At 46.3% G+C, this 72,089-nt stretch overlaps 1 protein-coding gene across 1 annotated transcript; it reads right to left on the bottom strand.

Moving 5' to 3' along the window:
• Window positions 1–23,637: 23,637 nt before the first annotated feature.
• On the bottom strand, window positions 23,638–56,431 carry LOC135028780 (C-reactive protein-like). Its single transcript, XM_063953805.1, has 3 exons — window positions 56,382–56,431; window positions 50,418–50,501; window positions 23,638–24,854 (listed from the first exon to the last, which is right to left on the bottom strand). Exons 2-3 carry the CDS (start codon window positions 50,479–50,481, stop codon window positions 24,199–24,201), a joined length of 720 nt encoding a protein of 239 aa, XP_063809875.1. The 5' UTR covers window positions 50,482–50,501; window positions 56,382–56,431; the 3' UTR covers window positions 23,638–24,198.
• Between the last annotated feature and the right edge of the window lie 15,658 nt (window positions 56,432–72,089).

Here is a 72,089-nt window from a genome sequence, read left to right as displayed (position 1 = left end):
TCTGTGCTGTGTCCATCCAGGGGTGCTGTGTCTCTGCTGTGTCCATCCAGGGGTGCTGTGTCTGTGCTGTGTCCATCCAGGGGTGCTATGGTTATGCTGTGTCCATCCAGGGGTGCTGTGTCTGTGCTGTGTCCATCCAGGGGTGCTGTGTCTGTGCTGTGTCCATCCAGGGGTGCTGTGTCCACCCAGGGGTGCTGTGTCTCTGCTGTGTCCATCCAGGGGTGCTGTGTCTGTGCTGTGTCCATCCAGGGGTTCTGTGTCTGTGCTGTGTCCTTCCAGGGGTGCAGTGTCTGTGATGTGTCCATCCAGGGGTGCTGTGTCCATCCAGGGGTGCTGTCTGTGCTGTGTCCATCCAGGGGTGCTGTGTTTGTGCTTTGTCCATCCAGGGGTGCTGTGTCTATCCAGGGGTGCTGTGTCTGTGCTGTGTCCTTCCAGGGGTGCTGTGTCTGTGCTGTGTCCATCCAGGGGTGCTGTGTCTGTGCTGTGTCCATCCAGGGGTGCTGTGTCTGTGCTGTGTCCATCCAGGGGTGCTGTGTCTGTGCTGTGTCCATTCAGGGATGCTGTGTCTCTGCTGTGTCCATCCAGGGGTGCTGTGTCTGTGCTGTGTCCATTCAGGGGTGCTGTGTCTGTGCTGTGTCCATCCAGGGGTGCTGTGTCTCTGCTGTGTTCATCCAGGGGTGCTGTGTCTCTGCTGTGTCCATCCAGGGGTGCTGTGTCCATCCAGGGGTGCTGTGGCTATGCTGTGTCCATCCAGGGGTGCTGTGTCTGTGCTGTGTCCATCCAGGGGTGCTGTGTCTGTGCTGTGTCCATCCAGGGGTGCTGTGTCTGTGCTGTGTCCTTCCAGAGGTGCTGTGTCTGTGCTGTGTCCATCCAGGGGTGCTGTGTCTGTGCTGTGTCCATCCAGGGGTGCTGTGTCCATTCAGGGGTGCTGTGTCTGTGCTGTGTCCATCCAGGGGTGCTGTGTCTGTGCTGTGTCCATGCAGGGGTGCTGTGTCTGTGCTGTGTCCATGCAGGGGTGCTGTGTCTCTGCTGTGTCCATCCAGGGGTGCTGTGTCTGTGCTGTGTCCATCCAGGGGTGCTGTGTCTGTGCTGTGTCCATCCCGGGGTGCTGTGTCTGTGCTGTGTCCATACAGGGGTCCTGTGTCTGTGCTGTATCCATTCAGGGGTGCTGTGTCTGTGCTGTGTCCATCCAGGGGTGCTGTGTCTGTGCTGTGTCCATCCAGGGGTGCTGTGTCTGTGCTGTGTCCTTCCAGGGGTGCTGTGTCTGTGCTGTGTCCATCCAGGGGTGCTGTGTCTGTGCTGTGTCCTTCCAGGGGTGCTGTGTCTGTGCTGTGTCCATCCAGGGGTGCTGTGTCTGTGCTGTGTCCATCCAGGGGTGCTGTGTCTGTGCTGTGTCCATCCAGGGGTGCTGTGTCTGTGCTGTGTCCATTCAGGGGTGCTGTGTCTCTGCTGTGTCCATCCAGGGGTGCTGTGTCTGTGCTGTGTCCATTCAGGGGTGCTGTGTCTGTGCTGTGTCCATCCAGGGGTGCTGTGTCTGTGCTGTGTCCATCCAGGGGTGCTGTGTCTCTGCTGTGTCCATCCAGGGGTGCTGTGTCTGTGCTGTGTCCTTCCAGGGGTGCTATGGTTATGCTGTGTCCATCCAGGGGTGCTGTGTCTGTGCTGTGTCCATCCAGGGGTGCTGTGTCTGTGCTGTGTCCATCCAGGGGTGCTGTGTCCATCCAGGGGTGCTGTGTCTCTGCTGTGTCCATCCAGGGGTGCTGTGTCTGTGCTGTGTCCATCCAGGGGTTCTGTGTCTGTGCTGTGTCCTTCCAGGGGTGCAGTGTCTGTGATGTGTCCATCCAGGGGTGCTGTGTCCATCCAGGGGTGCTGTCTGTGCTGTGTCCATCCAGGGGTGCTGTGTTTGTGCTTTGTCCATCCAGGGGTGCTGTGTCTATCCAGGGGTGCTGTGTCTGTGCTGTGTCCTTCCAGGGGTGCTGTGTCTGTGCTGTGTCCATCCAGGGGTGCTGTGTCTGTGCTGTGTCCATCCAGGGGTGCTGTGTCTGTGCTGTGTCCATCCAGGGGTGCTGTGTCTGTGCTGTGTCCATTCAGGGATGCTGTGTCTCTGCTGTGTCCATCCAGGGGTGCTGTGTCTGTGCTGTGTCCATTCAGGGGTGCTGTGTCTGTGCTGTGTCCATCCAGGGGTGCTGTGTCTCTGCTGTGTCCATCCAGGGGTGCTGTGTCTCTGCTGTGTCCATCCAGGGGTGCTGTGTCCATCCAGGGGTGCTGTGGCTATGCTGTGTCCATCCAGGGGTGCTGTGTCTGTGCTGTGTCCATCCAGGGGTGCTGTGTCTGTGCTGTGTCCATCCAGGGGTGCTGTGTCTGTGCTGTGTCCATCCAGAGGTGCTGTGTCTGTGCTGTGTCCATCCAGGGGTGCTGTGTCTGTGCTGTGTCCATCCAGGGGTGCTGTGTCCATTCAGGGGTGCTGTGTCTGTGCTGTGTCCATCCAGGGGTGCTGTGTCTGTGCTGTGTCCATGCAGGGGTGCTGTGTCTGTGCTGTGTCCATGCAGGGGTGCTGTGTCTCTGCTGTGTCCATCCAGGGGTGCTGTGTCTGTGCTGTGTCCATCCAGGGGTGCTGTGTCTGTGCTGTGTCCATCCCGGGGTGCTGTGTCTGTGCTGTGTCCATACAGGGGTCCTGTGTCTGTGCTGTATCCATTCAGGGGTGCTGTGTCTGTGCTGTGTCCATCCAGGGGTGCTGTGTCTGTGCTGTGTCCATCCAGGGGTGCTGTGTCTCTGCTGTGTCCATCCAGGGGTGCTGTGTCTGTGCTGTGTCCTTCCAGGGGTGCAGTGTCTGTGATATGTCCATCCAGGGGTGCTGTGTCTGTGCTGTGTCCATCCAGGGGTGCTGTCTGTGCTGTGTCCATCCAGGGGTGCTGTGTTTGTGCTTTGTCCACCCAGGGGTGCTGTGTCTATCCAGGGGTGCTGTGTCTGTGCTGTGTCCATCCAGGGGTGCTGTGTCTGTGCTGTGTCCATCCAGGGGTGCTGTGTCTGTGCTGTGTCCATCCAGGGGTGCTGTGTCTGTGCTGTGTCCATCCAGGGGTGCTGTGTCTGTGCTGTTTCCATCCAGAGGTGCTGTGTTTGTGCTGTGTCCATCCAGGGGTGCTGTGTCCATTCAGGGGTGCTGTGTCTGTGCTGTGTCCATCCATGCTGTGTCTGTGCTGTGTCCATGCAGGGGTGCTGTGTCTGTGCTGTGTCCATCCAGGGGTGCTGTGTTTCTGCTGTGTCCATCCAGGGGTGCTGTGTCTGTGCTGTGTCCATCCAGGGGTGCTGTGTCTCTGCTGTGTCCATCCAGGGGGGCTGTGTCTGTGCTGTGTCCATACAGGGGTCCTGTGTCTGTGCTGTGTCCATTCAGGGGTGCTGTGTCTGTGCTGTGTCCATCCAGGGGTGCTGTGTCTCTGCTGTGTCCATCCAGGGGTGCTGTGTATGTGCTGTGTCCATCCAGGGGTGCTGTGTCTGTGCTGTGTCCTTACAGGGGTGCAGTGTCTGTGATGTGTCCATCCAGGGGTGCTGTGTCTGTGCTGTGTCCATCCAGGGGTGCTGTCTGTGCTGTGTCCATCCAGGGGTGCTGTGTTTGTGCTTTGTCCATCCAGGGGTGCTGTGTCTATCCAGGGGTGCTGTGTCTGTGCTGTGTCCTTCCAGGGGTGCTGTGTCTGTGCTGTGTCCATCCAGGGGTGCTATGTCTGTGCTGTGTCCATCCAGGGGTGCTGTGTCTGTGCTGTGTCCATCCAGGGGTGCTGTGTCTGTGCTGTGTCCATTCAGGGGTGCTGTGTCTCTGCTGTGTCCATCCAGGGGTGCTGTGTCTGTGCTGTGTCCATTTAGGGGTGCTGTGTCTGTGCTGTGTCCATCCAGGGGTGCTGTGTCTGTGCTGTGTCCATCCAGGGGTGCTGTGTCTCTGCTGTGTCCATCCAGGGGTGCTGTGTCTCTGCTGTGTCCATCCAGGGGTGCTGTGTCTGTGCTGTGTCCATCCAGGGGTGCTATGGTTATGCTGTGTCCATCCAGGGGTGCTGTGTCTGTGCTGTGTCCATCCAGGGGTGCTGTGTCTGTGCTGTGTCCATCCAGGGGTGCTGTGTCCATCCAGGGGTGCTGTGTCTCTGCTGTGTCCATCCAAGGGTGCTGTGTCTGTGCTGTGTCCATCCAGGGGTTCTGTGTCTGTGCTGTGTCCTTCCAGGGGTGCAGTGTCTGTGATGTGTCCATCCAGGGGTGCTGTGTCCATCCAGGGGTGCTGTCTGTGCTGTGTCCATCCAGGGGTGCTGTGTTTGTGCTTTGTCCATCCAGGGGTGCTGTGTCTATCCAGGGGTGCTGTGTCTGTGCTGTGTCCTTCCAGGGGTGCTGTGTCTGTGCTGTGTCCATCCAGGGGTGCTGTGTCTGTGCTGTGTCCATCCAGGGGTGCTGTGTCTGTGCTGTGTCCATCCAGGGGTGCTGTGTCTGTGCTGTGTCCATTCAGGGGTGCTGTGTCTCTGTGTCCATCCAGGGGTGCTGTGTCTGTGCTGTGTCCATTCAGGGGTGCTGTGTCTGTGCTGTGTCCATCCAGGGGTGCTGTGTCTCTGCTGTGTCCATCCAGGGGTGCTGTGTCTCTGCTGTGTCCATCCAGGGGTGCTGTGTCTGTGCTGTGTCCATCCAGGGGTGCTGTGGCTATGCTGTGTCCATCCAGGGGTGCTGTGTCTGTGCTGTGTCCATCCAGGGGTGCTGTGTCTGTGCTGTGTCCATCCAGGGGTGCTGTGTCTGTGCTGTTTCCATCCAGAGGTGCTGTGTCTGTGCTGTGTCCATCCAGGGGTGCTGTGTCTGTGCTGTGTCCATCCAGGGGTGCTGTGTCCATTCAGGGGTGCTGTGTCTGTGCTGTGTCCATCCAGGGGTGCTGTGTCTGTGCTGTGTCCATGCAGGGGTGCTGTGTCTGTGCTGTGTCCATGCAGGGGTGCTGTGTCTCTGCTGTGTCCATCCAGGGGTGCTGTGTCCATCCAGGGGTGCTGTGTCTGTGCTGTGTCCATCCCGGGGTGCTGTGTCTGTGCTGTGTCCATACAGGGGTCCTGTGTCTGTGCTGTATCCATTCAGGGGTGCTGTGTCTGTGCTGTGTCCATCCAGGGGTGCTGTGTCTGTGCTGTGTCCATCCAGGGGTGCTCTGTCTCTGCTGTGTCCATCCAGGGGTGCTGTGTCTGTGCTGTGTCGATCCAGGGGTGCTGTGTCTGTGCTGTGTCCATCCCGGGGTGCTGTGTCTGTGCTGTGTCCATACAGGGGTCCTGTGTCTGTGCTGTGTCCATTCAGGGGTGCTGTGTCTGTGCTTTGTCCATCCAGGGGTGCTGTGTCTGTGCTGTGTCCATCCAGGGGTGCTGTGTCTGTGTTGTGTCCATTCAGGGGTGCTGTGTCTGTGCTGTGTCCATCCAGGGGTGCTGTGTCTGTGCTGTGTCCATCCAGGGGTGCTGTGTCTGTGCTGTGTCCATCCAGGGGTGCTGTGTCTGTGCTGTGTCTATCCCGGGGTGCTGTGTCTGTGCTGTGTCCATCCAGGGGTGCTGTGTCTGTGCTGTGTCCATCCAGGGGTGCTGTGTCTCTGCTGTGTCCATCCAGGGGTGCTGTGTCTGTGCTGTGTCCATCCAGGGGTGCTGTGGTTATGCTGTGTCCATCCAGGGGTGCTGTGTCTGTGCTGTGTCCATCCAGGGGTGCTGTGTCTGTGCTGTGTCCATCCAGGGGTGCTGTGTCCATCCAGGGGTGCTGTGTCTCTGCTGTGTCCATCCAGGGGTGCTGTGTCTGTGCTGTGTCCATCCAGGGGTTCTGTGTCTGTGCTGTGTCCTTCCAGGGGTGCAGTGTCTGTGATGTGTCCATCCATAGGTGCTGTGTCCATCCAGGGGTGCTGTCTGTGCTGTGTCCATCCAGGGGTGCTGTGTTTGTGCTTTGTCCATCCAGGGGTGCTGTGTCTATCCAGGGGTGCTGTGTCTGTGCTGTGTCCTTCCAGGGGTGCTGTGTCTGTGCTGTGTCCATCCAGGGGTGCTGTGTCTGTGCTGTGTCTATCCAGGGGTGCTGTGTCTGTGCTGTGTCCATTCAGGGGTGCTGTGTCTCTGCTGTGTCCATCCAGGGGTGCTGTGTCTGTGCTGTGTCCATTCAGGGGTGCTGTGTCTGTGCTGTGTCCATCCAGGGGTGCTGTCTGTGCTGTGTCCATCCAGGGGTGCTGTGTCTCTGCTGTGTCCATCCAGGGGTGCTGTGTCTGTGCTGTGTCCATCCAGGGGTGCTGTGGCTATGCTGTGTCCATCCAGGGGTGCTGTGTCTGTGCTGTGTCCATCCAGGGGTGCTGTGTCTGTGCTGTGTCCATCCAGGGGTGCTGTGTCTGTGCTGTTTCCATCCAGAGGTGCTGTGTCTGTGCTGTGTCCATCCAGGGGTGCTGTGTCTGTGCTGTGTCCATCCAGGGGTGCTGTGTCCATTCAGGGGTGCTGTGTCTGTGCTGTGTCCATCCAGGGGTGCTGTGTCTGTGCTGTGTCCATGCAGGGGTGCTGTGTCTGTGCTGTGTCCATCCAGGGGTGCTGTGTCTGTGCTGTGTCCATCCAGGGGTGCTGTGTCTCTGCTGTGTCCATCCAGGGGTGCTGTGTCTGTGCTGTGTCCATCCAGGGGTGCTGTGGCTATGCTGTGTCCATCCAGGTTTGCTGTGTCTGTGCTGTGTCCATCCAGGGGTGCTGTGTCTGTGCTGTGTCCATCCAGGGGTGCTGTGTCTGTGCTGTTTCCATCCAGAGGTGCTGTGTCTGTGCTGTGTCCATCCAGGGGTGCTGTGTCTGTGCTGTGTCCATCCAGGGGTGCTGTGTCCATTCAGGGGTGCTGTGTCTGTGCTGTGTCCATCCAGGGGTGCTGTGTCTGTGCTGTGTCCATGCAGGGGTGCTGTGTCTGTGCTGTGTCCATGCAGGGGTGCTGTGTCTCTGCTGTGTCCATCCAGGGGTGCTGTGTCTGTGCTGTGTCCATCCAGGGGTGCTGTGTCTGTGCTGTGTCCATCCCGGGGTGCTGTGTCTGTGCTGTGTCCATACAGGGGTCCTGTGTCTGTGCTGTATCCATTCAGGGGTGCTGTGTCTGTGCTGTGTCCATCCAGGGGTGCTGTGTCTGTGCTGTGTCCATCCAGGGGTGCTGTGTCTCTGCTGTGTCCATCCAGGGGTGCTGTGTCTGTGCTGTGTCCATCCAGGGGTGCTGTGTCTGTGCTGTGTCCATCCCGGGGTGCTGTGTCTGTGCTGTGTCCATACAGGGGTCCTGTGTCTGTGCTGTGTCCATTCAGGGGTGCTGTGTCTGTGCTGTGTCCATCCAGGGGTGCTGTGTCTGTGCTGTGTCCATCCAGGGGTGCTGTGTCTGTGTTGTGTCCATTCAGGGGTGCTGTGTCTGTGCTGTGTCCATCCAGGGGTGCTGTGTCTGTGCTGTGTCCATCCAGGGGTGCTGTGTCTGTGCTGTGTCCATCCAGGGGTGCTGTGTCTGTGCTGTGTCCATACAGGGGTGCTGTGTCTGTGCTGTGTCCATTCAGGGGTGCTGTGTCTGTGCTGTTTCCATCCAGGGGTGCTGTGTCTGTGTTGTGTCCATTCAGGGGTGCTGTGTCTCTGCTGTGTCCATCCAGGGGTGCTGTGTCTGTGCTGTGTCCATCCAGGGGTGCTGTGTCTGTGATGTGTCCATCCAGGGGTGCTGTGTCTGTGCTGTGTCCATCCAGGGGTGCTGTGTCTGTGCTGTGTCCATCCAGGGGTGCTGTGTCTGTGTTGTGTCCATCCAGGGGTGCTGTGTCTGTGCTGTGTCCATACAGGGGTGCTGTGTCTGTGCTGTGTCCATTCAGGGGTGCTGTGTCCATCCAGGGGTGCTGTGTCTGTGTTGTGTCCATTCAGGGGTGCTGTGTCTCTGCTGTGTCCATGCAGGGGTGCTGTGTCTGTGCTGTGTCCATCCAGGGGTGCTGTGTCTGTGCTGTGTCCATCCAGGGGTGCTGTGTCCATCCAGGGGTGCTGTGTCTGTGCTGTGTCCATGCAGGGGTGCTGTATCTGTGCTGTGTCCATCCAGGGGTGCTGTGTCTGTGCTGTGTCCATCCAGGGGTGCTGTGTCTCTGCTGTGTCCATCCAGGGGTGCTGTGTCTGTGCTGTGTCCATCCAGGGGTGCTGTGGCTATGCTGTGTCCATCCAGGGGTGCTTTGTCTGTGCTGTGTCCATCCAGGGGTGCTGTGTCTGTGCTGTTTCCATCCAGAGGTGCTGTGTCTGTGCTGTGTCCATCCAGGGGTGCTGTGTCTGTGCTGTGTCCATCCAGGGGTGCTGTGTCTATTCAGGGGTGCTGTGTCTGTGCTGTGTCCATCCAGGGGTGCTGTGTCTGTGCTGTGTCCATGCAGGGGTGCTGTGTCTGTGCTGTGTCCATGCAGGGGTGCTGTGTCTCTGCTGTGTCCATCCAGGGGTGCTGTGTCTGTGCTGTGTCCATCCAGGGGTGCTGTGTCTGTGCTGTGTCCATCCCGGGGTGCTGTGTCTGTGCTGTGTCCATACAGGGGTCCTGTGTCTGTGCTGTATCCATTCAGGGGTGCTGTGTCTGTGCTGTGTCCATCCAGGGGTGCTGTGTCTGTGCTGTGTCCATCCAGGGGTGCTGTGTCTCTGCTGTGTCCATCCAGGGGTGCTGTGTCTGTGCTGTGTCCATCCAGGGGTGCTGTGTCTGTGCTGTGTCCATCCCGGGGTGCTGTGTCTGTGCTGTGTCCATACAGGGGTCCTGTGTCTGTGCTGTGTCCATTCAGGGGTGCTGTGTCTGTGCTGTGTCCATCCAGGGGTGCTGTGTCTGTGCTGTGTCCATCCAGGGGTGCTATGTCTGTGTTGTGTCCATTCAGGGGTGCTGTGTCTGTGCTGTGTCCATCCAGGGGTGCTGTGTCTGTGCTGTGTCCATCCAGGGGTGCTGTGTCTGTGCTGTGTCCATCCAGGGGTGCTGTGTCTGTGCTGTGTCCATACAGGGGTGCTGTGTCTGTGCTGTGTCCATTCAGGGGTGCTGTGTCTGTGCTGTGTCCATCCAGGGGTGCTGTGTCTGTGTTGTGTCCATTCAGGGGTGCTGTGTCTCTGCTGTGTCCATCCAGGGGTGCTGTGTCTGTGCTGTGTCCATCCAGGGGTGCTGTGTCTGTGCTGTGTCCATCCAGGGGTGCTGTGTCTGTGCTGTGTCCATCCAGGGGTGCTGTGTCTGTGCTGTGTCCATCCAGGGGTGCTGTGTCTGTGTTGTGTCCATCCAGGGGTGCTGTGTCTGTGCTGTGTCCATACAGGGGTGCTGTGTCTGTGCTGTGTCCATTCAGGGGTGCTGTGTCCATCCAGGGGTGCTGTGTCTGTGTTGTGTCCATTCAGGGGTGCTGTGTCTGTGCTGTGTCCATCCAGGGGTGCTGTGTCTGTGCTGTGTCCATCCAGGGGTGCTGTGTCTGTGCTGTGTCCATCCAGGGGTGCTGTGTCTGTGCTGTGTCCATACAGGGGTGCTGTGTCTGTGCTGTGTCCATTCAGGGGTGCTGTGTCTGTGCTGTGTCCATCCAGGGGTGCTGTGTCTGTGTTGTGTCCATTCAGGGGTGCTGTGTCTCTGCTGTGTCCATCCAGGGGTGCTGTGTCTGTGCTGTGTCCATCCAGGGGTGCTGTGTCTGTGCTGTGTCCATCCAGGGGTGCTGTGTCTGTGCTGTGTCCATTCAGGGGTGCTGTGTCTGTGCTGTGTCCATCCAGGGGTGCTGTGTCTGTGTTGTGTCCATTCAGGGGTGCTGTGTCTCTGCTGTGTCCATCCAGGGGTGCTGTGTCTGTGCTGTGTCCATCCAGGGGTGCTGTGTCTGTGCTGTGTCCATCCAGGGGTGCTGTGTCTGTGCTGTGTCCATCCAGGGGTGCTGTGTCTGTGCTGTGTCCATCCAGGGGTGCTGTGTCTGTGCTGTGTCCATCCAGGGGTGCTGTGTCTGTGCTGTGTCCATGCAGGGGTGCTGTGTCTGTGCTGTGTCCATCCAGGGGTGCTGTGTCTGTGCTGTGTCCATCCAGGGGTGCTGTGTCTCCGCTGTGTCCATCCAGGGGTGCTGTGTCTGTGCTGTGTCCATCCAGGGGTGCTGTGGCTATGCTGTGTCCATCCAGGGGTGCTGTGTCTGTGCTGTGTCCATCCAGGGGTGCTGTGTCTGTGCTGTGTCCATCCAGGGGTGCTGTGTCTGTGCTGTTTCCATCCAGAGGTGCTGTGTCTGTGCTGTGTCCATCCAGGGGTGCTGTGTCTGTGCTGTGTCCATCCAGGGGTGCTGTGTCCATTCAGGGGTGCTGTGTCTGTGCTGTGTCCATCCAGGGGTGCTGTGTCTGTGCTGTGTCCATGCAGGGGTGCTGTGTCTGTGCTGTGTCCATGCAGGGGTGATGTGTCTCTGCTGTGTCCATCCAGGGGTGCTGTGTCTGTGCTGTGTCCATCCCGGGGTGCTGTGTCTGTGCTGTGTCCATACAGGGGTCCTGTGTCTGTGCTGTATCCATTCAGGGGTGCTGTGTCTGTGCTGTGTCCATCCAGGGGTGCTGTGTCTGTGCTGTGTCCATCCAGGGGTGCTGTGTCTCTGCTGTGTCCATCCAGGGGTGCTGTGTCTGTGCTGTGTCCATCCAGGGGTGCTGTGTCTGTGCTGTGTCCATCCCGGGGTGCTGTGTCTGTGCTGTGTCCATACAGGGGTCCTGTGTCTGTGCTGTGTCCATTCAGGGGTGCTGTGTCTGTGCTGTGTCCATCCAGGGGTGCTGTGTCTGTGCTGTGTCCATCCAGGGGTGCTGTGTCTGTGTTGTGTCCATTCAGGGGTGCTGTGTCTGTGCTGTGTCCATCCAGGGGTGCTGTGTCTGTGCTGTGTCCATCCAGGGGTGCTGTGTCTGTGCTGTGTCCATCCAGGGGTGCTGTGTCTGTGCTGTGTCCATACAGGGGTGCTGTGTCTGTGCTGTGTCCATTCAGGGGTGCTGTGTCTGTGCTGTGTCCATCCAGGGGTGCTGTGTCTGTGTTGTGTCCATTCAGGGGTGCTGTGTCTCTGCTGTGTCCATCCAGGGGTGCTGTGTCTGTGCTGTGTCCATCCAGGGGTGCTGTGTCTGTGCTGTGTCCATCCAGGGGTGCTGTGTCTGTGCTGTGTCCATCCAGGGGTGCTGTGTCTGTGCTGTGTCCATCCAGGGGTGCTGTGTCTGTGTTGTGTCCATCCAGGGGTGCTGTGTCTGTGCTGTGTCCATACAGGGGTGCTGTGTCTGTGCTGTGTCCATTCAGGGGTGCTGTGTCCATCCAGGGGTGCTGTGTCTGTGTTGTGTCCATTCAGGGGTGCTGTGTCTCTGCTGTGTCCATCCAGGGGTGCTGTGTCTGTGCTGTGTCCATCCAGGGGTGCTGTGTCTGTGCTGTGTCCATCCAGGGGTGCTGTGTCTGTGCTGTGTCCATCCAGGGATGCTCTGCCCATCTAGTGGGCTCTGTCCCAGTGTAAAAAAAGAAACGTTAAAAATATGATTACATGTTTTATTTTTATTTTTTGTTCTGTACCCCTGTGTAATATACTATTATTTTTCATATACAAGTACCATGACACTGCCAGTCAGACACAGTATAATATTCATATACATATTGTGATGCTACAGGCTGTATCCCAATTTCCTACAAGTATTGTGATGCTGCAGTTCATACTGCAGCTTAACTACTGTGATGCTGTAGACCAGACCGCAGTGTAATATTCATACACATATTGTGACGCTGTAGGCCAGACCACAGTGTAATATTCTTACAGCACAAGTATTGTGACTCTGCAGGCCTTACAACAATTTCCTACATGTATTGTGATGCTGCAGATCGTACCACAATTTGCTATTCATACACGTATTGTGACGCTGTAGGCCAGACCACAGTGTAATATTCATACACGTATTGTGACGCTGTAGGCCAGACCACAGTGTAATATTCATACAAGTATTGTGATGCTGTAGGTCATACCACAATGTAATATAAATACATATATTGTGACTCTGCAGTTCATACCCCAATTTCATACACGTATTGTGACGCTGTAGGCCGTGCTGCAATGTAATATTCATGCAAGTATTGTGGTGCTGCAAGTAGTACCGCAGCTTAATTTTCATACACATATTATTGTGACACTGTTGGCCATACCCCTATTTCATACAAGTATTGTGACGCTGTAGGCCAGACTGCAGTGTAATATTCATACAAGTTTTGTGACTCTGCAGGTCATACCGCAGCTTAATATTCATACACATATTGGGGGTAATTCAAAGTTGATCGCAGCAGCAAATTTTTTAGCAGTTGGGCAAAACTATGTGCACTGCAGGGGAGGCAGATATAACATTTACAGAGAGAGTTAGATTTGGGTGGGTTATATTGTTTCTGTGCAGGGTAAATACTGGCTGCTTTATTGTTACACTGCAATTTAGATTTCAGTTTGAACACACCCCACCCAAATCTAACTCTCTCTGCACATGTTACATCTGCCCTCCTGCAGTGCACATGGTTTTGCCCAACTGCTAACAAATTTGCTGCTGCGATCAACTCTGAATTAGGCCCATTGTGATGTTGTAGTTTGTCCCCCAATTTCATACAATTACTGTGACGCTGTAGATCATACCGCAGTGCAACATTTATACAAGTATTGTGACACCGCAGGTCGTTTCCCAATTTCATACAAGTATTGTGACACTGTAAGTGGTACCGCAGTGTAATACTCATACACGTATTGTGACACTGTAAGTGGTACAGCAGTGTAATACTCATACACGTATTTTGACACTGTAGGTGGTACCGCAGTGTAATACTCATACACGTATTGGGACACTGTAGGTGGTACAGCAGTGTAATACTCATACACGTATTGTGACACTGTAGGTGGTACAGCAGTGTAATACTCATACACGTATTGTGACACTGTAGGTGGTACAGCAGTGTAATACTCATACACGTATTGTGACACTGTAGGTGGTACCGCAGTGTAATACTCATACACGTATTGTGATACTGTAGGTGGTACAGCAGTGTAATACTTATACACGTATTGTGACACTGTAGGTGGTACAGCAGTGTAATACTCATACACGTATTGTGACACTGTAGGTGGTACCGCAGTGTAATACTCATACACGTATTGTGAGACTGTAGGTGGTACCGCAGTGTAATACTCATACACGTATTGTGAGACTTTAGGTGGTACCGCAGTGTAATACTTATACACGTATTGTGATACTGTAGGTGGTACAGCAGTGTAATACTCATACACGTATTGTGATACTGTAGGTGGTACAGCAGTGTAATACTCGTACACGTATTGTGAAACTGTAGGTGGTACCGCAGTGTAATACTCATACACGTATTGTGAGACTTTAGGTGGTACCGCAGTGTAATACTTATACACGTATTGTGATACTGTAGGTGGTACAGCAGTGTAATACTCATACACGTATTGTGATACTGTAGGTGGTACAGCAGTGTAATACTCGTACACGTATTGGGACACTGTAGGTGGTACAGCAGTGTAATACTCATACACGTATTGTGAAACTGTAGGTGGTACCGCAGTGTAATACTCATACACATATTGTGACTCTGCAGGCCTTACAACAATTTCCTACATGTATTGTGATGCTGCAGATCGTACCACAACTTACTATTCATACACGTATTGTGACGCTGTAGGCCAGACAACAGTGTAATATTCATACAAGTATTGTGATGCTGTAGGTCATACCACAATGTAATATAAATACATATATTGTGACTCTGTAATACTCATACACGTATTGTGATACTGTAGGTGGTACAGCAGTGTAATACTCATACACGTATTGTGATACTGTAGGTGGTACAGCAGTGTAATACTTATACACGTATTGTGACACTGTAGGTGGTACCGCAGTGTAATATTTTCACACGAATTGTGACACTGTAGGTGGAACCCCAAGTTCATCCACATGAAAGTGATCTGTCTACCGCGACTGCATATGAACGGTCAACACTGGTTGATGATTATTTTAGTGATAGCATACAAATAGGCATGTCAGACAGTCCGATTCACTGCTGGCAGGAAAAAAAGGCAATTTGGATAAACTGGCTTTGCTTTACTTAAGTTGCTCACCCTCCATATGCCCTCAAGTTGCCCACCCTCTGTATATTTAGAGTAGTTCAGTGTAGCCAGGAACCTGGTCAGCGATCGGCGTAGGAAGATGTTGTTCATGAAAATAAAATTATAAATTCCATGAGGAAGACCTTTACTGGCAATTACATCCCAAAAATAATTTTGTATTAGTTTAATATATACAACATAAGGGTGGGTGGGAGCACTCAGGGGCAATTCCATCTTGCACCTCTTTTCCTTGCATTTGCACTGTTTGAAGCATTGCTGACTACCTGTGTAGATGACATTTTCATGGTTTATTAAACTGCCCCTGTCTGCCACTGCAGTGCCATTCTGTTTCCTAGATGTGCCATGTTGGAAGTTTAAGTGCCACATGTTGGTGCCACCCATTCAGGGCCGGCTCTACCATTAGGCAGCTTTAGGCAGCTGCTTAGGGCGCCAGGATCTGGGGGGGCAGCCCTGGGTCTGCTCATCACAAAACTAAGGATAACTCTGAGAGATGGGTCCATGATAAATTTAATGCAGACAGCGGCTGTTGAACTACTAAGATGCTACTTTGACTGGAGGTTCTGGAGAGTGGGTACTGGTGTGTGGTTTGTGGATTGGGGGGTTTCAGCAGGCTGCTGAAGTCGAGAAACCTTGCACTGGCCCTGCGCCCACTTCTGTCACTTAGCTTAGTCATGATCCAGCGACCTCGCTGCAACCTTTTGTCCTAAAAACAATATTGTGAGATGTTCAGAATAGACTGCAAATTAGTGGAAATGAATGTTATTGAGGTTAATAATACCGTGGGAACAAAAACATCCCCACATTATGTGATTTTAGCTGTTTTTATGATTTTTGTAAAAAAATACAGATGCAAAACACGAAGGAGATCCAAAACCAAAACCCATGACGGGGGCAGGCGCACATCTCTAATTATAATGAATAAATACAAGAGACACTATAAGTAGACATGGTTGTTTGTTTTAACACACTCTTATTTTCTGCCATGATTTCTATATCCAGTATGTGTCTGTGATTGTGTGTAAGCTGTGTATGTCACTGTACTGCAGCCAGCATATGGGGTATTTTATGTACAGAGAAATGATGTTTTAAAATTGTGTTTGTGCACCTACCAGATATACACCCCTCGCTCCTCTTGCTCCTATCCAGTATTATGTTGGTTGTGCATGGTGGCATTTCCGTGATAGATAGGATTTATATATAATTATATACGGGATCTCCTATAATACTACCAGGGACGTGCAGTCAGGGGAGGCAGTGCCTCCCCTGTCATTAAGGATTAAGTTAATACAAAGAAGATGCATATGACACATATTCTGTGTCATATGTATCTTCTTAATATTATTCTATGCATGGCTCCATTCTTTATGTGATTGGGAGGCACCGATCGTGGTGCCTCCCGTTGTCTCTGGGAAAAGTATGGGGAGCAGGGGGCGGGCACGGGCGGGGACTAGCCTTGGGCTGTAAAAGCCCATTGAAAATATATGGGAAAGCGGCACCATTAGTGGTGCCGCTTTCCTACAGGGATGTGCTTTCATCCTATGAAAGCACGTCCCTGTCAGTGAGGCCACAGTGATTGGCCAGCGGATCCGTCACTGGATCCGCTGTCAATCACTGTATCGGCGACGCTGGCGGAGGAGGTGCGGGATGCGGCGGTGGTGCGGGTGGCGGCGGTGGTGCGGGTTGCGGCGGTGCGGGTGGCGGGTTGCGGCGGCGGAAATGTACCTTTATCTGCAGAGTTTGGCAGCGGAGCGGTTCCAGTTTCAAAAATGGCGCCTCAGCGTCATTTTTGAAATTCAAGATGGCCGCCGCGAGCCAATCACGGCTCGCCGCGTCATCGCCCCGCCCCCTCCGGCTGACTTATATAAGTCAGCACGAGGCGGAGGAGAGTCAGTCCGACGGCGGAGGAGGAGCTGTGAAGAGCTCCTGAAGAAAGAAGACGCCTGGCTGGGCGGCGGCTATGCAAAAGAGCTTAGCAGCCGCCGCCCACCAGGTGAAGACGCTGGAAGCCCTGGGGGCGTGGCGCCCCCCCTGGTGAAGACGCCGGAAGCCCTGGGAAGGCGGCGGCCGCGCAAAAGAGCTTAAAGGCCGCCGCCCCCAGGTGAAGACCCAGTTTAATAAAGCTTATTTTTGTGTGGTGTTTTATTTTAATATTTTCTTTACAGGTGGACTACAGGTGCCAGCGGGCCCTTTATGTCCGGGCATGCTGGCACTTGTGGTTCTCCAAGTGCCAGCATGCTGGGGCAGGCTTGCTGGGACCTGTAGGCTACCTGTAAAGAACAATATTACTATTCTTTGCAGGTGGACTACAGGTGCCAGCAGGCCCTTTATGTCCGGGCATGCTGGCACTTGTGGTTCTCCAAGTGCCAGCATGCTGGGGCAGGCTTGCTGGGACCTGTAGGCCACCTGTAAAGAACAATATTAACACACAATGAACCCCGCACCCATCGCCACCAGGGGTGCGGGGCATAGCACTGGGCTATCAGCCCAGTGCTGGTTATTGCTCGGGAGGGGGGACCCCATTTTTATTTTTTGGGGTTCCCACTTTCCGAGGAATTCCAACCCTGGGCTGACTGGCTGGGGGGGTAGATTAATGTTATGGCAGGGGGACCCCACACTGAGCGTCTCCCCTGCTATGGCATTACTCCCCCTGGCTGGTTCTGCCTAGTGCTGGTTTTACTGATGTGTTGGGGGACCACACTTTTCCTTTTTTTTCTTGGGGGGGGGGGGGGGGGGGGGAGGGCTTGTTAGCTGCCAGTGCCTCCCCAACCAGTGACCTCACCGCACGTCACTGAATACTACTTACTATCAATACATGTGCAGATATTATTTGTTTCTAGTTGTTGCTGATTTGGTTGTGCCTGAAGAAGGTTAATATAAACATAAGGATAGAAATCCCCTGGCTGACCTCATGAGAAGAGACAATGACATTCTCAGGAAGTCCTATCTGCAGGTGGCCTAACCCAGGAACATGGTGGCTTTTCCAGACCCCATGGAGGAGGTTAGTCAAACAAACCTCATAACACCAGAGGTCAGGGTCAGAGTAAGCTTAGAGGGGGCCCAGAGCCATTAATGTTTAGGGGGCCCCTCCAGAAAAATGTACAAACTGATATACTGTGAGGAGAACCCCCCCCCCCCCCCCCCCCCCCCCCGGAACCCTTCCCCCCCTTCCTCGGCCTGGTCTCTATGTTTTCTGCCATGCATATATCAGAATCGTCCATTATCATCAACCATATAACCATACGGGTTACAGACCACAGCACTCCTCCAATAACTCTGACCATCAGCACCACAACGTAATTACCTCAGGATGTGGTTATGTGACCGCCGGTCACTATACCGACGCTGTTATCCTGCCCGGTGGAAAGCCCTAAAGTCGGCATGATGCCGACTGACAAGTATTATTCCCACTCTTGGGTGTCCACGACACCCATAGAGTGGGAATAGAACCTGTGACGAGCACAGTGAGCCACAGGGGGCTTAGTAGACCTCACCCCCTCTCCTGTTGGCTATCTAAACACCGGGATCCAGGCGTCGGGATGGTGACTGGTGGTATCCCAACCAACGGTCACCCATACCCAACCCAATTCACAATGCTGCCAGGAGCCATAGGACAGGTAGCGCTGACAAATGGGTACTGGGCGGTCATGATCTGGCACCATGTGGGTAATGGTTGCAGTCCTGTAGAGCCCGCAGTGTGTGTGGGAGTCTGGTCCATCACCCCTACCATCCTCCAAGAGGAGAAGGAACCTTGCATGAAATTGTAAGGGGTCCACTGCTGTACGTGTTTGCAACTTCCCTGTAGTTTTGGCAGTGGGGTGAAGTTCCGGGGGTCTTGCTACCAAATCTCCCCACCTCCTGTTGCTGGATGACAGTCAGTATAAGTATACCGGCAGTATAAGGAATGTTCCTTATACTGCCGGTCTCCCTGCCTTATTACACGTCGTCTCCAAGAAGTCTCTCGTTGAGATCATTGCACCCTTGCCTCAGCTCTGGTCTTCCCTACATCTATATATTTCCCCAACGCACTTGTCCCATGTCTGCCCCCTACATTATACAATCTGGTTCCCTATCACACTAAACCTGCTGATGTCCTACAGATCCTACCAGCCTGAGTGCCACGTCACATTGTACACCCCTTCTCTGAATATGTTCTACCCATTAGCACATTATACAGTATAAGACTGTTGTAACTCTTCAGTGTTGACTTGTGTCCAATACTGCCTCATACCAGCCTGTGACCATTGCACAGCTATCATATGCATAGTACACTAAACTGTGCCTTCTGTGACCCATTTCAAGCCAGACCTTTGTGCCCCATAAAATACAAACTTCCTATGCCCCCATCATATTATTATAACCCCATCCCAGTCTGCTGTGCACCCATCACATTATACTGGTTGTGCCTAATAATACTCAGGGCTAGATTATGACTTGAGGGGGCCCCGGGCAACAAATGTGTGCGGCCCCCACCAATAAAATTTACTCTACACCCTCCCACTGTCACTACTTTGCCGCTTAGTGGAGTAGGAGAGAGAGATTGAGGGGTGTGAGAGACAAAGAGGGTGTCAGGGAGAGAGAAAGAGAGAGAGAGAGGGGGAGTGAGGGAGACAGAGAGGGTGGAGATTGATAGAGAGGTGAGTCAAGCAGAGAGAGTGGGTATAAGAGCAAAAGAGAGAGAGAGAGAGAGAGAGAGATAGAGTCAGGGAGAGAGAGGGGGAGAGGAGAAAGAGAGAGGGGAACAAGAGAGAGAGAAAGAGGGAACGCAAAAGAGAGAGGTAGACAGAGATACAGGGAGAGTGAGAGGGGGATAAGAGACAGAAAGAAGAGCAAAAGAGAAAGACAGGGTGTCAGGGATAAACAGAGAAAGACTGAGAGAGGGGGTGTCAGTGAGAGAGAGAGGGAGGGGGAGCGAGCAGGAGAGAAGGGGTGTCAGGGAGGGAGAGAGATAAACAAAGATAGTGAGAGAGGGAAGTAAGTGTGTCAGGGAGGGAGAGAGATAGAGTGAGAGGGGGAACAAGAGATATAGAGAGAAAGAAAATGTCAGGAAGTGACAGAGAGACAGAGAGAGAGATGGGAGCAAGAGAGAGAGGGAGAGAAAGAGGGTGTCAAGGAGAGAGGGGGTCTGAGAGAGAGAGAGGGTGTCAGGGAGGGAGAGCAAGAGACAGAGAGAGGGGAGCAAGGTAGAGAGGGATTCAGGGAGGTGGAGAGAGAGACAGAGCGAGAGAGGTGGACAAGAGAGAGAGGGAGAGAGAAAGTGTCAGGAAGTGACAGAGAGAGAGGGTAGCAAGAGAGATAGAAATAGGGTGTCAAGGAGAGAGAGAGAGAGAGAGAGGGACCAATAAAGTGAGAAAGAGAGAGAGGGAGGAATAGAGCTATAGAAATACTACCTATTATGCTGCAGCATCAGTCACTGATGGGGGCGGGCACTTCACAATAGGCTCCACCCTCTTCCCATACACCTGCAATTTGTGGCATTATATCTGTAATGGGGCTGGGCTCACTGTAGAGATGGAGACAATCCTTTCTGTACTGCATGGACTTGGATCCAGCCAGGAAGGGTGCGGGGGGGGGGGGGGGGGGCGCATTGGGGGAGTGTTTGCCAGAGTGTGGGGCCCCTGGACGACTGCCCACTTACAATCCGGCTCTGATAATACTGCTCCGCTGTCTTCTATCTCTTCAGTATCATTTGCCTGCTGTCTGGTGCAATGCCTGATATCTGCCCACACTCTTCATTACCCTCTGTGTTTCAATGTAGTTACTGCTCATGTATGTATGTGGCAGAAGCATTAACCTGGAGAAGGCATAAGGAAGTGATAAACCAGTAATATGTGCACCAGCCAATCAGCTTCAATATGCAAATTAACAGGAGATGATTGGCTGTTGGCTGGTGGGGTTATCACCTTGCACTTATCACTGGTTTATCACTTCCTTTGCCTTCTCCAGGTTAATACATCGCCCCATGTACGTTATAAAGGTCCATGCCGCTGACTTTGCACCCTTACGTGGGGAAATGTTAATAAAGCTTCCTCTTTATTGGCTTAATTGTGAACTGCTAAAACATGTCCACCACAATATGTGCTGACTTCATCTCTATAGGTTTCAGTAGATGTTGCCATGATGGTAATAGCACTCCCTTGTCAGAGAAATGTTTTGCAGTATTAATGCAGAGCAAAAAAAGATTGTCTAGTGCAAATATTCAACAAATAATTGAAACAAATGTAGAAATAGCTAGCGGTAATCCAGCAGATGGCTGAGTCTAGTGGTACAGTATATGTGAAACACCGCGGCCTTCACGCCACAGTTCAAATATTCAGTTGTGCTTTTTTATTGCGCTTGTCGCACCCGGAGAGGTCGGGGTTATCTGCGTAAAGCAGCTAAACCCGACCAAAGTGATGGGCACGATGCAAAAAGTTTTGTTTGAGCGCTCAAACAGGTGACTTTTTGCTCATTTTTCCGCTCACCACCCCCAGAGCAAGGGAGCCAGTGAATAGAATAGCTGCGTTGGGCGCCATCTACTGGCTGCTGGCATGAAAACAATGGAATCTCACCCTGCGTTCCCTACCACATGTGCACACACTAGGGTTAATTTTTTTGTTGGGATCCAATTATCTTGCCAGTACAGTATATTTTGGAGTGTGGAGGAAACTGGAATACCCGACGGAAACCCATGAAAACACTGGGAGAATATACAAACTCCACACATATAGGGGTGTGGTTTTGAATCAAATCCAAGACCTCAGTGATGTGAGGCAGTAGTGCGGGATGTAGTTAAAATGCCGCCGGACGGGATCCAAAACCGGCGAATGACGGCATAAGACCGCCGACAAAATCTAGACAGAGGTCGGGATTCCGGCGCCAAAATACAGACTCCCAGAATCCTGATCGTTCTTTCAGCGGAATATCCTCACATCCTGCCGCAGGGGGTGGGAGGTTAGGTTTAGGCATTAGAAGGGGGGTTAGGGTTAGGATACAGGGACAGAAAGGGTATGGATACAGTGACGTGCGGTGAGGTCAGGGCCTGGGGAGGCACTGCAGCTAAACACCCCCCCACCGGGAAAAAAAAAAGTGCAGTCCCCCCACACCACTAAAACCAGCACCAGGCAGAACCAGCCAGGGGGGGTAATGCCATAGCAGGGGAGACACTCAGTGTGGGGTCCCCCTGCCATGCCATTAAACACCCCCCAAACCAGTCAGCCCAGGGCTGGAATTCCTCGGAAAGTGGGGCCCCCAAAAAATCAAAATGGGGTCCCTCCTCCCGAGCAACAACCAGCACTGGGCTGATAGCCCAGTGCTATGCCCCGCACCCCTGGTGGCGGTGGGTGCGGGGTTCATTGTATGTTCTGTTCTTTACAGGTGGCCTACAGATCCCAGCAAGCCTGCCCCAGCATGCTGGCACTTGGAGAACCACAAGTGCCAGCATACCCGAACATAAAGGGCCCGCTGGCACTTGTAGTCCACCTGCAAAGAATAGTAATATTGTTCTTTACAGGTGGCCTACAGGTCCCAGCAAGCCTGCCCCAGCATGCTGGCACTTGGAGAACCACAAGTGCCAGCATGCCCGGACATAAAGGGCCCGCTGGCACCTGTAGTCCACCTCTAAAGAAAATATTGAAAAAAAAACTTTTCTTCTTTAAAAAATCCTTTATTAAACTGGGTCTTCACCTGGGGGCGGCGGCCTTTAAGCTCTTTTGCATGGCCGCCACCTTCTTAGGGCTTCCGGCGTCTTCACCTGGTGGGCGGCGGCTGCTAAACTCTTTTGCATAGCCGCCGCCCATCCAGGACTTCCACGACGTCTTCACCTGGGAGGCGGCGGCCTTAAGCTCTTTTGCATGGCCGCCGCCTTCCCAGGACATCCAGCATCTTCACCTGGTGGGCGGCGGCTGCTAAGCTCTTTTGCATAGCCGCCGCCCATCCAGGACTTCCACGACGTCTTCACCTGGGAGGCGGCGGCCTTAAGCTCTTTTGCATGGCCGCCGCCTTCCCAGGACTTCCAGCATCTTCACCTGGTGGGCGGCGGCTGCTAAGCTCTTTTGCATAGCCGCCGCCCATCCAGGACTTCCACGGCGTCTTCAGTCTTTAGGAGCTCTTCTCCGCTCCTCCTCCGCCGTCGGACTGACAGCCGCTGCCTCGCGCTGACTTATATAAGTCAGCGGGAGGGGGCGGGGCAATGACGCAGCGAGCCATGATTGGCTCGCGGCGGCCATCTTGAATTTAAAAAATGACGCTGAGGCGTCATTTTTGAAATGGGTACCGCTTCCGCTGCCAAACTCTGCACAAGGAGCCTGAAAGCCGCGTCTCGCTGCCGCTACCGTCGCCCGCCTCTCCGCCGCCAGCACCTCCGCCGCCCGGCCCGCCGCATCACGCACCTCCGCCGTCCGCACCTCCGCTGGTACCGATGCTGCCCCATACAGTGATTGACAGCGGATCCAGTGACGGATCCGCTGGCCAATCACTGTGGCTTCACTCACAGGGACGTGCTTTCATAGGTTGAAAGCACGTCCCTGTAGGAAAGCGGCACCACTAATGGTGCCGCTTTCCCATGTTATTTCAATGGGCTTTTCCAGCCCATTGCTAGGGCCCGCCTGCGGGGGGCTCCGCATACTTTTCCTAATCACTACGGGAGGCACCACGATCGGTGCCTCCCAAAGTGATTTTAACTCACATAATGATAGGTAAAATAATAAAGAAGATACTTATGTGTCATAAGTATCTTCTTTGTATTATTTTACTCATTAATGACAGGGGAGGCACTGCCTCCCCTGCCTCCCCTGACTGCACGTCCCTGAGATAGGTACCAGAAAGGGGGGTTAGGGTTTGTCACTACCGGGGGGGATTAGGGTTATTCACCCAAAAATTAGGGGTAAGGGTAGGGGGCAGGGGAGGTTTAGGGTACTTTCTGGGGGGCTGTCAGGATGCTGCTGTCGGTATTCTAATCGTCGGCATCCCGTCCATTGGGATATCATACTGAATTTAGTAGTGCTAACCTCTGCACCATCCATGCAGCAGCTTTATCCAGGGGTTCATTACGATATGCCGGCGGACGGGCTCCCGGCAACCAGCATACCGGCGCCGGGAGCCCGACCGCCGGCTTACCGACAGTGTGGCGAGCGCAAATGTGCCCCTTGCGGGCTCGCTGCGCTCGCCATGCTACAGGCATGGTGGCGCGCTGCACGCACCACACTATTTAATTCTCCCTCCAGGGGGGTTCGTGGACCCCCACGAGGGAGAATAAATGTCGGTATGCCGGCGGTCGGGCTCCCGGCGCCGGTATGCTGGTCGCCGGGAGCCCGACCGCCGGCATACTGAAGACCACCCTTATCCAGTATATATTATTTATACTACTAATACCGGTTTCTTGTCCGTTACTCCTGGTTCTGACTTTTTGTAAAATGAATTTCATTATTTTTTTTAATATTGACAGAATCATATATTGTTTGGTAATTCAGCAATTACTCTGCTACTGTGTATATGAATAGGAAGCTGGTATTATTTATTATTAAAAGCAATTAGAAAATACATCCTTTGTGTGTCTTTGTAGATTTGGACATTTGAAAGGAATATTTCAGAACCTGAATTTAATAATCTTTATAAAGCGGTTATAATAGGCCTTATGCTCCAGATACAATAGTAACACATTATGTAAAGAAAAATATTTCTATTTTAAGCAATGGCAATGTTGCAGATATTCCTTATCACCAGGGCAGCCACCAGGGGGGGACTGAGGGGACTGGTGTCCCGGACCCTTACAGAGAGAGGGTCCCAATACCTGTAGAGGTGCATCAGTCTGTAAATCAACAGCTGGCTGATGCACAGGGACAACTTCTTAAAACAAGCCTTACCTGCGCATCAGCTCTCTGTGAACCGTTCCTGTCGGTCCACAACCCTTCACCTATATGTGACATCACAATGTATGACATCACATACAGTAGGAGATAAGCAGTGCAGCAGAATCTTTTATTTGGGAGGGAGGGGCCCTGACTATTTTGCCAGTCACGGGAACCACAATTTCTGATGGCAGCCCTGCTTATCACATGCACTAATCTACATATTACGAAAGCGTTGAAGTTCTTCATAACGTGACGTGTTATATGCAAGCGTGAATTGGTGACTTATTATTTGTATTACTCGGAGCACTGTGAGTAGGAAATGTAGGTCTTATCCCAAAACTTGCACTCCAATTGAGGCTGAACAGAAACTCTCCCTCTAGTCTGATACCGCAGAGATTTCCACCCGATGACGTTTCCACTGAAAGTCTTATCAAACACAGTCTTCCACATTTGTTCGGCCGACAAAACATAATCCCACATATTGACGCCACTTATCTTCCCTACAAATGATTGCGTGTCTTCAAATTTTCCACCAAATTCGTCTTGATCTTGCCCCAATATTATACTTGTTTCTGCTGGCAAAACAAATCCTTTAGTACGGCACACCTGTCTAGGATACAATTTACCATTGACCCAAAGCTGAATTTCACAAGTTCCGGCGTCCCAGCTGGCACAGATGTGTATCCAGTCTAGAGCTGGCACATCTATGGTGAATAAGAAATCTTGCCCGTTTACGCTAACGTAGCACAGGTTTGGTGGAGTTGGAAAAATGAGAAACGCGTTGGGTTGTCCACGTGTAGCCAGTGAGAAGAGACTGTAGTCTCGCGCTAGAGACGTGTAATATTGCAGGCAAACGGTGACTTTGTTTAAGGTAGTTTTCAGCTCTGGCTTCAGGATTACATAGGAGCTGTCACTTTGTTCCGGAAAAAGGAAAACTTTTCCATTGAGATCTAGAAAAAAATTGTCACATTAAGAGATATTAGTAGATTTATTAGGAATCAAGTAAATAAAGTGCAATTCTGCACATGTAAATGGCTGTGAAATAAACAAAAACAATCATGGTACCAAATAACACACTGCATACAATACTTGTGTATTTATGTGCACGTAAAGTCTTGTTCTATTTTGGTGCATTGATGCAGTTGCATCCTTCCAACATTTGGGACTTCAGTGGATGTAAGGTATGTCTGCATCACACTGGGGGCATGTCTGCATCTCACTGGGGGCATGTCTGCATCTCACTGGGGGCATGTCTGCATCACACTGGGGGCATGTCTGCATCACACTGGGGGCATGTCTGCATCACACTGGGGGCATGTCTGCATCACACTGGGGGCATGTCTGCATCACACTGGGGGCATGTCTGCATCACACTGGGGGCATGTCTGCATCACACTGGGGGCATGTCTGCATCACACTGGGGGCATGTCTGCATCACACTGGGGGCATGTCAGCACCACACTGGGGGCATGCCTGCACCACACTGGGGGCATGTCTGCGCCACACTAGGGGCATGTCTGCATCACAGTAGTTGTGGACAAGCCATCAGCGACAGTGCATTGCAAAGACAAAGAGCATTTCAATATATGCTTCTTCATTATTTTGGCTCAAAGAACATAACAGCCTCCTGCTTTGCCACAGATGTATGTTTAATAAATACATTACACACTGAATGCATTTGTAAATACATGGTAAAGCATTAAATGCAATCATTCACATCAGTGGTTTGGGGGGGGAGGTTGGATGACAGACAGATGTTAGAGGTCTAATAGGATCGCTAGTGCCTGTCTTCTGCTCCATGGCGGCCATTTAGGGTGGGCTTTTTTTACATGACATGCTCCCCCACAGCCCCTGGTGCTTTCTGTTACTGAGCCTGTGAACTGAAACCCATTGGCAATGAGCAGGAAACCCCTTGGCGATGAGCATGACACCCCTGGCAGTGAGCAGGGAAACCCCTTGGCAATGAGCATGACACCCCTTGACAATGAACAGGAAACCCCTTGGCAATGAACAGGAAACCCCTTGGCAATGAGCTGGAAACCCCTTGGAATTGAGCAGGAAACCCCTTGGCAATGAACATGAGACGCCTGGCAATGAGCTGGAAACCCCTAGGCAATGAGTATGAGGTACCTGGCTGTGAGAAGGGAAACCCCTTGGCAACTAGCATGAAACTCTTGGCAACAAGCAGGAAATCGCATGGTAATGAGCATGAGACCCTTGGCTGCGAGCAGGTAAACCCTTTTGCAAGGAGCATGAGAAGCTTGTCAGTGAGCAGGGAAAGTCCTTGGCAATGAGCAGAAAACCCCTTGGAAACAAGTATGAGAACCCTGGCAGTGAGCAGGGAAATCCCTTGGCAATAAGCAGTGAACCCCTTGGCATCAAGCATGAGACCCCTGGCAACAAGCAGGGACACCCCTGGCAACAAGAATAGAACCCAGACCATGAAACCCATGGTAACAAGCATGGAACCCTTGGCAATGAGCATGAGACCTCTGACAACAAGCAGGTAATTTAAAAGTAATTAGAATCCTTACTGTGGGGCATAATTTGTAAGGGGCATTATTGTGTGTGGGGTATAACTGTGTGTGGCATATTATGTAATGGGCATGGTGTGCGGCATATTGTGTAATGGGCATTACGGTGTGTGGCATAGTGTGTAATGGGTGATATAGTGTGAGTCATAGTGTGTAATGGGGGATATGGTGTGTGTCATATTGTGTAATGGGCATTACGGTGTGTGGCATATTGTGTAATGGGCATGGTGTGCGGCATATTGTGTAATGGGCATTACGGTGTATGGCATAGTGTGTAATGGGTGATATGGTGTGTAATGGGCATTACTATAAGGAGGCAAAATGACAAATAATGTAAGTGGCCTGAATCGGGATTAGTGAGGCCAAAAAGTATTTATTCTTACAAAAGAGCCCCCCCGCCCACTGTAGCTCCTTCCACATTACCCACAGCTCCACCCACTGCTGCCCACCCTCGGGAGTTCCTGAACCTATTTTTCTACACAAATACCTCTGGGTACAGACTTTCCCTCACATTACTATAGATCATATTTTACGTACATTTGTTATTCTATTAGTGTTATGTCTTCTATGTATAGGGAAATGTTTTACAGAATATTTCATATTTGTTCTCTCTCCCCTCATCGAAGGTTCCTGATGGGTGTGACAGATTCGGGATCCTGTTTAAAATGCGGGGCGGGTAATGCTACGTTTATGCATTGAATGTGGGAATGCCCCTTTATTGCCCACTTCTGGCATCAGGTTTGTCGATTCACTACGACTTACCTCCTTAATTATTTACCACTCTCCTCAATAATCAATATCAGGGATTCCTCCTACATCTGGTATAATACATCTGGTATAATAAAAAACTGCTCGTAAATGCATTCTGCAAACGTGGATTCATACGGATCCCCCAGCTTTGTCTTAATTACGTGCTAAGCTATATTTTGTTTTTCATATGTACTGTCTGGAAACCTCTTTACATAAGGTGGAATCTACGGAAAATGTATTACAAATTTGGGAGGGTTTTATTGATTCATTTTCTCCTAATTTGAAATGTACCAAATACATACTGTAAGTGTTTCTGTTTAACTCAATGGTATTAAACAAGAGTAATAATGGGTATATCCAATTGATATACCTGGCATTTCTTTCGTTTAATGATTTTGTGAAGTTTTTTTTCCCCCCTTGCTGGCCAAATCCTCTATATTTTATTATTCAATTTCTATTTATTCTAATTATTTATAAACCCCCTATCGGCTGATGATTGCCCTGTGTTTTCAAATATATAACACCAAAACTTAAAATACTTTATATATTAAATAAAGACACGGAGACATACATTTTGACAGAAATTGTCAGCTATTTATTTAAATGAACTAATGCAATCTAATGACTACATGAGATAATAAAATGTAAAGTATGGTGGCACGAAAGAACGGCTAAAACCAACTTAACCCCCGACCAAATCAAAGCATCTAAAACACCAAAGGTATCCACTCAACCTTCTTCTTGACTACCCCCCGTAAAGGTGGTGAGGCTGCCCCCGTAAAGGTGGTCTAGCAGATGTATACCAGTCAACGAAGGTGAGCGCACCTAAAAATCAACCACCAATCTAACTCCAATCAATTTCCTAACCAACAACAGGTAACTTGCCGTTCTTTCCCGCCACGAAAACTTCCACTAACTGAAAAACCGTAACCAAAAACACCATAGCCGACGAAAAACCACACTACCAGAACCGCCCCTTAGGGAGGGAGGGTGGGAAGACTGAAACAAAAGAGGCTGACCCAGCCCCCTCACCAGACTAATCATACTACTAGCCCACCCCTATCCTCTATTCCTATAGGACCCTGTAACTTCCACCCCCAAATCTCAAAAACAGGCCTGCCCACAGCCTATGGGGTTTAACCCACTCCTTTTCTATACAGTCAATTCGTTTCCTTAAGCCCCCTATCGGCTGATGATTGCCCTGTGTTTTCAAATATATAACACCAAAACTTAAAATACTTTATATATTAAATAAAGACACGGAGACATACATTTTGGCAGAAATTGTCAGCTATTTATTTAAATGAACTAATGCAATCTAATGACTGCATGAGATAATAAAATGTAAAGTATGGTGGCACGAAAGAACGGCTAAAACCAACTTAACCCCCGACCAAATCAAACCATCTAAAACACCAAAGGTATCCACTCAACCTTCTTCTTGACTACCCCCCCCCCGTAAAGGTGGTGAGGCTGCCCCCGTAAAGGTGGTCTAGCAGATGTATACCAATCAACTAAGGTGAGCGCACCTAAAAATCAACCACCAATCTAACTCCAATCAATTTCCTAACCAACAACAGGTAACTTGCCGTTCTTTCCCGCCAACAGCGAGGTTCTGACTACAGAAACATGCTCCGCCACCATACCTAAAGAACGCACAACCGAAAACAGATCCTCAATAAACAAATGCAATCCCTCTCTAGCTAAGTGAACGCCATCTGGCCTAAACAAGTGGCAAGAACGAAATTTGATCCTTTGGTGCCAAACCACAGCACCTTCTTTCGCTAAAACTGATTTAGCCACCGCTGAATTCACTTTCTTCCTGGCTCCATCAATCGCTCTACAATCAAACACTCCTCGCCAACATAAACGGGGCACCATACAAGACCACACCACTCTACAACCCGGCCAAGCCTTCATAATCTCCTCCAAATCCTGCACCATCAACAACAGTAGATCCACCGCTTTTCCTTTCCCCAAATCATTTCCACCTAAGTGAATCACCAAAATCCTAGGCAAACCAAACCGACTAGCCTGTTCAAGAAGTTTGGCCTTCAACTCCCGCCAAAGCATACCCCTCACTCTTATCCACCTCACATCTGCCGACATTGGAAACCGTGGCGCTCCGTCTGAGGCCATATGCCTAGCCGCCCCAAAAATATATGAGTGACCAATCACCCAAATGCCAAACCTATCATTTCGCAAACCTATAAGGAGGGAAAAGGCAAAAAGATTAATTTCGTTTAAACCCACCAAAGAACTGAAAGTTGTGAATTAACTGTTCGAATACTGAGGATCTGCCAAAAAGAAAAATCTGTAAGGAATTCAATTTCCTGTGAAACAAGCTTCAGGCCAATCGAAGCAACATAAAGATACAGAAGGATAAAACAAAATAATAAAAGGAGGGAAGGGAGGAGAAGGCTGGGGGTGCATTAGGGAAGGAAAAAAAGGGGGGGCGGAGGGGGGGAGGTAGGCTCACACAGAATAACTTGGCTGGAGGTGAAACTTAAAAACCTGCTGAGGGACTTATAATTAGAATCCAATTAGCTGAATTAAATATTAAGAAGCCAAATTCAGTCCGTCAGTTCAGGCAAAAAATTGTAAAAGAACTCCAGACCCCCACTGCCAACAGTGACGAGTAGCTAGTCATCCGAGTAGGAAGGACAGGGGAGACACACAAGACTGAAATGACAGAAACACATCTGAACAATCGAACTGTTAGTAAGAACAAACAACAAACTTATTCAGAAAACGGCCGAATGTAACGCTTATAACTAGCCGACTTCCATCGGCCCAAAGCCTTAATTTCGGCCACCGAAAACCCTGCTGATGCCACGGAGGAGGCGGCTCCGATTCTAAATGAGTGCGAACCGAAATCATGAGGGGAAAGGCCCATACCGGACAGGCAGCGCCTAAGCATCCAATTAAATTGATACCTAGTCAAAGGCAAACCATCTACCGAAGGTCTCACCCCCACATAACGATTAGCCAATGTCACCGGACAACACCTCCCATCAACCGATGGCGCTAAAGTGACCCATCGGCCCTTACCTAACTGATATGTTTTAGAACGGCGCAGTCTGCACATCAAAGACCCATCCCCCACTACCACATCGGAACGCAGCATAATAGAAACCGTCCATTTGGAAGCCGCGACCAATTCAGACAACCTAAATGCCCCATGAAACGCCATGGAAAATGCCAATTCAAACAGGTGTGCTTCAAAACTCATGGCTGCCACCTCTGCAACTACCCCTATAAGTGAAGGAAAAAGGGACACATCGATAGGGCGCCTTCTATCTGGCGGAGTCGGCGCTGAACGCACCCACCACTTGATAGCCTTCGTTAAAAGGAAACTCTTCGTAAAATCTGGGAAACCCTTTAACTTTGAGAAAAAGGATATCCCTGCAAGGTACCGAGATACTACTGATCTCGATCTCCCTGTTACGAAGAGTTGCCAGACAAAAGCAAACAGCAACCGTCGACTCCTCTTACCTCTAGGCCCTTGGTCACGGGAAAAATCTTACTACTCCTTCCAGGCCTGCCGGTACGCCTTGAGAGTGGCTGGGGCAAGAGATAGCTCAGCTAGCCCCTCCAGTCCGCCTCGATGATCTGCCAAACATAAGAGGGGCAGGGTACACCAACCGCATCAGCCTCTGGGGCTAATAATCCGAATCTATCCCACTGCCCTCTTGATAGCGTGTCCGCAATGCCATTCTCAACCCCAGGAACATGCTGAGCCCGAAACAAAACGTTGAAACGCATGCATGTCAGCACTAGCTGTGACAACACACGCAGAACACGCAGCGCCTTAGCTCTCTGATTGTTGACAGCATGTACGACTCCCAGATTGCCGCAACGGAAGAGAATACTGCGATTGCTAAGCCGCTCACCCCAAATCTCCAAGGCGACCATAATGGGGAAAAGTTCCAGCAATAGAAGGTCATTCGTCAAACCCCTCTGTGACCAAACCGCAGGCCAAGGCGCAACGCACCAAGAACCACGCAAAAAAAAACCAACCAAAACCTGCCGAACCTGCTGCATCAGTGAAGAGCTGCAACTCGGTGTTGTCCACGACCGGGGCCATCCAAATCCATACACCATTAAAATCCGCCAAAAACGAAACCCAAACTGAAAGGTCTCTCATAATTTCCGAAGATAAGAGAATAAAATGATGCGACCTGGAAACCCCAGCCGTGGACCGCTCAAGCTTACGGCAAAAAACCCTGCCCATGGGAATAACCCTACAGGTAAAGTTCAAAAGACCCAAAAGAGATTGGGCCTGCCGTAAAGTAACCTTACGACGCCCCACGCACTGTTGAATCGACTAACGAAGCTTCTCAACCTTGTCCCGAGGAAGTCGGCAATCGCCTGCAGCGGTATCAATTTCGATACCCAGGAATGACAAACACGAGGTAGGCCCCTCTGTTTTGTCCTCCGCCACAGGTACCCCAAAATGCCTAAATAGTGCTCGTAAGGAGAACAAAAGCTCACTACACCGCAAAGAATCCGCGGGCCCCACACACAGGAAATCGTCAAGATAATGTGCTATCCCACGACCCCCGCAAGAAAACTCCACACACCAATGCAAAAATGTACTAAATTTCTCAAAAACGCGCAAGAAATGGAACACCCCATAGGCAAGCACTTGTCCACGAAGTATTCCCCATTGATGCGGAAACCCATGAATCTGAATGACTCCGGGTGTAGCGGAAGTAAACGGAAGGCCGACTCAACATCAATCTTAGCCATGAGGGCCCCGGGGCCACATGCCCGTACCATACCCAGAGCATCATCAAAAGACTGATAAACCACCGAACAATACTCCGGAGGAATAGCATCGTTAACTGATGACCCGGATGGATAAGACAGATGCTGAATGAGCCGAAACTTCCCTGGAGCTTTCTTGGGAACAACCCCCACTGGGGAAATTATTAAGTTCTCCACCGGCGGCTGCGCAAAGGGGCCCGCCATTCTTCCTAGCTGCACTTCCAAGTCGACCTTAGCCCGAAGAACTAAAGGAAACTCCAGAGCCGATTGCAGGTTCCTGGGAGCCCGAACAACAACATCGCCCTCAACCGGCAAACGAAAACCAAACTTAAAACCGCGATAAAGAAAATCAGCGTCCACCCTATTTGGATACCACCCCAACCATTTGGACATGGCCTCCAACCGTATTGGGTGGGCGCCCTAGTTAACGGCTTATTGGCAGCGCCGCCGGCTGCCTTGGCCCCCTGTCGTCCGAATCAAAAACAATTGGCGGCGGGGTGGAAACCGTTGCATCGCAAACAAAGGTGTCGAAAACGACGCCGCTGCCCCATATTGCAGGTAGAATTATAGCATTTTCCTTTCGATGGAACTTGCCATGCTGAACGCCCGGATACCCAAAAATGCCGCGCAGTGGAAGGCTCCGTGCCCGCGCGTGCCGCAGAAACCCCCGCCGGCTGAGCGCTGGCCCGCCCTTAGTGGCCTGCTTCGCATTCTGCGACCTCGTAACGTGAAGCCAAACCTCCACATCTTTGCATCCAAAGTCAATGACATGGAGACAATCATGCTTCTGTCTGAACTCCTTGTCGTTCGCCCTCCACGCAGTGTCTTTCGACTGATGCTGCATGTCGTGAACCAGGTGTATGTACCTGATCACGTTCATGTGTTCCTCCGGCCGATCCTCCAAGTAGCACGCCGCGATCACGCAAAACCCCGCCAACCAATTGTCGAAAGATCTAAAAGCCTCAACTCCTATGCCGCCTTTCGCCTGCGCCTCCTTAAACTCCTTCTTAGAATCCTCCGTCAGTGTGAAAACATCAACGTACTCCCCTTGCTGAATTCGTTTTCTACAACTCTCGCGGAGCCCTCGCAAGACCGCAGTGTAGTCGCAATGAACTACGCCCGGCAAATTGCGACGCTTTCTGGCCCTACGCACTCTACCAGAAACCCTACGCCTTTTGCCCCGCCTATCTCGCCTTTGCGCCTCCCGCCGCGCATTTTTTTGAGCTCTCCTCTTTTCCTCCGCCGCGCTACTAACCGCTGATCGCACAGAAGAGGATGAAGAGGAAGCAGAACTGCTATATCCCCTGTATGAAGAGGAAGATGCACTCCCCCAACTCACATCAAAATCCTCCTCCAACTCACCTGACGTCCCGGACACAGTCGGCGATGTTTCCCCTTCAACTAGGCCGTCATCGAGGTCCTCCCCTTCTGCCGAATCTGAAAAAGATGGAAGAGCCACACCAGAGGCCGCAGTCCCACTGGCGGAATGTGAAGACAACAAAATCCCCCTGGGGTCCCTAACACCTTCGGCCGCCGTATTGCCTCCTATTAAAGCTGCGGCTGCCCCTAAATTGCGTCAAGCTTCTAAAAACTGCGCCATGGTGGGGCCGGAAGCGCCAGGTACAGTAACGCGATCCACCGCCGCAGGCAACGCATGACCACTCCCCGGGGACACGGCCAACATAAAGGGCGCCAACGCAGCGGCTATAACAGACACCGCCGATGAAACGCCAGAGGGGTCAAACGCCTGAGCAGCACCTACTGCAGCCCCTGCATTCACTCCTTCTCCCTGCTCAGCAGCTGCCACAGCACCTCTGTCCCCAGCACGCTGCCCTGCCAGCCTCCTAACAGATCTAGAGCCTACTGCAACCTGATCTCTCGCTCCCCCTCCTGCTCTCCCCCCTGATGCAGCTCGCCTAGGCACCACCCCTCCTCTAGCTGAGACCAGCAAATGGCCACCACTCCATGATGCCACAGCCACCTGACCCCCACTGGCTGCCTGGAAGCTTCTCCTGCCGGAATGTGGAGAGCTCCCAGGCAAACTCTCTGTATCAATGGCTGCCCAGTGCTCGTGCCCCCGTGCAGCCATATCACCGGAGGACCGGTGGCTACCGTGCCTCCGCCCGGCACCACTCGTCCCCGCATTAATGGGTGCCTCTGCACCCCTCACGGAGCCAGCCCCTTCCATTATATTGCGGCTCGCGCGTTCAGACGCACGCACCCGCCCCCTTGTGGCCGGAGAGGGAGTCCCGCCAGCGGGCTTCCCCACTGCACTCCCCCGCCGGCCGCGCACAGGCTGCTTCTCCGCTCCCGGCCCTCTACCTGCCGCTGCCCCAGACTGATCACCCAGCGCCCGCAGGAGCAGAGGGGGAGACACGCCGCCACGAACCGCTGCGCGCCCCCATTTACGGGGATGCGCAGCGGCACCGCCAGCAGCACCAGCGCTCACACGCTGTGAGCCCCGGCCAGAGGGGGATCCCACGCAAGTACCCGCTGCATCCAGGTAACGGGCAGGGGTCCGGGGCGGGCGCTGCGGGCGGGGCATGGTGACCAAATACAGATGCAAAGAACACAGCAAAACAAACCCAAGTCCTGCCTACACACTCCTGTATCCTCAATCCCAAAACGCCTAAACTAAACTACAAGCTATGGGGGGAACAGTATAAAGGCAATAAAAAGCTTTTATCCCAAGCCCTGGAGAGACACTTACCGGACCAAAGACTGAAACAAAAGAGGCTGACCCAGCCCCCTCACCCGACTAATCGTACCACTAGCCCACCCCTATCCTCTATTCCTATAGGACCCTGTAACTTCCACCCCTAAATCTCAAAAACAGGCCTGCCCCCAGCCCATGGGGTTTAACCCACTCCTTATTTTATACAGTCAATTTGTTTCCTTTTAGTATATTTCTATTTATTATATTTATGTATTTGTATAATTTAATACTAGTTTATGTGATTGCATTAACACAGTTATCTAATTACAATATACATATTCTGACTGATTTAACACATAAATGACACTAGGAATTCATCGCGCCCTATGGGCGCTCTTCACACCGTCGTAAGTGGCTACGCCCCCGTAATCACTACAGAAACATTGTACATGATGTGAGTGGTGGAGGTATTGATATGGGCGGATGGCAATAGGGGAGGGGGAAATTAAAGAGTGTGCGTGAGGGAGGAAGGATTGGTGGAGAGGTAGGTTTAGATGGGGTGCAGGGTGTGTTAAAGGCATGTGTAAGGTCAAGTTGTTGGGGGGGAGGTGGTTAAGGTGTATGTGGTTTATGTTTAGGGTCAGAGTTTGTATGTGCAAGGTCTTGTTTTGTATACTTTGCATTGTGGAGGGGGGTGAAGGGACAGTATTTGGTGGATGTTTTTTTTTTGGAAGGGGTACATGGATTGTGCTGGGTGTTGAGAAGATGGTGTGGTTGGCGGCTGAGCAGAGTGAGACTGGACGGTGGATGTGGTCCGGTCAGTGTATGAGTTGTGCTAGGGGTGATGGTTGGGGGAGGGTTTAGGAGGTGTAGTAGTTGGTGGAGTTGTAGGTGTGGGGTTTAGGGTGAGGGTGGAGGAAGGTGGCATGGGTGAGGTTGTCCTGCCTAGGGTGCTTTGTGTAGGGTATTGTGGTGTGTGGTGTGTGCATGGGAGGGTGGGGGTGGAGTTTGTGAGGGGGATGTGTAAGGTTGTGTTGAGGTGCAGGGGGTGGTGTATTTGTGGAAGGTGGGTGTTAGGTATTGGGCTTGTGTGGTTGTTGGATGTGTTTGTGATGTGTTGTGGGTAAATGTAGTTGGTGGGGTTTGTGGTGTGCTGGAGTTGTGGGTGTGCGAGGGTTGTGTTAATAGATGTGAGGGTGAATGTTTGGTAAGGTGTTAGTGAGTGTGGTTTTATGGAGTATGGGGAACAGGTGTTGTGAGAGCAGTGGTGTGTGGGAGGTGCGTGTATGTTGTGTTTGGTGGAGGTGTGGGTGGATTGTTTCTGTGTGTGGAGAGGGGAAGAGGATGTGGTGTTAGGGTGTTTGGTGGGGGCAGGGGTGTGTTGTTGTAGGAAATGTTGGGGTTGCACTTGCCATGTTGGTGCTTGTAGGGTAGACGGGTAGTGGTGTGGGCTAACTGTTGTTTTGATGGGTTGACATAATCCGTGTTTAGGGTCAGAGTTTGTATGTGCTAGCTGGTGTATTTTTTCCATGCTGCATTGTGGAGGGGAGTAAAGGGACAGTGCTTGGTTGAGGCTTTTGTTGGACGGGGTACATGGATTGTGCTGGGTGTTGAGAAGATGGTGTGGTTGGTGGCTGACCAGAGTGAGGCTGGACGGTGGATGTGGTCTGGGCACTGTATGAGTTGGGCTAGGGGTGAGGGTTGGGGGAAGGGTTAGGAGGTGTAGTATTTGGTGGAATTGTAGGTGTGGGGTTTATGGTGAGGGTGGTGGAAGGTGGCATGGGTGAAGTTTTTCTGCATAGGGCGCTTTGTGTAGGCTATTGTGGTGTGTGGTGTGTGCATGGGAGTTTAGGGGGCGAGTTGCAAGTGCCATGTTGATGCTTGTAGGTTAGACGGGTAGTGTTGTGGGCTAACTGTTGTTTTGATGGTTTGACAGAATCCGTGGGCTGTATCGAGAGGGAGGTGGGTGTGTGATAGGGGTAGGGTGGTGTTGGGCTGGATTGTGGATGGTGTGGAAGGGAATGTGGTGGTGTAGTGTTATTTTGGAGGGGTACGTGGTTTGGTGTGTGTGTGTACTGATGTATGGTGCTTGCGTAATTGCGTGGGGGTGGGTGGCTGCTTGTATATGTATTGGTCTAGGGGTGAGGGATGGGGGTGGTGACAGGACGTGCAGTGTGTGATGGAGTTGTGGTTGTGGGTGGCAGGGGGATGGGGTTGGAGGTGTACATGGGTGTAGTAGGTCCACATGGGATGGGTGGGTGGATGGTGGTGGGTTTTGTTGGGGTTGTGGTGTGTGCATGGAAGGGGGGGGGGATTAGTAACTTTGTATTGTTTTTGGGGGGTTGGATGGGTGGTGTATTTGTGGTGGGTGGTTGAGAGGGATGGGGTTTTTGTGGTTGTGGGATGGGCTTAGGGTGTGCGGGGGAGTAGGAGAGGTGGTTGGGTGGGTTTGAGTGTCTTTGTAAGATGTAGTGTTGGGTGTGTGTGTTTTTTGTGTGTGTTCTTGTGGTGTGAGGGTGACGGGGCAGGAGTGAACATTGGTGGGTGGTGGTGTGGCAAAGATGGGGAAGGTGCTTCGTCTGGGGATGGGGGGTGTAGGGTGCTGCTGTTGTCATGAGTGTGGAGGCTGAGTGTGTGTGTGTGTGTGTGTGTGTGTGTGTGTGTGTGTGTGTGTGTGTAAAGTAGTAGGTGATGGTATAGGTGGGTCCATGAGGCTGCACATGCCCCCCCCCCCACTTCAGATTAGTGGGCTGTGAGTAGGGATTTGGGGAAAAGGGAGGCATGCACATTCATGCACGTAGGGGGATAGGTGATAGGGGTGGCTGGCCATCTATTATTGTGTGGGTGCACTGTTGTTGCTTGGCAGGGGGTGTGGGGGTGTGGTGCTGGCAGGGAAGAGACTTGCTGTATGCGGTGTTGGGGGCAGAAGCGGCGAGACACCTGTTGGCGTGACAGAGACAGGTGCTGGCGATGCTGCGGCTCATGTGCACTGTGTCTTCATCGGGTGTGTCCCTGGCGTGGGTGGATGTGAGAGGTGGTTCTCGGAAACCAAAATGAGGCAAATCGTCATCATGCCGCTGTCGGATTCTCACGGGGTTTGGATTCAATAGAAGGAGCCGTGCGTCAACGCCATTTTCACTCCAGTCCTGGAGAGTGTAGTGAGAGGACGTGTCTCCTCAGTGTCTGTGGTGTGGCGCATGGGGTGGCGACCTGCTCCTTTGTGTCATTCCAGTGCTGTCTTGTGCTGCATCAGTCCAGTCACTCCAGTGGTAGTGTCCTGTGCTGCCATAAGTCGAGTGGTGCTGTATAAGTCCAGTCCAGTGGTGCTGTGTTGTGCTACGTCAGTCCAGTGGTGGTGTCCTGTGCTGCCATAAGTCCAGTGGTGGTGTCCTGTGCTGCCATAAGTCCAATGGTGGTGTCCTGTGCTGCCATAATTCCAGTGGTGCTGCTGTATATGTCCAGTCCAGTGGTGGTGTCCTGTGCTGCCATAAGTCCAGTGGTGGTGTCCTGTGCTGCCATAAGTCGAGTGGTGCTGTATAAGTCCAGTCCAGTGGTGCTGTGTTGTGCTGCGTCAGTCCAGTGGTGGTGTCCTGTGCTGCCATAAGTCCAGTGGTGGTGTCCTGTGCTGCCATAAGTCCAGTGGTGGTGTCCTGTGCTGCCATAAGTCCAGTGGTGGTGTTCTGTGCTGCCATAATTCCAGTGGTGCTGCTGTATATGTCCAGTCCAGTGGTGGTGTCCTGTGCTGCCATAAGTCCAGTGGTGGTGTTCTGTGCTGCCATAAGTCCAGTGGTGGTGTTCTGTGCTGCCATAAGTCCAGTGGTGGTGTTCTGTGCTGCCATAAGTCCAGTGGTGGTGTTCTGTGCTGCCATAAGTCCAGTGGTGGTGTCCTGTGCTTCCATAAGTCCAGTGGTGGTGTCCTGTGCTGCCATAATTCCAGTGGTGCTGCTGTATATGTCCAGTCTAGTGGTGCAGTGTTGTGCTGCATCAGTCCAGTGGTGGTGTCCTGTGCTGCCGTTCCTAGATGGGCCAGGTGTTTGTGCCGCCCACTTCTGTCGCTTAGCTTAGTCATCCAGCGACCTTGGTGCAACCTATTAGCCTAAAAACAATATTGTGAGGTGTGAGGTGTTCGGAATAGACTGGAAATTAGTGGAAATGCATGTTATTGAGGTTAATAATACCGTAGGATCAAAATACCCCCAAATTCTGTGATTTTAGCTGTTTTTGTGTGTGTGGGGGGGGGGTTCAAAAATCATGGTGGTTTTGGCAAAACCAATCCAGATCCAAAATACGTGCAAGGATCCAGATCCAAAACCAAAACACAAAACACGAAAAGGGCCCGCCGCACTTCTCTAATTCATACACAGGAATTACTTTTCTGTTTGCATTCTTAATTATCACCACTAGATGGCAGGATTTCTATTGGAAGTAATTGTGAATGTCACTTTATGTATATATATATATATATATATATATATATATATATATACTTCCAGAGACGGCCGGCACTCAAATCCAAACGACCAACTTGCTCCGGTGCCAGTTATAGCAATGCAATAGTATTCCAGACGGCAACGGCACTCAGAGAACTTGAGAAGGTGAAAAAGTTTAATTCAGGTCATTAACGTTTCGGGGTCGCAAACCCCGTCCTCAGAATGAACACAGTAATGTGTTCATTCTGAGGACGGGGTTTGCGACCCCGAAACGTTAATGACCTGAATTAAACTTTTTCACCTTCTCAAGTTCTCTGAGTGCCGTTGCCGTCTGGAATACTATATATATATATATATATGTATATACACTGCTCAAAAAAATAAACACTAAAATAACACATCCTAGATTTGAATGAATGAAATATTCTTATTAAATACTTTGTTCTTTACATAGTTAAATGTGCTGACAACAAAATCACACAAACATTATCAATGGAAATCAAATGTATTAACCCATGGAGGTCTGGATTTGGAGTCACCCTCAATATTAAAGTGGAAAAACACACTACAGGCTGATCCAACTTTATTGTAATGTCCTTAAAACAAGTCAAAATGAGGCTCAGTAGTGTGTGTGGCCTCCACGTGCCTGTATGACCTCCCTACATCCCACACAAGTGGCTCAGGTAGTGCAGCTCATCCAGGATGGCACATCAATGCGAGCTGTGGCAAGAAGGTTTGCTGTGTGTGTTAGCATAGTGTCCAGAGCATGAAGGCGCTACCAGGAGACAGGCCAGTACATTAGGAGACGTGGAGGAGGCCGTAGGAGGGCAACAACCCAGCAGCAGGACCGCTACCTCCGCCTTTGTGCAAGGAAGAACAAGAGGAACACTGCCAGAGCCCTGCAAAATGACCTCCAGCAACCCACAAATGTGCATGTGTCTACTCAAACGATCAGAAACAGACTCCATGAGGGTGGTATGAGGGCCCGACGTCCACAGGTGGGGGTTGTGCTTACAGCCCAAAACCGTGCAGGACGTTTGGCATTTGCCAGAGAACACCAAGATTGGCAAATTCACCACTGGCGCCCTGTGCTCTTCACAGATGAAACAGGTTCTCACTGAGCACATGTGACAAACAAGACAGAGTCTGGAGACGCCAAGGAGAACATTCTGCTGCCTGCAACATCCTCCAGCATGACCGGTTTGGCAGTGGGTCAGTAATGGTGTGCGGTGGCATTTCTTTGAGGGGCGCACAGTCCTCCATGTGCTCACCAGAGGTAGCCTGACTGCCATTAGGTACCAAGATGAGATCCTCAGACCCTTGTGAGACCATATGCTGGTGCGGTTGTCCCTGTTTCCTCCTAATGCAAGACAATGCTAGACCACATGTGGCTGGAGTGTGTCAGCAGTTCCTGCAAGACGAAGGCATTGATGCTATGGACTGGCCCGCCCGTTCCCCAGACCTGAATCCAATTGAGCACATCTGGGACATCATGTCTCGCTCCATCCACCAAAGCCACGTTGCACCACAGACTGTTCAGGAGTTGGTGGATGCTTTAGTCCAGGTCTGGGAGGAGATCCCTCAGGAGACCATCCGCCACCTTATCAGGAGCATGCCCAGGCATTTTAGGGAGGCCATACAGGCACGTAGAGGCCACAAACACTACTGATCCTCATTTTGACTTGTTTTAAGGACATTACATCAAAGTTGGATCAGCCTGTAGTGTGTTTTTCCACTTTAATATTGAGGGTGACTCCAAATCCAGACCTCTATGGGTTAATAAATTTGATTTCCATTGATAATTTTTGTGTGATTTTGTTGTCAGCACGTTCAACTATGTAAAGAACAAAGTATTTAATAAGAATATTTCATTCATTCAGATCTAGTATGTGTTATTTTAGTGTTCCCTTTATTTTTTTGAGCAGTGTATATATATATATATATATATATATATATATATATACACAGGCAACTTTATGGATGTACATGTGAGTATAGTGAACAGATGGTATTACGCACTTTTGGGAATTAGTAGGAACTATTTCCTGATCTCTTGTTGTTACCTATGGTGACGGGTTGGTGGTCCAGGACCAATTCCAATTATTTATGGTTAATGTAATAGACAAAACGAGCGCTTGCGGCTGTCAATCATAACATATATGACTATACAGAAGCGAATCTTCTCCCTCATCGCAGAATTGAACCTAAGGATGACATATAAACACAATTTACTTAATTTAAGATTTTTTCTTAATTTCTCTCTAAGAAACTTTTGGCCTAGGGGCTCCGTGAATACAATCTGATGCTCTAGGGCGCAGTGATTCAAAAAAGTTTGGGAACCGCTGGACTGCACCATAGTCCTGTGCAGTATAATGTAACGTATGTATAATGTATAATGCACTGTAGAGACTACTCCATAGTCCTGTGCAGTATAATGTAACGTATGTATAATGTATAATGCACTGTAGAGAATACACCATAGTCCTGTGCAGTAAAACGTAACATATGTATAATGTATAATGCACTGTAGAGAATACACCATAGTCCTGTGCAGTATAATGTAACATATGTATAATGTATAATGCACTGTAGAGAACACACCATAGTCCTGTGCAGTATAATGTAACGTATGTATAATGTATAATGCACTGTAGAGAATACACCATAGTCCTGTGCAGTATAATGTAACATATGTATAATGTATAAGGCACTGTAGAGACTACATCATAGCCCTGTGCAATATAATGTAACATATGTATAATGTATAATACACTGTAGAGAATACACCATAGTCCTGTGCAGTATAATGTAACATATGTATAATGTATAATGTACTGTAGAGAATACACCATAGTCCTGTGCAGTAATATGTAACATATGTATAATGTATAATGCACTGTAGAGAATACACCATAGTCCTGTGCAGTATAATGTAACATATGTATAATGTATAATGCACTGTAGAAAATACCCCATAGTCCTGTGCAGTATAATGTAACATATGTATAATGTATAATGCACTGTAGATAATACCCCATAGTCCTGTGCAGTATAATGTAACATATGTATAATGTATAATACACTGTAAAGAATACACCATAGTCCTGTGCAGTATAATGTAACATATGTATAATGTATAATGCACTGTAGAGACAACATCATAGCCCTGTGCAATATAATGTAACATATGTATAATGTATAATACACTGTAGAGAATACCCCATAGTCCTGTGCAGTATAATGTAACATATGTATAATGTATAATGCACTGTAGAGAATACCCCATAGTCCTGTGCAGTATAATGTAACATATGTATAATGTATAATACACTGTAAAGAATACACCATAGTCCTGTGCAGTATAATGTAACATATATATAATGTGTAATGCATTGTAGAGAATACACCATAGTCCTGTGCAATATAATGTAACATATGTATAATGTATAATGCACTGTAGAGAATACACCATAGTCCTGTGCAGTATAATGTAACATATGTATAATGTATAATGCATTGTAGAGAATACCCCATAGTCCTGTGCAGTATAATGTAAAGTATGTATAATGTATAATGCACGGTAGAGACTACACCATAGTCCTGTGCAGTATAATGTAACGTATGTATAATGTATAATGCACTGTAGAGAATACACCATAGTCCTGTGCAGTATAATGTAACATATGTATAATGTATAATGCACTGTAGAGACTACATCATAGCCCTGTGCAATATAATGTAACATATGTATAATGTATAATACACTGTAGAGAATACACCATAGTCCTGTGCAGTATTATGTAACATATGTATAATGTACTGCAGAGAATACACCATAGTCCTGTGCAGTATAATGTAACATATGTATAATGTATAATGCATTGTAGAGAATACCCCATAGTCCTGTGCAGTATAATGTAAAGTATGTATAATGTATAATACACGGTAGAGACTACACCATAGTCCTGTGCAGTATAATGTAACGTATGTATAATGTATAATGCACTGTAGAGAATACACCATAGTCCTGTGCAGTATAATGTAACATATGTATAATGTATAATGCACTGTAGAGACTACATCATAGCCCTGTGCAATATAATGTAACATATGTATAATGTATAATACACTGTAGAGAATACACCATAGTCCTGTGCAGTATAATGTAACATATGTATAATGTATAATGTACTGTAGATAATACACCATAGTCCTGTGCAGTAATATGTAACATATTTATAATGTATAATGCACTGTAGAGAATACACCATAGTCCTGTGCAGTAAATGTAACATATGTATAATGTATAATGCACTGTAGAGTATACCCCATAGTCCTGTGCAGTATAATGTAACATATGTATATTGTATTATACACTGTGAAGAATACACCATAGTACTGTGCAGTATAATGTAACATATGTATAATGTGTAATGCACTGTAGAGAATACCCCATAGTCCTGTGCAGTATAATGTAACATATGTATATTGTATTATACACTGTGAAGAATACACCATAGTACTGTGCAGTATAATGTAACATATGTATAATGTGTAATGCACTGTAGAGAATACACCATAGTCCTGTGCAGTATAATGTAACATATGTATAATGTATAATGCACTGTAGAGAATACCCCATAGTCCTGTGCAGTATAATGTAACGTATGTATAATGTATAATGCACTGTAGAGAATACACCATAGTCCTGTGCAGTATAATGTAACATATGTATAATGTATAATACAGTGTAGAGATTACACCAGTCCTGTGCAGTATAATGTAACATATGTATAATGTATAATGCACTGTAGAGACTACACCATAGTCCTGTTCAGTATAATGTAACATATGTATAATGTATAATAAAGTGTAGAGATTACACCATAGTCCTGTGCAGTATAATGTAACATATGTATAATGTATAATGTACTGTAGAGAATACACCATAGTCCTGTGCAGTAATATGTAACATATGTATAATGTATAATGCACTGTAGAGAAAATACCATAGTCCTGTGCAGTATAATGTAACATATGTATAATGTATAATGCACTGTAGAGAATACCCCATAGTCCTGTGCAGTATAATGTAACATATGTATAATGTATAATACACTGTAAAGAATACACCATAGTCCTGTGCAGTATAATGTAACATATGTATAATGTATAATGCACTGTAGAGAATACCCCATAGTCCTGTGCAGTATAATGTAACGTATGTATAATGTATAATGCACGGTAGAGACTACACCATAGTCCTGTGCAGTATAATGTAACATATGTATAATGTACTGCAGAGAATACACCATAGTCCTGTGCAGTATAATGTAACATATGTATAATGTATAATGCATTGTAGAGAATACCCCATAGTCCTGTGCAGTATAATGTAACGTATGTAAAATGTATAATGCACGATAGAGACTACACCATAGTCCTGTGCAGTATAATGTAACGTATGTATAATGTATAATGCACTGTAGAGAATACACCATAGTCCTGTGCAGTATAATGTAACATATGTATACTGTATAATGCACTGTAGAGAATACACCATATTCCTGTGCAGTATATTGTAACATATGTATAATTTATAATGCCCTGTAGAGAACACACCATAGTCATGTGCAGTATAATGTAACGTATGTATAATGTATAATGCACTGTAGAGAATACACCATAGTCCTGTGCAGTATAATGCAACATATGTATAATGTATAATGCACTTTAGAAAATACACCATAGTCTTGTGCAGTATAATGTAACATATGTATAATATGTAATGCACTGTAGAGAATACACCATAGTCCTGTGCAGTATAATGTAACATATGTATAATGTGTAATGCACTGTAGAGAATACACCATAGTCCTGTGCAGTATAATGTAACATATGTATAATGTATAATGCACTGTAGAGAATACACCATAGTCCTGTGCAGTTTAATGTAACATATGTATAATGTATAATACAGTGTAGAGATTACACCATAGTCCTGTGCAGTATAATGTAACATATGTATAATGTACTGTAGAGACTACACCATAGTCCTGTGCAGTATAATGTAACATATGTATAATGTATAATAAAGTGTAGAGATTACACCATAGTCCTGTGCAGTATAATGTAACATATGTATAATGTATAATGTACTGTAGAGAATACACCATAGTCCTGTGCAGTAATATGTAACATATGTATAATGTATAATGCACTGTAGATAATACACCATATTCCTGTGCAGTATAATGTAACATATGTATAATGTACTGCAGAGAAAACACCATAGTCCTGTGCAGTATAATGTAACATATGTATAATGTATAATGCATTGTAGAGAATACCCCATAGTCCTGTGCAGTATAATGTAAAGTATGTATAATGTATAATGCACGGTAGAGACTACACCATAGTCCTGTGCAGTATAATGTAACGTATGTATAATGTATAATGCACTGTAGAGAATACACCATAGTCCTGTGCAGTATAATGTAACATATGTATAATGTATAATGCACTGTAGAGACTACATCATAGCCCTGTGCAATATAATGTAACATATGTATAATGTATAATACACTGTAGAGAATACACCATAGTCCTGTGCAGTATAATGTAACATATGTATAATGTATAATGTACTGTAGAGAATACACCATAGTCCTGTGCAGCAATATGTAACATATTTATAATGTATAATGCACTGTAGAGAATACACCATAGTCCTGTGCAGTAAATGTAACATATGTATAATGTATAATGCACTGTAGAGAATACCCCATAGTCCTGTGCAGTATAATGTAACATATGTATAATGTATTATACACTGTGAAGAATACACCATAGTACTGTGCAGTATAATGTAACATATGTATAATATGTAATGCACTCTAGAGAATACACCATAGTCATGTGCAGTATAATGTAACGTATGTATAATGTATAATGCACTGTAGAGAATACACCATAGTCCTGTGCAGTATAATGTAACATATGTATAATGTATAATACAGTGTAGAGATTACACCATAGTCCTGTGCAGTATAATGTAACATATGTATAATGTATAATGCACCGTAGAGACTACACCATAGTCCTGTTCAGTATAATGTAACATATGTATAATGCATAATAAAGTGTAGAGATTACACCATAGTCCTGTGCAGTATAATGTAACATATGTATAATGTATAATGTACTGTAAAGAATACACCATAGTCCTGTGCAGTAATATGTAACATATGTATAATGTATAATGCACTGTAGAGAATACACCATAGTCCTGTGCAGTATAATGTAACATATGTATAATGTATAATGCACTGTAGAGAATACCCCATAGTCCTGTGCAGTATAATGTAACATATGTATAATGTATAATACACTGTAAAGAATACACCATAGTCCTGTGCAGTATAATGTAACATATATATAATGTGTAATGCATTGTAGAGAATACACCATAGTCCTGTGCAATATAATGTAACATATGTATAATGTATAATGCACTGTAGAGAATACCCTATAGTCCTGTGCAGTATAATGTAACGTATGTATAATGTATAATGCACGGTAGAGACTACACCATAGTCCTGTGCAGTATAATGTAACATATGTATAATGTATAATGCATTGTAGAGAATACCCCATAGTCCTGTGCAGTATAATGTAACGTATGTAAAATGTATAATGCATGGTAGAGACTACACCATAGTCCTGTGCAGTATAATGTAACGTATGTATAATGTATAATGCACTGTAGAGAATACACCATAGTCCTGTGCAGTATAATGTAACATATGTATAATGTATAATGCACTGTAGAGAATACACCATAGTCCTGTGCAGTATAATGTAACATATGTATAATATGTAATGCACTGTAGAGAATACACCATAGTACTGTGCAGTATAATGTAACATATGTATAATGTGTAATGCACTGTAGAGAATACACCATAGTCCTGTGCAGTATAATGTAACATATGTATAATGTATAATACAGTGTAGAGATTACACCATAGTCCTGTGCAGTATAATGTAACATATGTATAATGTATAATACAGTGTAGAGAATACCCCATAGTCCTGTGCAGTATAATGTAACATATGTATAATGTATAATACAGTGTAGAGATTACACAATAGTCCTGTGCAGTATAATGTAACATATGTATAATGTATAATGCCCTGTAGAGAACACACCATGGTCATGTGCAGTATAATGTAACGTATGTATAATGTATAATGCACTGTAGAGAATACACCATAGTCCTGTGCAGTATAATGTAACATATGTATAATGTATAATGCACTTTAGAAAGTACACCATAGTCCTGTGCAGTATAATGTAACATATGTATAATGTATAATGCACTGTAGAGAATACACCATAGTCCTGTGCAGTATAATGTAACATATGTATAATGTATAATACAGTGTAGAGATTACACCATAGTCCTGTGCAGTATAATGTAACATATGTATAATGTATAATGCACTGTAGAGACTACACCATAGTCCTGTTCAGTATAATGTAACATATGCATAATGTATAATAAAGTGTAGAGATTACACCATAGTCCTGTGCAGTATAATGTAACATATGTATAATGTATAATGTACTGTAGAGAATACACCATAGTCCTGTGCAGTAATATGTAACATATGTATAATGTATAATGCACTGTAGAGAATACACCATAGTCCTGTGCAGTATAATGTAACATATGTATAATGTATAATGCACTGTAGAGAATACCCCATAGTCCTGTGCAGTATAATGTAACATATGTATAATGTATAATACACTGTAAAAAATACACCATAGTCCTGTGCAGTATAATGTAACATATATATAATGTGTAATGCATTGTAGAGAATACACCATAGTCCTGTGCAATATAATGTAACATATGTATAATGTATAATGCACTGTAGAGAATACACCATAGTCCTGTGCAGTATAATGTAACATATGTATAATGTATAATACACTGTAGAGAATGCACCATAGTCCTGTGCAGTATAATGTAACATATGTATAATGTATAATGCACGGTAGAGACTACACCATAGTCCTGTGCAGTATAATGTAACGTATGTATAATGTATAATGCACTGTAGAGAATACACCATAGTCCTGTGCAGTATAATGTAACGTATGTATAATGTATAATGCACGGTAGAGACTACACCATAGTCCTGTGCAGTATAATGTAACATATGTATAATGTACTGCAGAGAATACACCATAGTCCTGTGCAGTATAATGTAACGTATGTATAATGTATAATGCACTGTAGAGAATATACCATAGTCCTGTGCAGTATAATGTAACATATGTATAATGTATAATGCACTGTAGAGAATACACCATATTCCTGTGCAGTATAATGTAACATATGTATAATGTATAATGCCCTGTAGAGAACACACCATAGTCATGTGCAGTATAATGTAACGTATGTATAATGTATAATGCACTGTAGAGAATACACCATAGTTATGTGCAGTATAATGTAACGTATGTATAATGTATAATGCACTGTAGAGAATACACCATAGTCCTGTGCAGCATAATGTAACATATGTATAATGTGTAATGCACTGTAGAGAATACACCATAGTCCTGTGCAGTATAATGTAACATATGTATAATGTATAATACAGTGTAGAGATTACACCATAGTCCTGTGCAGTATAATGTAACATATATATAATTTATATTGCACTGTAGAGAATACACCATAGTCCTGTGCAGTATAATGTAACATATGTATAATGCAATGCAGAGAAAACACCATAGTCCTGTGCAGTATAATGTAACATATGTATAATGTATAATGCACTGAAGAGAATACACCATAGTCCTGTGCAGTATAATGTAACATATGTATAATGTATAATGCACTGTAGAGAATACACCATAGTCCTGTGCAGTATAATGTAACATATGTATAATGTATAATGCACTGTAGAGAATACACCACAGTCCTGTGCAGTATAATGTAACATATGTATAATGTATAATGCACTGTAGAGAATACACCCCAGTCCTGTGCAGTATAATATAACATGTATAATGTATAATGCACTGTAGAGAATACACCACAGTCCTGTGCAGTATAATGTAACATATATATAATTTATATTGCACTGTAGAGAATACACCATAGTCCTGTGCAGTATAATGTAACATATGTATAATGTATAATGCACTGTAGAGAATACACCATAGTCCTGTGCAGTATAATGTAACATATGTGTAATGTATAATGCACTGTAGAGAATACACCATAGTCCTGTGCAGTATAATGTAACATATGTATAATGTATAATGCACTGTAGAGAATACACCACAGTCTTGTGCAGTATAATGTAACATATGTATAATGTATAATGCACTGTAGAGAATACACCATAGTCCTGTGCAGTATAATGTAACATATGTATAATGTATAATGCACTGTAGAGAATACACCATAGTCCTATGCAGTATAATGTAACATATGTATAATGTATAATGCACTGTAGAGAATACACCATAGTCCTGTACAGTATAAAGTAACATATGTATAATGTATAATGCACTGTAGAGAATACACCATAGTCCTGTGCAGTATAATGTAACATATGTATAATGTATAATGCACTGTAGAGAATACACCATAGTCCTGTGCAGTATAAGGTAACATATGTATAATGTATAATGCACTGTAGAGAATACACCACAGTCCTGTACAGTATAATGTAACATATGTATAATGTATAATGCACTGTAGAGAATACACCATAGTCCTGTACAGTATAATGTAACATATGTATAATGTATAATGCACTGTAGAGAATACACCATAATCCTGTGCAGTATAATGTAACATGTGTATAATGTATAATGCACTGTAGAGAATACACCATAGTCCTGTGCAGTATAATGTAACATATGTATAATGTATAATGCACTGTAGAGAATACACCATAGTCCTGTGCAGTATAATGTAACATATGTATAATGTATAATACAGTGTAGAGATTACACCATAGTCCTGTGCAGTATAATGTAACATATGTATAATGTATAATACAGTGTAGAGATTACACCATAGTCCTGTGCAGTATAATGTAACATATGTATAATGAATGACTCAAGTGTACAGTCTGGGACCTGATCCCTAGATGAGTGGGTGGGCCTGGACAGACAGGTTGCCCCCCTGTTACTGTGCTGGGTGCTCCTATTAGTGATCCATCTGCACTTATTTACCTGCCCTGTGGGTATGCGCACGCTCTGCCCTGTGGGGACGCTGTATGACACCATTTCCGGTGTTGTGGTCCCATACTCTATATGCCATACTGTATGTTTCTTACCTTCCTGTGCCAGAGATACGGTGAGGAATACAATGCCCAGTACAGGGATACCCATTCCTTTCATAGTGGCCCTGGGATCTGCCCCTGGAAGTACACAATACACGGCCAATCAGATTACTGTGCAATACGTTCTTAATGCTGCATCTTAATGTATAACTTGTTTTTCCATGGGTAGATGTTGTTAATATAACATACACGGGGGAGACGTATCACATTTTGGAGAGAAATAAGGTAGAGAAGTTGCTCATAGCAACCAATCAGCTTGTGTCATTTTTCTAGAACAGCCTGTAAAATGACAGCGAGAAGCTGATTGGTTGGCACTTTATCTCTCTCCAATAATTGCTAAATCTCCTCCTTAAAGTCATATGAAAATGTATTTAGAATATCCCGACAGATGAGTGTATCGTTATCCGTATCACAAAAGTATAATCATTATCCTCGTTATCCGTATCACAAAAGTATAATCATTATCCTCATTATCTGTATCACAAAAGTGTAATCATTATCATCATTATCTGTATCACAAAAGTATAATCATTATCCTCGTTATCTGTATCACAAAAGTATAATCATTATCATCGTTATCTGTATCACAAAAGTATAATAATTTGCATGTGTTTAACCCATTTTCATACTTTATCAGAACTTGGGCTTTGCTATGTATCATACTGTGAGCTACTGCTCTCTGTTATCCACTAATTCAGAGCAGGAGTTATCTTTCATAACCTGGAAGCTGGGGGCACAGAGGATACAATTCTGCCCATACATTAATGTACGCCATGCTGCAGCTGTTGTATAGAAAGTGATGTAATGAAGATTTTACAGCAACTGTGCAGAGACAGCCACAAAGATGTCTAAACACATTGTATCATTCCCACTGATAGAGACATACATCACCTACAATACTATACATTCTGTACATAGGTGCAGTGTTTCCCAGTACGGATAATGGACAGGGGACTGGCTGGCAGCTTTTATCCTGGTGACAAGTCCAGAGCACTGGCCTATAGGTAATGGCCCATCATTAAATGGCGCTAAGACAGACCGGCATGGAAGCCGCCACTGCATAATACACATATCAGCAGACTGGTGTTCTTATTGTTCTTTTAGTAACATCTGCATGATTTCCATCATTAGATATTTACAGTATACCCGGAGAAACGCAAGATTCTCTACATTATCTGCTTTCATACATACTGAGGTACAATGTAAGTGTGTAACACATGTGACACTTATCACCTGAATATTCTGAGGGTTACTCAGATGCCTGATGGTCATGCAGAAGATCCAATGTCTTTGGATGCAGCAGCCAATCACAGAAGATAAACACACGCACACGCACGCACACGCGCACACACACACACACACACATACACACATGCACACAGATACATGTTTGTTTACTTAGGTAATATTATGAGTTTACGTATGTTAGGTTAGTGTACCCCATGATTCACATAAAATACATTGAAAGAGTCAGATTCATGTTACATTATGTGTACTGTAAAAAAATTGCCCCCAATTCACATTATACCACACAGTTTCCAAAATTCACGTTACACCACACAGTACTAATGCCCATTATACACATGCCACACTATTAATAGTTGCCAAAATTCACGTTACACCACACAGTACTAGTGCTCAGTATACACATACCACACTATTAATAGTGCCCAATATTCACGTTACACCACACAGTACTAGTGCCCAGTATGCACATACCACACTATTAATAGTGCCCAATATTCACGTTACGCCACACAGTACTAGTGCCCAGTATACACATACCACACTATTAATAGTGCCCAATATTCATGTTACACCACACAGTACTAGTGCCCAGTATACACATACCACACTATTAATAGTGCCCAATATTCACGTTACACCACACAGTACTAGTGCCCAGTATACACATACCACACTATTAATAGTGCCCAAAATTCACGTTATACCACACAGTACTAGTGCCCAGTATACACATACCACACTATTAATAGTGCCCAATATTCACGTTACACCACACAGTACTAGTGCCCAGTATACACATACCACACTATTAATAGTGCCCAATATTCACGTTACACCACACAGTACTAGTGCCCAGTATACACATACCACACTATTAATAGTGCCCAATATTCACGTTACACCACACAGTACTAGTGCCCAGTATACACATACCACACTATTAATAGTGCCCAATATTCACGTTACACCACACAGTACTAGTGCCCAGTATACACATACCACACTATTAATAGTGCCCAAAATTCACATTATACCACACAGTACTAGTGCCCAGTATACACATACCACACTATTAATAGTGCCCAATATTCATGTTACACCACACAGTACTAGTGCCCAGTATACACATACCACACTATTAATAGTGCCCAATATTCACGTTACACCACACAGTACTAGTGCCCAGTATACACATACCACACTATTATTAGTGCCCAAAATTCACGTTATACCACACAGTACTAGTGCCCAGTATACACATACCACACTATTAATAGTGCCCAATATTCACGTTACACCACACAGTACTAGTGCCCAGTATACACATACCACACTATTAATAGTGCCCAAAATTCACGTTATACCACACAGTACTAGTGCCCAGTATACACATACCACACTATTAATAGTGCCCAATATTCACGTTACACCACACAGTACTAGTGCCCAGTATACACATACCACACTATTAATAGTGCCCAATATTCACGTTACACCACACAGTACTAGTGCCCAGTATACACATACCACACTATTAATAGTGCCCAATATTCACGTTACACCACACAGTACTAGTGCCCAGTATACACATACCACACTATTAATAGTGCCCAAAATTCACTTTACACCACACAGTACTAGTGCCCAGTATACACATACCACACTATTAATAGTGCCCAATATTCACGTTACAGCGCACAGTACTAGTGCCCAGTATACACATACCACACTATTAATAGTGCCCAATATTCACTTTACTCAACACAGTAGTAGTACTGCCAACTGTGCAGTGGATAACCATCAATGGTTCCCACTATCGATGGCCATCCCTGTTTGATCACTGACTGGCCCATGGGCCAATCAGAATACAGGGGTGGGGCTTCTCATGTGTTGGGCGGGGCTATGCTCAGTGTCTCGGCACCACACATAAAAATATATATATCAGAGTTTCCCAAATGCGGTACTCAAGGCACCCCAACGGTCCTTGTTTTAAATGTATCCATGCTTGTCCACAGGTGACTTATTTAGCACCTTAGTCAATTTGATTTAACCATCTGTGCTGAGCCATGGATATACCTGAACCCTGGACTGTTGGGGTGCCCTGAGGACCGCGTTTGGGAACCTTTAATATTTATATTTGGTTATACCTTTCCATCGATGGAGGGAAAAACATCTTGTTCTCCTCCATCGATGGCAAAAGTATTCTACATTGGCCATAAACCATTGATGATTTTGAATCATCGATGGCCGATGGTAATCCGTATGCACATAGCAGGGGGGAAGTTGGCTCCACGCACATTCAGTACACCAGGGGGATCCTGCTGACATCACAGACACATGAGAGAGGATGAAATACACATCCCTAAATTATACAACACATAGTAATTACAGTGACACAGGCAGAGCTGGATTAAGACTATGGGGGGCCCGGGGCACTTCAAACTGCGGGGCCCCTAAATTTTATATATCTATAGGTGTATGTATGTATATACAGGTTGAGTATCCCATATCCAAATATTCCGAAATACGGAATATTCCGAAATACGGACTTTTTTAAGTGAGAGTGAGATAGTGAAAACTTTGTTTTTTGATGGCTCAATGTACACAAACTTTGTTTAATACACAAAGTTATTAAAAAGATTGTATTAAATGACCTTCAGGCTGTGTGTATAAGGTGTATATGGAACATAAATGAATTGTGTGAATGTAGACACACTTTGTTTAATGCACAAACTTATAAAAAATAATGGCTAAAATGACCTTCAGGCTGTGTGTATAAGGTGTATATGTAACATAAATGCATTCTGTGCTTAGACTAGGGTCCTAGCGCCATGATATCTCATTATGGTATGCAATTATTCCAAAATACGGAAAAATCCGATATCCAAAATACCTCTGGTCCCAAGCATTTTGGATAAGGGAGACTCAACCTGTATATATATACATATATATATACATACATATACACATGGGATGTAGTTATGTTACCGGTGGTCAGGAGACCACTGGTCACAATACCTACGCCGGGATCCCGCCCCCTAACAATCCCGATAGTCGGCATGCCGACTAACAGGGACTATTCCCACTCGTGGGTGTCCAGGACAGCCATAGAGTGGGAATAGAACCTGTGGTGAGCACAGCTGACCACCAAGCCCGCAGTGTGGCGAGCGCAGCAAGGCCGCAAGGGGCTACGTTGCGCTCGCCATCCCCCCCAGCCATCTCCAAGCCGGGATCCTGGTGTCAGTATGGTGACCGGTCGCACTTACCCAACACATATATATATATATATATATATATATATATACTGTATGTATATATAAATATATATATATATATATATTGTATGTATGTGTGTGTGTATATATATATATACACACACACACACACACACACACTTTACACATACATACAAACATATAATGGCAACATGACATAGAGCCAAAAATTCCTATTTATCAACATGATAGAAAAAAAAATACAGACAGCTTACTTTTTTTTCTTGTGACCCATGAGAGTGAGACACAGGAGAGTGAGAGCGCGATCCTCCACGCTCCTCCACGCTGCTGCTGCTGCTGCTGCTATTAGGTTGCCAGGGCAACCTATAGGGAGCCGCTGGAAGCACAGTGCCTTCACACACCATTGGACAGCTGAGCCGTCGCTCAGCTGTCCTGTACTTCTGTGAGGCGCCGGCGCCACTGCCACTGCTGTTAGGTTGCCAGGGCAACCAACAGTGAGCCGCTGGGAGCGCAGCGCCGCAGATCGGAGGTCCGATCTGTGGCGGGTGGTGGGGGGCCCTTGTAAAGAGGAGGGCCCGGGGTACTTACCCCTGGGCCCCCCCCTTAATCCGGCTCTGGACACAGGTACTTACCTTGGAGCAGAGCCATGCTGCAGCAGTCATGGCCTCATTACCATGATCACAGCCAAGGTCCTTCTTCTCCCCACAGTGGTGCGGATCATCAACATGCAGGAAGGCCAGGCTGCACAGAGAGTGTGCGGTGCAGTCCCCTCCGTCATGCCGCCCACTTACCCAGTGAAGGGTCAGTCAGTGACTAGAGCAGAGGTTCCCAAACGCGGTCCTCAAGGCACCCCAACAGTCCAGGTTGCAGGGGAGGTAGAGCTAGGGAGGTACACTGCCCAGCCGGTGGCACTCCCCACTGCCGGGCCTCCCAAGGTGCTCGCCCCACTCTCCTTACACCTCTGGCACATGGCCAGCGCACAGTTTGGGAAGCTCTGACCTACAAGGCTTCCATAGCCCCAGTGGTACCTAACACTAACCATCCGTCCTTGCAGCCTAACCCTCCCCCTGTATTCCGAGCAGTGTCGGTATACCAGCGTCGGTATTCTTAGACCATCTCTTCATAATGGATTTCTAAGTACCTCACTTGTACACATCCAGGTGTCCCAGTCACTATCACTGCCATACTGTGGGGCCCATTTATCAATGAGTGATAAGACTTATCGTGAATGCTAAAACTTGTTGCTTAGGATAAATTGTGCTCCAGACAATCAGCTCCCAACTGTCATTTTTCAAACACATTACAGTTTGGAGCTAATTGGCTGGGGCACCATTTATTATACGCAGCGAGTTTTCTCACCCATTGATAAATGGGCCCCTGTGTATCATTGTGTAGGACTGAGGTGGAGGTAAGGAGAGAGCTCGATGCCGGTGACTGTCTATAACACTGATTTCATTAAATGAAGAGTTGTTACCTCTGATATGTTCTATGAAGCTGTATTTTCGGTCCGCTCCTGTCACTGTTTCCTTGTATCTGTGCATGCATGATACTGGGGTCACCTTATACAGACCCAGTGACGCCCCATTTCCTGGGCGTTATAGGAAAGGTAATTCCTGCCATTACACTGCTGATTACAATATAATTGTGATACTACGGATGTGCCCTATATATCTAATTCCTTTCAGATTACAGTGAGTACTGCGTGCACAAAGAAACAGCCACCGTGGCACATTCTTCCCACTTTGTTATTTCCTATTAATCTTTCCCTGAGTTTCTGAATAATAGCTCGGGGGGTTGGGGGGCGTCTGGGGGTTGTTAGGAGGTCAGAAGCAGGTACAATGCACCCTTGCTTTGGCAGCCTGGCCAGGAATTATTATGATCAGGGTGGCACAGCTGTGCCCGCTATTCAGCAAGAGGTTGCACCATGTAAAGCGGTTCGTGATATTCTCCCACGGGGCATAACCACACCCGCAGACATTTGAAAATCCTCCCCCTATAACCAGTGATCTTCTCTGCTTTAACACTAGAAACAGCCCAGTTGCTTATTGAAGAAGTCGGTGCTGTCGAAGTCAAAAATATTACCTAAAGAGAACATACAAACTACACACATATAAGTCGCTATACTTGCAAATACGCGCAGCGAGCACAGCAATATATGGTAACATACGCATTTACACGGACATGCCACAGAGATGGATTCGACACTTATTTCATGTAGTACATAATTCTGGTGGTATCAAGCGCCAGACATTAAGATGATTTAGAATTGTATATGATGGAGTGGTGTTATGTATGTGTATTATTTGAACGAAACCAGATGGACTGGTCATGTTTACTATTGAAGCAACCAGATTGATGTGTAGATTCATTTGATGGTTGTTGTGAAGTTGTGGGACATTGCAGCGGATAGTTATGATTGAATGTATAAAAGCTAAAATCACTGTTATTAGGACAGTGGACAGGAAACTCAGGCCAGCCCTTTGGATGTCTTCAGGGCTGAATCTGATTACCATATACAAAGGGATTGGTGACTCATCGTGAATCCCTCCCCCAGAAACTAAATAACACATTGCTAAACACAGAGGAAGTTAGTTCCTGTTTTGATCTCAGAGGAAGATGGAGTCCCAGCATTACTTTACAGAGAGAGAGATATAAGATACATTGAGGGAATGGTATTGTATGCTGGCATGTAATTGTATGTAACTGTATGTTTTAACTGCTTACTGTGTGAGTGTAACCATGTAACTATAGGTATACTGTACTTTGTAATATATATTGAATCCATATCCTTTTAATAACAAATATATACATCAATGAGCTTTGGAATGCAGATAATGTGTGGGTGTATTGTTTTCTCTTATGGGATGCAGTGTTTTGCGATGTATATCGCCCATTCATGGGATATGGTAATAAGATGCGCCTGGCGTCTGCAATATATATTAGAGCGGGCATTTATAATATTTGTAAGAAAACAATTTTGGCATTCTTAGATGGAGGCTCTTACGGGATATCACGTTCTTAATGATGCACTGTACATTACAAACGCGGCTGTAATTGACCGGCTCCGATGGACGCATTGCGAAGCTGATGAAAATAACATCCACGTTAATGTATTGTTGTGTTATTAGTAAGACGCTGATATGAAATTCAAGGGACAATGCGCTTCTCATAATATTTAAGATGCTAAAATTTATTTTTATTGTTGCAAATCAATGGTAAAATAAGTCATATTGTGTTTGATTCAGATTGGATTGTTTATCTGTTTAAGTAGGTTTAAAAGTATATTTAAAAGTTGCTGCATAGCCTTGATATAGTTTTTATTTTTAACTCAGGCCTAAAATAAGTTCAGGTGCTTGTATGGTGTGTGATTTCTTTGTGACAAAGGAAGCCGCATGGTCTGTCCTCCATTTTGGACTAACCACATGGCCTGTCCACAATTTTGTGTAACCCTCATGGATGTGGAAGGGGGAGGAGCAGCGGACATTTTGGGAGGGTCACTTTCTAAATAGCTGATTTTCACTGCTCAGAATAATCAGCTTTCCTTGGTCACATCAAACACCATTTATGAGTTACCAATGCATTTATTTAACCCATGCCATAGTCAATTACAAATAGTTTCAGCTGGGCCTAGTGAGAGTTAATAGATGAATACTTGATGTAAGAATTACACACAGATATAAACAAAGTTTTTTTACTTTTTCCTCCAGGATTTAGTTAAATCTGCTTGCTTTAAGATAGCCATTGAAATGCAAATTAACCTGTGTAACTGCTTTTTCTTAGCAGTGAAAAACCACTTTTACAGGCAGGCAAAAGCACATAGCTTTGATATGCAAATTAGAAGCACTGAATGGGTAAATGAGTCTCATAGGAGACCAGTGGATGGAACATATATATAATATTATTATAATTATGTGTGTGTTTATATCAATGTATGTTCTGCAGGATAGCTATCCAATCTGAATCAAATCATTTAAATTATTGATCATTGCTAGATTCATTTAGATCTGTGTGACTTCGGAGATATTTGTTGCTATACAGTTAAAAATAAAACAGTATTTTAAGAAAGTAAGTGAAAAGACACAAACGCAGGTCTGCATAAAATTTTATACAGCACAAGTTGTGTCTAGTGGGCAATAGTAATTAGTATTGTTCACATTTATAGAGCTGTGTGATTTATTGTGGATGCAGGGTTTTGTACACGTGTCTCAGTTACGCAAAGTGCATAAGAATGTGGGCGCTAAGTACAAATTACACAATAGTGTCATTTAGTTCAAAGGTGGGATAGTAGACATTTAATACAATAGCAGAAAACTATCAGATTTCAAAAGCAGGTTACTCTAAATTTAGTTTAAAAAACTGTATTGCCTCTGGGGTAAAGCTGCCTATCTGAATGAATTAAAATTTTCTGTACAGAAAAATCAAAGTGTATTTGAGTGAGCGAACGTAGGAGTGAGTGGATATTGAACTTAAGGAACTAAAGTGGTCTAAAGTGGTCTGAAGTGGTAACACCGGGTTAGCAGAGGCCCGGTGACATAGGGTTCACTACCCTGCGTTATTAGGAACTGAAGTGGTCTGAAGTGGTATCCCATACAACTAAAGTGGTCTGGAGTGGTCTAGGCTTAGTGGTCTACAGCAATCGTAGGGCATATAGATAACTAGTATCTATAGGCTGTGCTATTGCATGACATGTCCGTTTGTTCTGCACAGCGCAACGTGATATTATTGTGTTATATGCGCTGTGGAAGAGCATATGCAGACGTGATTGTATAGACAAAGGGGTTTTTCTTTGACAACATTGGGAAATCTCCCTGGTGGGCTTCACTGGAAAGGGTGAAGGATAGTTATCTAATTTCTCTGTTTTTTACCCTGCAAACAATTCCAGTTGAAAGATACAGAAAAGGAATTTTTCGCTGCCTCTCTCAGGAAAATATTCCAAACAGAACTTCCACCGAAAGAAATTACGGTGATGTAAGGTCTGATAGGAGCCCTAAGTTGGGTACATTGCCTTTGCTATCAACAGTGTATGGTAGTACTGGCCAGCGTGGACGTGAGTGGGTGAAGAGCGCTCTGAGAACTTTCACCGTCACCTTATATTGAGTATTTTGGTATTTGTGGGAATAGCCGAGAAGGCAAGACCCACAAATTATGGGAGCCAGTTGCTCAACTAAGGGACGTATGGTAGCCAGGGTTCAGGCAGAAGAGTTAGGACCGAGAAGGTCATGTGTGAAAAATCTGAAGTGGTCTAAGTGATGTTTCACACACAGAAGTTTTATGCAATGAATGGTTATGTATGACTGACAAAGATAGGGTACCATTCCCTAGGGTGGGCAGCTTTGAACCAGAGGTATTGCAGAACTTAAGGATAAGAATATGACTGATAAAATCCCGAAAACAAAGGGTCAGACATACCAATTGTTTAAACCTGTGACAGCAAGAGGGGTTGGTGAGTTTGATCCTAATGTATTGCAGGTGGTATGTCTAACCAAAGTCATATAAGACAAGAATGGAAATATAAGAACTGTTTGAACTTGTAGCAACAATAAACAAGTAGAAAAAAAAAGAGAATGCAAGTACACCGCCATATGTAGATGTGGAAGCAGTTACGGCCAGCATACAAACTATAGAAAATAATAAAAATATGACTGTAACCTATATATGTACTAATGAATGTTGAAGTTCTATTTAGGAGGAGAAGGTGACCTGATTGTTTTCAGCCATTTCTCATGTACCCAGAGGAGTATCCAACCGGTAAAAGAAGAGCAGTAGCCTGTGGGGAAGTGGCTGAGACCAGTGGAACAAGTAAGTATGGTATCATTCGTGTACATATATAGTAAAACCCCAAAAAATAAAACAAAAAGATAAAAGAAAGTAACGTCAGAAATGGAGAAAAAACCTGTCTGCGCATTAGTATTTGCCAGTAGGAAAGCGGACAGAGAAGGTAACCCCAGGGTATTTCTTTCAGTTACCATATAAGAAGTATTCATTCCTAGTAATGCCCCTAGTAAAGATGAGCTCGGAAATGTTTGTTGGACCAAGTACAGACCCTTAATACAGGATGAGAAGGATTGAATGAAATACTTTGCATGACCTAGAAGCTTGTTAAACTTTTTTTTTGTTTTTGTCTCTTGCAGAAATAGAAAACTCTCCATCTGGATAAGATCACTGGTAAACACTAATTCGGCAAATGGGAGGTGGCTGTCTCTGTGCAAATGGACGGGCTCAATAAGGCATTGAGTGTCAGGGTGCAGATGTCTTTGCAAAATTGGAAAGGGGTCACAGTAGCTAAGCTTAGATAGTGTGCTATTGAACATCACAAGAATAGTGCTAGGCGCAGAGAACAACAGGTGGAGAGGTTGAGGACGGTAAGTATACTGGCACATACAGGAAAGACCCATCAGTCCAAACCCCGGATCCCTAATGGTCAATAATATGTTACACTTGTAGGAAGGAAGGGCATTTTGCCTGAGATTGTAGGAGTAGTAGGACACATAGTCAATATAGACCCCCTAGACACAGAAAACAAGCCACATTATTAAACACATAGACGGGACCAAGGGACATATAGTAAGGAATCACGAGCCATATAGAAAACACAGATTCGGGCAATGGGAGTAACAGGAACAATGAAACAATACCCTTTGAGTAAATCTGCAGAGATTACGATAGGGCACTTGCAAACCAAACAGTCTTTTCTGCTGGCTGCATCGGCTCGGACTAATCTACTCGTCAGAGACTTATTGTGTAAAATGCGGTGTGTCATATATTGTACTCCTGAGGGTGTCTTCTTGGATATACCTGAGAACCATGCTCAAGAAGTACAAAATATACTAGACACCCACGAAGACTAATGTTACATTTCATGGTTCTAGATTCATGTCCATCACAGGTAGAGGAAATTATCTCACAGATACCGGGTTCCCTATGAACTTAGGATGGACAGGACACTGGATTGATGGCTGGGATAGTCCCAATAGCGATACGATAAACACAGAATTTTTTTTAAGGGGAGTAGACCAAGTAGAGAATCACTTCCCCGTAGTGCCCAATCCAGTTGTCAAATTTTTATAAAATATTCTCCACCTCTACAAACTCATCTGTCACCAACCTCTATTCTGTTTCTCTACAGTTTTCCTCTTCATCTTTTGCGTTCACACAGGGTGGTACAATACATGGACCCAAGTACAGTTCAAACTCCACATGCCTAGGTCCTTCAGAGTTCTGCCCGAACCCAGTATATCTCAACAGCACGATGACACCAGTATTACTGCAGTGTGCCTTGTCATGCACAAAGGGTGAAGAATGGGAATACTGGTGAAGGGAAATTTTGTATAGACACTGATATGCCTGTTGGTAAATGGCAAACCTGACATTTTCTTTTTAATTTTCTTCTTCCTTCTCTCCTCTAGAGATGTTTCTTTTTTCTTTTTTTTGGGGTTATGCTCATGGTACTCTACATTGCAAACACACGATAGTTAAATTAAAATAAAATAAAAATTGTGTTCCCTGCAGGAAGAGGCAGTCTGGAGGACAAAGGGGTATGGCCAGGAGTCCTCAGGACTGTGGACAGGTGGACACGGTAAGCCAGTAGCCCCCAGAGCATACCTTCCAAGTCTAGCTGAGGTGGCACACGGTCTGACTCATCTAGGCAAAGAGGGTAGGTGCAGGCTGACGAGAGCCTACTGGTGTGCGCCGGATTCTATTCTCATGCAGGTAAAGAGAGCAATGACCTGTCTTGCTTGCTTCAGGAAGAATATTGGTAAAGCAATACCAACAGAGCCATCCCATATCCCTCCTGATCTTTTCAGGAAATACAAATCGACTTCGTACAGTTAACACCCTTTAGGAATTATTGTTATGTATTGGTGTGCACTGATGTTTTCTCAAACTGGGTAGAGGCATTTCCTGCCACCACGGATACTGCTGTGTTTGCCGCAAAGAAAAATTGCGCAGAAATTTGTGTGTAGATTATGGTACCCCTAGAAGTAGAAGCAAAGCTTTAAATTGTACTATTGTGATCATAGATATTGCCACTAGTATTATGTAGCTTCGGAACCACTCCCAGATCTTCACTCAATGAATCACCCTCTTCGAAATTAGTTTTTTGTTTTGTTTTTTGTATTTGTGTTTTTTTTTGTGTTGTTTTTGGAAGACAACCTCATGTCATGATTGATCCGCACAATGATCAAAAATACACCAATGAGGTGACAGTACAGTACCTTGTTGAGATGAGCCAGCATTTGGGAACTTGACAAAAGAACTTGAAACTGTAGATTGCTGGTATGCCAAATACTAACTGTCTTAATTATGAACCAAGAGACTGTGTGATTGTCTTTACGCTCAGGTTGCCTAATAGACAGGTGGGAAGGACCATACCAAGTTTTGTTGACAGCACTAAAGGTCGCCGAAAGAGAGATTTGGGTCCACTCATCCCACTGCAAGAAGGTCGCTGACCCAAAGAGAACTCGTGACAAAGTAGTTTATTGCTCACATTCATCGAGCAAAGTGAACTGTGTGTTCCAAGTGAATTGTGTTTTCAAAGAGCAAGGCAAAGTGATCCTTGTATCACCAGAGACTTTGTTCCGTCAAGACTGAGAGGCGGCACTGTTGAACACTACCTGAGTGTACTAAAGGATTGCAGAAAGACCAGTCATTGTAATTGATTTGTTATGAACAAGAGTTGTTTTGTTCTATTTCTCTTTTCTCTCTTTCCCGCTGACAAATATTTTCTTTCAGGATATTCTATTTTTGCGAGGTTATTTTATGAGGAGTCGAGTGTGGGACTGTAACTGGTTTCTGGAGGAAGGAGTGATTTCCTTATAGGATCCCAGGATTAGCCGATCAGTTTGTTAAAGTCAGAGAAAAATCAAAGGTCTAGTAGTTATGGAGTTCAGAGGTAATCAGGAACAGTCAGACAATGGCTATTCACACATTGCAGATAAAGAGCTCATTAACATATGTGGAAGAAAGGTTTATGAGTGGCTCTCCCCGAACTCTGAAGGTTTATGTTATTTAGGAAAGACACTACTTATAACCCTTGTTCAATTATTAAACAGACCTAGCATACGTTCCAGAAATGGAAACAATGTTCAGAAAATGATAGGAATATGTAGATCATGAAAATTTTATATGCCACTGTCACGATTTGTTTGTGTCTTCTTCACCTACCCAGCAGAACCTCAATCAAATCCAAACATCAGTGTACAAAGACGTAGGTACATGTATGTGTGAAATGTTCATCGCAAATCAGACATTATAGGCCAAAGCACTGTCCCAGCATACTCTATAGGTTGAATGTTGTCCCACACCCAACCAGTGGTCCCGTGACCGCCGAGTGCATATAGAGGATGTCTCGTCCTCCTCCCTATCTTCCCCAAATATAGTCAAGTGTCTGATTTGCAAAATGCATACATACTTGTGTCTAGGTCACCGATTATTGTATGAAATATTTTTTTCTTATGTTAATAATTGATGGCAGTTATTGTTTGCTGCCAAAGGGTGGACTGTCGAAGTCAAAAATATTACATAAAGAGAACATACAAACTACACACTAATAAGTCACTATACTTGCAAATACGCGCAGCAAGCACAGCAATATATGGTAACACACGCATTTACACGGATATGCCACAGAGTTGGATTCGACACTTATTTCATGCAGTACATAATTGTGGTGGTATCAAGCGCCAGGCATCATGATGATTTAGAATTGTATATGATGGAGTGGTGTCATGTATGTGTATTATTTGAACGAAACCAGATGGACTGGTCATGTTTACTATTGAAGAAACCAGATTGATGTGTAGATTCATTTGATGCTTGTTGTGAAGTTGTGGGACATTGCAGCAGATAGTTATGATTGAATGTATAAAAGCTAAAATCACTCTTATTAGGACAGTGAACAGGAAACTCATGCCAGCCCTTTGGATATCTTCAGGGCTGAATCTGATTACCATATACAAAGGGATTGGTGATTCATCGTGAATCCCTCCCCCAGAAACTAGATAACACATTGCTGACCACACAGGAAGTTAGTTCCTGTTTTGGTCTCAGAGGAAGATGGAGTCCCAGCATTACTTTACAGAGAGAGAGAGAGATAAGATACATTGAGGGAATGGTATTGTATGCTGGCATGTAATTGTATGTAACTGTATGTTTTAACTGCTTACTGTGTGAGTGTAACCATGTAACTATAGGTATACTGTACTTTGTAATATATATTGAATCCATATCCTTTTAATAACAAATATATACATCAATGAGCTTTGGAACTCAGATAATGTGTGGGTGTATTGTTTTCTCTTATGGGATGCAGTGTTTTGCAATGTATAGCGCACATTCATGGGATATGGTAATAAGATGCGCCTGGCGTCTGCAATATATATTAGAGCGGGCATTTTAAATATTTGTGAGAAATCAATTTTGTCATTCTTAGTGCAGAGACACAAGTTGGTTGGAAGGAGCAGGGTGTGTGCAGAGTAGGGTGTCATGCAGCGCAGCAGCCGGGGAGTGTATGTAGAATGTACAGTAGGTAGTGGTGCAGGATCACTCTGGAAATGCTTTGGAGCAGGTATATCACAGGTCTCACTGGAGCTAAGCCGCAGCCGCCTATGGCCCGGCAGGTCTCTGGTGGCCCGCTGGCAGGGCTATTAAATGGAGTATATGGAAGCTTTGTAGCGGCGGCAGCAGATGGTCGGGGAGTGTCCTCTTTCAAAGTCCCCGCCCACAGCTCTGTGTGAGCTTCCCCGCTCCTATCTCCCTGCGCATCTCCTGGGGAAGGGGTCAGCCACAGTTGTATGGTACTGTATGTCTCCGGTGAAAGGAGGTGGGTAAGATAGAGAGGGGGTGGGGGGTTTGGTGTTGTCCTGCTTGGCCGGTCCCATAATCCTCTCTGCTGGACCGTACAGTGGCTACACAACCAGAGCTCAACTCCAATTAGGCTGCAGTCTGAGATACTGTAGTTCTTCCAGATCTGTCAAAGGGGACGGGATCCCTCCTCATAGGGCCTGATTCTGAGTGTTGCGACCTTTCTTGCGTCTTTTGCTGAAGTTGCACCTGCAACTTTGTTCTAATGTGGAAGGAGCTGAAAGGTGGAATGAGAGACAGAAGATGGAAGTTAAAAAAGAAAGAGGTGAAAGGAAAGAAAGAGAGGAGGGTGGAATATTCAGGACCAGACAACATCTGCAAATCTTTACAGATGATACTAAAATGTGTAAGGTAATTAATTCAGAAGGCGATGTGTAGTCTCTACAGAATGACTTAGTTAAACTGGAAGCCTGGTCATCTATATGGAGAATGAGGTTCAATATAGAAAAATGCAAAGTTATGTATTTTGGGACAAAAAAGACACTTGCATCCTACACTCTAGATGGGGAAATTATAGGGGTAACTGTGGTGGAAAATGATTTGGGGGTGCTCATAGATAATAGGCTTAATAACAGTACACAATGTCAAATTGCAGCAAAGAAGGCAAGTAAAGTGCTTGGGTGCATTAAACGTGGCATTGAGACAAGGGACGAGGCTGTAATCCTGCCGTTGTACAAATCATTGGTACGTCCACACCTGGAATATTGTGTTCAGTTCTGGGCACCGTATTATTAAAAAGATATCGGGGAACTAGAAAGAGTTCAAAGGAGAGCTACTAAATTGATTAAAGGGTTAGAGTCGCTGGAGTACGCAGAAATGATTACTAGGTTATATATGTATACACTAGAAAAGAGGCGTCTGAAAGGGTTAAAGCTCGTCTCTGCTTCAATGTCATAGAATTGCTTGTGTTATAGAACTTAATGTTCCAGCACATTCCTTGCTACTGTCCTTGTCTCTTATCTTTTTTTTATACCGTGTGAACAACCTCCCTATTTGAAGTACAAACTTGCCCATATATGCATATCCTTCCACTGCGGCAGTTCCTAGCCAATCATGTTATGTTAGCCCCTTTTTGTGTTCTGTCCAATTAGTTATTGACTTGGGATATACACGCCCTAAATCCTTTCTTTTATATACTTTTGTTAAACGAACAATAAACAGTGTGAATCTTTACTGCTTGTGTTGTGCATGTAACTTGTGGCTAAAGGTTTACACTCACGGACGTCTGAGAGGCCATCACATCGAGGGTTAAAGAATATAGGGGCAATCCTTTCAAGTGGGGGCTCCATCCGCGATTCAGTGATCGTCCCCGAATGGTAAGATAGAGAATTTATTGTCTGTCTTTGCCATACGGGATTGCGGTCATACACTGAAGCTGAATCCGTGTCAGTGTTCTGGTAACACGTGACCAAACATCTTTAATGTCTGGGACTTAAAGATACGTCTGAGAAGGGACCAGGGGTCCAAGCGCAACTCTCCAAAGACGTTAGTATCTGGGATACTTAAAATAGACCTGGGAGTCTATACATAACGTGACGTTAGTATCTGGGATACTTAAAAATAGACCTGGGAGTCTATACGTAACGTAGAGAATACCTCGATTTGATCGTCTATATATTCTTGTATGTTTGTAGTGAGATAAGTTCTTATATTTGGTCCAGACGGCTGGTAAGTTTTCGTCTGCCAGATATCTTTACTCAAACACTTTTCCTGCTTCCTGTTTAAAACGCTGTATTTTTCTGACATCTTGTACGAATGGTAAGTATCGTACACGTCAAAAGATTTCATGTTCTCACTATACAGATAATATTGTGATATTGTCAATGACTAATTAACTGGTTAGCTGATGCATGTATAGTAGAGTGTTGTAAATTTTAGATATTTTCTTTTAAAGTTGTACTGTTGATTTATATTACTGTCTGACAATGGGCTCTAGTCAGAGTAAAAAAAAAAAAACTACATATCCCCCGCCCCTCCCTGGTGAGACATGCAAGATGTATGTCGCCCGCAACTCTACCTCAGAGTATTACTTAGTTAACCCATGGGTGGATAATTTAGCGGGATGGACAGAGAAAGCAGGACAGGACCCATTCCTACGGGAAGGCAGTAATTACCCTTTCTATATGGAGGATTAAAAATGTCAGTTCCCAACAGCACAGAAGCGAAGAAGTGAGAAACTGTAAATCTTTGAAATCCCTCTCGCCTCCCCCTTGCATTCCAATGTATCCTGCGCTTGAGGACACAGATCTCTTGGCAGCAGTAACCCTTTCACACCAGATGGGATCGCCTCCAACTCCACTGCTGGAGGGTGCGTCCACTAGCTCTATCCCTAACGCACCAGTAACCCAGAGTTTAGATAATAGTAAAACACTGTCCCAAGCCCACTATTACCCTCGATGGCTGTATATCTTATTTGCGCAAAGCTTGCAAAGGACGCAGCGATACACATATGGAGGAAGTCTTTAAAACCCGTGCTCCTTTGCCTGTGCTTTTTTGCCTGTCGCTGTAGCTTGTAAACAGAAACCTTCGGAGTCTGTTACTGAGTTTTGGAAAAGGTTTAAGGACTGCTGGACAGATGACGCTGGCTTACCTTTGCTTAACTCAGAAAGCTTACTCATTTCCACCTTCATTAACAACCTTCTACCTTCTGTCATAGTTTCTGTTAAGCAAAACGTCTCTTCCTGGATTTCTGATAGTACGATAGATTTAAAAAAAGAAAAACATTTATATGAGAAAGAGGCTGCAGGGTGTTTTGATGTAAAGAAACCTGCACTCACTCATAACTATCAGAACTCCAGACGCTTTGACAGACAGAACCAACCCCGCAGTCAGGGAAAGATTCACCTCTGCTGCCACTTATTATAAATGGAAGTAAAATTCCCTTTTTAGTGGACAGCGGTGCAACAACCAGTGTTTTGTGTTCTGACCTATGCAGTATCCCCTCTCACCAGAAAAGATAGAAGGTCTCCGCCCCATGATACAGCAATTCTTACAACAGGGTATTCTCAGACATATTGTATCACCATACTGTACTCCTGTGAACCCTGTTGCCAAAGCTGATGGCAGTATAAGATTTGTACAGGATCTCAGAGCGATCAATCAGTTAATTGTCCCAATTGCACCAATTGTCCCAGATGTAAACTCACTCATTTCTGCAATCCCTGCAGATGCTGCGTTCTTCTCTGTAATTGATTTGAAGAATGCCTTTTTCAGCATACCTGTAGATTCACAGACACAATTACTTTTTGCCTTTTCTTTTGAGGGTAAACAACTTACCTGGTGCAGATTATTGACGCACCTGTTGTCTCCAGGCCACATTGGGGCCCTGGCAACCTCACCATGGTTCAGTCCTGCTACAGTATGCAGATGATCTGCTGCTCTGTAGTCAAACTGAGGAGGCCTGCCGAGAGGATGGTGTTTCATTACTAAACTGGCTTTGTGAATGTGGACACAAGGTGTCCAAAACAAAAATGCAATGGTGTAAAAAGCATGTTGATTACTTAGGTTTTGTGCTCACTCAGGGAGAGAGGAAAATCAGTCCACAACGCATACAGTCTGTATTGGGCCTGGTCACCCCAACTACCCAGAAGGAACTACTGTCCTTCCTGGGTATGGTAAATTACTGCAGACAGTGGATTTCTGATTGCTCTTATTATGATAACATTTTGAGACAAGCCACACTGAAGGACAAACCTAAAACTGTACAATGGTCACAAGAAATGTTAACTGCATATGAAAGTTTAAAATGTATGTTGATGAAAAGTCCGGCACTTGGCCTCCCCAATTATGTACTACCTTTCCATCTATATGCAAGGGACAATTGTAAAACCATGGCGGGGGTGCTCACACAGTTTCATGGAGGGAAGTTGCGCCCCGTGGCATTTTTTTTTTTTTCCAAAGTCATGCCAGTGTCTGTGCAAGGTATGCCTGCCTGCCTCAGGGCTTTGGCAGCCTGTGCAATGGTTGCAGAAATGGCCACTACCCTCACTTTAGGCCACATCACAGTACTCCACACCACACATGATGTCCTGGCAATACTTAAAGGCTTACACACACAGCACATGTCAGCACAACGCCTTAGTGGATATGAAGTACTCCTTTTGAGTAACCCTACCCTTACCATTAAGTACACTGCTAGTTCTTCTGGCCCTGCACCCATTCTCAATGCCCTTTTAGGCTTGAAAGGTCCCGAGGATGAACCACCCGACCTACATGACTGTGCTGCTTCCATTGAAGCTGAAACTTCTCCCAGACTTGACATGTCTCCCGTTCCCATACCAGGCGCAGACATAGTTTTTGTTGACGGCTCCTGTAGTAGGCCCAATGACAATACATACCAGGCTGGCTATGCCATTGTCACCCTCACTGACACTGTGTTGGAAGCCCTACCAATACCTTATCAGTCCGCGCAAGCTGCAGAACTCATTGCACTCACTAGAGCATGTCCCTCCCTTGACAACGTCCATCTGCTCACTCAACTTCAAGCTGCTGCGACTAATACTGATCTCTCCGACTGGACTTACCCAATTCTGCAGTAAAAATCCTAAATCAGGATTAATCTGCAAAGAGGGGAAACCCTGTATACCCCAGTCCAGTGCCCCTTTGCTCGTTGCCCAGTGCCGTGGTGTTGGTCACCGTGGTGAAGCCACAACACTCCTCCTACTAACCAATGATTTTTATGTTACTAATGCCAAATCACTTGTGGACCAGTATGTTAGCAGATGCATCACTTGCCTCAGGAACAACCCTAATAAAGCTAAACACCAGCATCTTGAATACCCCACAGAAAACTCTAGGATACTCACCCTTTGAAATACTAATGGGTAGACCCTTTTCCTACACCCTGGGCTAAGAAACCACTAGTAATACAGGAAGGAGATCTAGAACTCATCAGAGAAGAGTATGTCAGGTCCCTGATAACAAAACTGAATGAAATTGAACATGAGGTTGTTTGTAAAAACCCTTTGAATCCACAGGAACCTACACACCCCTTTAAAGTCAGAGACAGAGTCGTGGTGAAGGTGCTCCCCAGGAACAAGAGCCCAGGAGACTTCACCTATGGTCCAGAGACAGAGGTCGTAGCAGTTACCCGAACAGCAGTCCTGACAGAGGAAAGTCCTACCTGGATCCATGCATCCAGAGTAAAAAAAGGTTCCTAGACCAGACCTAGAGAGGGAAGCAAGTGATTCCAGTGAGGTACGAACAGGGGCGGACAGCCCTGACCTCCCACCTAGCGAAGACAGAAGACCAGAGGAGGATGAAGAAAATGCCCCCTATCTTTACCCTGGGGACTATCTTGATAGCCCTACTGGCCCATTTTCCCCTCTCAATGACTGAGGTTGATATAACTCAGAATAAGGGAAACTGACACTATGGTATAACTCTTCCACCACATACACTGCAACCTACATACTAGATTATTTCCAATTCCCCCAACTAGCTGCTGTCCAAAAGTCTGTTGACTACCAGATCCGCGCTGACACCACAGACAACCTAAGCCCCGAAGTACCTTATATTTGCGTTACAGGCCATAACTGGGGAAATGATTGCAGCTCATGGTCCGCGGCTGCCTGGAACACAGGTACCCCATGGGGCTATAAGCCCGCTGAAGCCTTAGATGAAAAGGATAAACACGGAACATCATTAACTCAACGATTAACCCTTCTTAAAATGCCCAACAATTACTGCAACTCCCGCTCAGGCTAAAAATTGCGCCATTGGCGCGCAGAAAGACGTAAGCTTTGCAAGAATCATATAGTATAACAATAATGATTCTAAGAGGGGATTGAAAGGGTTAAAGCTCGTCTCTGCTTCAATGTCATAGAATTGCTTGTGTTATAGAACTTAATGTTCCAGCACATTCCTTGCTACTGTCCTTGTCTCTTATCTTTTTTTTATACCGTGTGAACAACCTCCCTATTTGAAGTACAAACTTGCCCATATATGCATATCCTTCCACTGCGGCAGTTCCTAGCCAATCATGTTATGTTAGCCCCTTTTTGTGTTCTGTCCAATTAGTTATTGACTTGGGATATACACGCCCTAAATCCTTTCTTTTATATACTTTTGTTAAACGAACAATAAACAGTGTGAATCTTTACTGCTTGTGTTGTGCATGTAACTTGTGGCTAAAGGTTTACACTCACGGACGTCTGAGAGGCCATCACATCGAGGGTTAAAGAATATAGGGGCAATCCTTTCAGCGTCTAAGAGGAGACATTACTAATATGTAAAGGGTCATTACAAGGAGCTAGCAGGGGATTTGTTTATTAAAATAACTCTGTATGGGACACGTGGGCCAGGGCTGTTTCTAGCCAAT

This window comes from Pseudophryne corroboree, chromosome 1, assembly GCF_028390025.1.
Source record: "Pseudophryne corroboree isolate aPseCor3 chromosome 1, aPseCor3.hap2, whole genome shotgun sequence".
Lineage (NCBI taxonomy): Eukaryota > Metazoa > Chordata > Amphibia > Anura > Myobatrachidae > Pseudophryne > Pseudophryne corroboree.
This window is presented reverse-complemented; position numbering and strand designations above follow the sequence as displayed.

Excerpts from the sequence above, each read along its gene's own strand:
- LOC135028780 (XM_063953805.1), bottom strand. The coding sequence starts at position 50,481 with ATGAAAGGAATGGGTATCCCTGTACTGGGCATTGTATTCCTCACCGTA. Across the intron at positions 24,855-50,417 it reads CGTATCTCTGGCACAGGAAG|ATCTCAATGGAAAAGTTTTC; the intron begins GTAAGAAACATA and ends ATTTTTTTCTAG.